Source organism: Leucoraja erinacea, unplaced genomic scaffold (assembly GCF_028641065.1).
Source record: "Leucoraja erinacea ecotype New England unplaced genomic scaffold, Leri_hhj_1 Leri_193S, whole genome shotgun sequence".
Taxonomy (NCBI): domain Eukaryota; kingdom Metazoa; phylum Chordata; class Chondrichthyes; order Rajiformes; family Rajidae; genus Leucoraja; species Leucoraja erinaceus.
Genome location: NW_026576094.1, coordinates 141520 through 213608, shown reverse-complemented (window position 1 = coordinate 213608; position 72089 = coordinate 141520). Strand labels below are relative to the sequence as shown.

General features: G+C 44.9%; 4 non-coding genes across 4 annotated transcripts; 1 reads left to right on the top strand and 3 right to left on the bottom strand.

Annotated features, from left to right (window-relative positions):
• Positions 1-3539: 3539 nt before the first annotated feature.
• On the bottom strand, positions 3540-3621 carry trnas-uga (transfer RNA serine (anticodon UGA)). Its single transcript has one exon. It is a non-coding gene; the product is annotated as a tRNA-Ser (tRNA).
• Positions 3622-14017: 10396 nt separating this feature from the next.
• Positions 14018-14099, bottom strand: trnas-uga (transfer RNA serine (anticodon UGA)). The gene has a single exon. It is a non-coding gene; the product is annotated as a tRNA-Ser (tRNA).
• A 15079-nt stretch (positions 14100-29178) lies between these two features.
• On the bottom strand, positions 29179-29266 carry trnap-cgg (transfer RNA proline (anticodon CGG)). Its single transcript is given in 2 exon segments — positions 29179-29214; positions 29231-29266. It is a non-coding gene; the product is annotated as a tRNA-Pro (tRNA).
• A 14056-nt stretch (positions 29267-43322) lies between these two features.
• Positions 43323-43404, top strand: trnas-cga (transfer RNA serine (anticodon CGA)). Its single transcript has one exon. It is a non-coding gene; the product is annotated as a tRNA-Ser (tRNA).
• The last annotated feature ends 28685 nt before the right edge of the window (positions 43405-72089 follow it).

Here is a 72089-nt window from a genome sequence, read left to right as displayed (position 1 = left end):
GATCGCTCATTTTTAAATTCATCTAATCATACGCCACACCATCTAACAACTATATAACAGCACGGAACAGCACGGAAATAGGCCATCTCGGCCATTCTAGACCCCGCAGAATACTTACACTCACATAGTCCCATCCACCTGCACTCAGACCATAGTCCTCCATTCCTTTCCCGTCCATATAACTATCCGATTTATTTTTAAATGAGAAAATCGAACCTGCTTCCACCACTTCCACTGGAAGCTCAGTCCACACAGCTACCATTCTCTGAGTAAAGACGTTCCCCCTTATGTTACCTCAAAACCTTTGTCCCTTAATTCCCAATTCATGTACTCTTGTATAAGTCTTCCTTACTCTCAATGGAAAATGCTTATCCACGTCAACTCTGTCGGTCCGTCTCATAATTTTAAAGACGTCCATCAAGTCCCCCCTTAACATTTTGCGCTCAAAAGAATAAAGTCCTAACTTGTTCAACCTTTCTCTGTAACTTAGGTGCTGAAACCCAGGAGACATTCTTGTAAATCTCCTCTGTACTCTATCTTTTTTGTTGACATCATTCCTCTAATATGACCAAAACTGCACACCATACCCCAGAATTGGCCTCTGCAATGCCTTGTACAATTTTAACATTACATCCCAACTTCTACACTCAATGCTCTGATTTATAAAGGCCAGCACACCGAAATCTTTATTTACCACCCTATCTACATGAGATTCCACCTTCAGGGAACTATGCACAGTTATTTCTAGATCCCTCTGTTCAACGGCCTTTCTCAATTCGCTACCATTTACCATGTACGTTCTATTTTGATTTGGCCTGCCAAGATGTAGCACCTCACACTGATCAGCATTAAACTCCAACTGCCATCTTTCAGCCCACTCTTTGAAATGGACTAAATCTCGCTGTAGACTTTGAAAATCTACTTCATTATCCACAACACCACATATCTTAGTATCATCTGCATACTTACCAATCCAATTTGCGACACCATCATCCAGATCATTGATGTATATGACAAACAACAGTTGACCCAAAACAGATCCCTGAGGCAGCCCACTATCCCTGAGGCAGTACACCATTACTCTCTGGCATCTCCCATTCAGCCACTGTTGAATCCATCTTGCTACTCCACTATTAATACCCAACACGTGAACCTTCTTAACCGACATTCCATATGGAACCTTGTCAAAGGCCTTACTGAAGTCCATATAGACAACATCCACCGGTTAACCTTCATCAATTTCCCTAGTAACATCTTCAAAAAATTCAGGACAATTAGTCAAACATGACCTTCCAGGCACAAATCCATGTTGACTGTTCCTAATCAGACCCTGTTTATCAAGATAATTACATATATATTATCTCTAATCATCCTTTCCATGAATTTGCCCACCACAAACCGAACACGATGGTGTACACGTTAATTTTCTGCATCTTTGTAACATCGCCAATCATGGTGAATCGACCTTATCCTGCATAAACAAATGGGTCCGTGAAATTTGGACTACATTCTGTACCTTTCTCATCACGAGTGTGACTGTAGGATGAGGCACGGAACCTACTATGCTAATGCCATCAACTCATACAGCGAGATAGTAAATTGCGATTTCATAACTTGATGTGGTCACGCTTCTTTTTATCGATACCATGTTTTATGCTCTGGATTCATCCATTCCCCTACATACGCCCAGAATTCTCGTCACAGACCGATGAACGCATCACACACCAACTCAGCACAACCAGTCGGGTAAATACGGAATTTCGTATTGGCAAACGACTTCACAAATTCCAGCCACTTTGCAGACTGCTTTTGTCAGAGGATTTACTTCTCCGGAATCAACAGTGAAAGTGAGTAGTGTTGGTCTCCAAATTTGACGAAATATATTCTGGCCATAGAGGGAGTACAGAGAAGGTTCACCAGACTGATTCCTGGGACGTCAGGACTTTCATATGAAGACAGACTGGACAGACACGGTTTGTACTTGCTAGAATTTAGAAGATTGAGGGGGGATCTTATAGAAACTAACAAAATTCTTAAGGGGTTGGACAAGCTAGAGGCAGGAAGTCTTTTCCCGATGTTGGGGAAGTCCAGAACAATGGGTCACAGTTTAAGGATAAGGGGGAAATCTTTTAGGACCCAGATGAGAAAAACTTTTTTTCACACAGAATGGTGAATCTCTGGAATTCTCTGCCACAGAAGGTAGTTGAGGCCAGTTCATTGGCTATATTTAAGAGGGAGTTAGATAAGGCCCTTGTGACTTAAGGGATCAGGGGGTGTGGAGAGAAGCCAGTTAAAGGATACTGAGTAGGATGATCAGCCATGATCTTATTGAATGGCGGTGCAGGTTCGAAGGGATAAATGACCTACTCCTGCACCCACTTTCTGTGTTTCTATGTTTCTACGTAAGCATCACTCCGTTCTCTACATGTTCTGAATAAATCATTTGGGCTTGTTCAGACCAAGAAATATGTAGTCCAAGTATTTGAAGGTGCAAAGAACGCAGATGCGGGAAGGAGTAATGGATGGATTGGAGGTACCAAGCGCTTCGGGAACTACCACCGTAAACACAGACACTGATGATGTATTAACTCGACTTATGTTTATCAGAATATAGCGGCGATCATTCCTGTGTCCGACACTATTTGCGGAACCGCACATTAAACGTGAGGATTTATCGGAAGCTGAAATCCCAGGGAACCCCCGCAGTGTGTGACAGCTCCAACGACCAGTATAGTCTGCCAGAGTTCGCATCCCGTTCGTATTTCGTGGACTAGGGGATGGGCTCTGGACTTTGTGCCTTCCATCTCAGTGGGAACCATTGTGGGGGGATGCTTTGTTAAATGCTTTAATGTTGAGTCTTATCTTTATCTGTATGCTGCATGGCAAGTCAAATTCATTACACTAATTGGTATATGTGATAATAAATGTCCTTTGTACCTTTGCATTTGCAGCATTGTTACGTTTCGATTTTGAGCTTTAGTTCAGTGGGATCTGCAGCCGTGTAATTGTCTTCCGTTCCGACTAGTCGCGGAATATAATGGCGGCACCCCATGGATTCGTAGATGCCTTCCATCTAAGGAGCAGTATCAGACGTAAAATCATGAATTGGTGTGGATTCATTCAGAACTGCAGACGATGCAGTTTACTGACAGGTGCAAGATTAATCTGACCCCCAATCTTTCTCCAGAAGTGTTCAGCGGCCGATATAGCGATTTATTTTCTTTTTCGTCATATTTAGTCATCAATTTTAGAATAAGATTACGGACAATAATCAAATGAGAAAAAACTTGGCCACCTTCTTGCACTTTCTTTCGCTCTCGAAAGGAATATTCGCCGCATAAATCCGACAGCACCGCCATCTCATCTGCGATCACCTTAACATCGAAAGTACGTTACTGCCCCATCCATAGGACAGCAATACCAAAGAGGGTGGCCTGTTGAAAGTGGACAGGGACGGATGAGGCTTCATGTGTCCTGAAGGGGAAGTAAACATATGAGTAATTATCGGCCGTTCAGTATAAGGTGCCTGAAGAAAATGACGCTGCGAGCAGGGTTCGAACCTGCGTGGGGAATCCCCATTGGATTTCAAGTCCAACGCCTTAACCACTCGGCCATCGCAGCTCTCTTCAGCTCCTTTGTTGCTGAAGGATTCAGAAAAGGGCGCCGTGTGAAACTGCAATGGGAGTATACGCTGCTCAGCATGATGTCTGGGTTTGAAATGTTGTCCTCGTTTTCTTGATACAGAGCTAAAATAGTAGACGATGCTAAGTAGCGCACAGTTTTGGTCTCCTAATTTGAGAAAGAACATCGTTGTGATTGAGGCTGTGCAGCGTTGGTTCATGAGATTGATCCCTGCGATGGTGGGACTGTCATACGAGGAAAGATTGAACATACTAGGCTTTTATGTACTGGAGTTTGGAAGGGTGATGGGGGATCTTATAGACACATTTAAAATTATAAAATGATTGGACAGCTAGATGCAGGAAAAATGTTCATAACGTTGGGCGAGTCCAGAACCAGGGTCCATAGTCTTATAATAAAGGGGAGGTCGTTTAAGACTGAGGTGTGAAAACACTTTTTCAACCAGAGAGTTGTGAATTTATGGAATTAGCTGCCACAGAGGGCAGTGGAGGCCAAATTACTGGATGGATTTAATAGAGAGTTAGATAGAGCTCCTGCACTTATTTTCTATGTTTCTATGTTTCTATGTAATTGACTTGACTTGAAATAGATTGGCGTGACTTGACTTGACTTGAAATGGATTTACTTGACGTGTTTTGAAATTGATTGTCTTTACTTGAAAAGGATTGACGACTTGCAATGGATTGACTTGACTTAACTTGAAATGGATTGACTTGACTTGACTTGAAATGGATTGACATGATTTGACTTGAAATGGCTTGACTTGGCTTGAATTGGATTGACGTGAAATGGATTGACTTGACTTGAAATTGATTGACTTGACATAACTTGAAACGGATTGACTTGAATTGACTTGAAATGAATTGATTTAAAATGGATTGACTTAACTTGAAATGGATTGATTTGATTTGACTTGAAATGGATTGCCTTGACTTGACGACTTGAACCGGATTGACTTGACTTGACTTGAAATGGATTGAATTGACTTGAAATGGATTGACTTGAATTGAAATTGATTGATGACTTGACTTGAATGGCTTCACTTGACTAGAATTAAAATGGATTGACTTGACAAGAAATGGATTGACTTGACTTGAAATGGAGGGACTTGACTTGACTTGAAATGGATTGACTTGAATTGACCTGACTTGAAATGGATTGGCTTGACTTGACTTGACTTGAAATGGATTGACTTGACTTGAAATGGATTTAATTGACTTGAAATGGTTTGACTTGAAATGTATTGACTTGACATTAAATGGATTGAATTGACTTGAAATGGATTGCCTTGAAATGGATTGACATGACTTGAAATGGATTAAATTGACTTGCAATGGATTGACGGCTTGAAATGGTTTGACAACTTGAAATGGATTGACTGGACTTGACATGGATTGACTTGAAATGGATTGACGACTTGAAATTGATTGACCTGACTTGAAATGGATTGACTTGACTTGACTTGAAATGGATTGACTTGACGACATGAAATGGCTTGACGTGACTTGAAATGGATTGATTGACTTGACATGCAATGGCTTGACCTGACTTGAAATGGATTGACTTGACTTGACTTGAAATGGATTGTCTTCACTTGAAATTGATTGACGTGACTTGAAAGGGATTTACGACTTGACTTGCAAGGGATTGACGACTTGACTTGAAATGGATTGACTTCAATTGACTTTAAATGGATTGAGTTGACATGACTTGAATGGACATGACTTGAATTTACTTGACTTGAAATTGACTTACCTTAAAATCGATCGACTTGACTTGACTTGACTTGACCTGGATTGACTTGGATTGACTGGAAATTGACTTGACCTGAATTGGCTTGAAATTGACTTGACTTGACTTGACTAACCATGAAATGATTTGACATGGATTGACTTGGCATGGATTGACTTGACCTGACATGGATTGACTTGACTTGCTCGGGATTTTACTACTGTTAGTACACGTATGTATATAGATTTATATTATGGATTTATATTGTAGATATATAGATTTAAATTATGCCAACCTTGGCCTAGCCAATGATAACAAAGTATCAGAAAGTAGGAGAAACCTATTGCCTTTATTCGAAACCAGCGAACTTACTAATTGAATGACACAATTCACCCTATTCTGCCCGAGAACTCCCTCAATATCTATAAAATCAGTGAACCCCGGCCCTGACGACGGATGCTCAGTCATGTTGAATATATTTTCAACGGGAAGCAAAGATGCACCTGATCCAATGTACCTGAGCCACACGTTGATCTTGGTTCCGTGCTCAGCATCGATCGAAAATGGAGCTGCGTGTGTCCTTTACACGCCTCAATTTGCGATGATACCATTGCATCTGCTGACGGGATTGCAACGCGTGCCTGAGGATCTTGCCTTTTACCAACTGTTCTCTTCCACCTTGAATTCATTGAACAAAGCATGTACATCACAAGAGGAGGTGAACAGGCTGAGATCCGAAGACAGAATTCGGCAATCGAGTCTGCTCCGCCATCCTGTAATGGCTGTTGAATGTATCCCTCTCAACCGCCTTTATCCTGCATTCTCTCGGTAACCATTGACCCCCTTCCTGTGAACATTAATTTGCCACTTTTTTTTGCCCTTTTCACCCAACATGTCTAAGACCTTCTACACACTCCGTATTTCCTCAACAATAACGGCCCCTCCCCTTGTGTCTGTATTATCCGCAAACCTAGAGATAAAACCTGAAATTCCATCATCCACGTCGTTAAAATATAGTGTGAAATGTAGCAGACCGAATGTCCCTGTGTAACATCACTAATTATCAGCAGCCGACCAGCAAAGCCCCCAACACTTTGTTTCCACTCTTTGCCTTTTGCCAATAAGCCACTCTTCTATCCGTATCTTGCCTCTAATAACGCGGGCTCATAACTTGTTTGTTGCACGTGCGGCACCTTCATCGAAGACCCTCTGAAATTGCAGATAATCAACATCCCCCTCTCTCTCTCTCTCTCTCTCTCTCTCTCTCTCTCTCTCTCTCTCTCTCTCTCTCTCTCTCTCTCTCTCTCTCTCTCTCTCTCTCTCTCTCTCTCTCTCTCTCCTCTCTCTCTCTCTCTCTCTCTCTCTCTCTCTCTCTCTCTCTCTCTCTCTCTCTCTCTCTCTCTCTCTCTCTCTCTCTCTCTCTCTCTCTCCCTCTCTCTCTCTCCCTCTCTCTCTCTCTCTCTCTTGTCCTTCTTGTTGCTTACGTCCTCAAAGAATTTCAACAGATGTTTTTCAGGCAAAATAGTCCCGTGACAAAACAGTGCTGATTTCGTCCTATTTTGTGATCTGTTTTCAGGTGCTCCGAAACTGCATACTGAATAATGTAATCTAAAATCTTGCCAACTATTGACGACAGGTTAATGGGTCTGTACATTTCTTACAAACTCAGATTACATTTACGATTTCCATGATATCATACGATCATAAGTGATGGGAGTAGAATTAGGCCATATCGCCGAGGTAATTTCAAGGATTATATAGAAACATAAAAACATAGAAATTACGTGCAGGAGTAGGCCATTCGGCCATTCGAGCCTGCACCGCCATTCAATATGATCATGGCTGATCATCCAACTCAGTTCCCCGTACCTGCCTTCTCTCCATACCCTCTGAGCCCCTTTCCCAATCGGCCACCATTTAGATAATAGTCTGCTTTCCCGGTTTTGCCACAAAAATGGATAACCTCACATTTATCCACATTATACTGCATCTGCCAAACATTTGCCCACTCACCCAGCCTATCCAAGTCACCTTGCAGTCTCCTAGCATCCTCCTCACAACTAACACTGCCCCCAGCTTAGTGTCATCCGCAAACTTGGAGATATTGCCTTCAATCCCCTCATCCAGATCATTAATATATATTGTAAATAGCTGGGGTCCCAGCACTGAGCCTTGCGGTACCCCACTAGTCACTGCCTGCCATTGTGAAAAGGACCGGTTTACTCCTACTCTTTGCTTCCTGTTTGCCAGCCAGTTCTCTATCCACATCAATACTGAACCCCCAATGCCATGTGCTTTAAGTTTGTATACTAATCTCTTATTGGGGTCCTTGTCGAAAGCCTTCTGGAAGTCCAGATGCACCACCTCTACTGGTTCTCCCCTATCCACGCTACTAGTTATATCCTCGAAAAATTCTATAAGATTCGTCAGACATGATTTACCTTTCGTAAATCCATGCTGACTTTGTCCAATGATTTCACCACTTTCCAAATGTGCTGCTATCCCATCTTTAATAACGGACTCTAGCAGTTTCCCCACTACCGATGTTAGACTGACTGGTCTGTCATTCCCCGTTGTCTCTCTCCCTCCCTTCTTAAAAAGTGGGTTACGTTTGCGACCCGCCAATCCTCTGGAACTACTCCAGAATCTAAAGAGTTTTGAAAGATTATTACTAATGCATCCACTATTTCTGGAGCTACTTCCTTAAGTACTCTGGGATGCAGCCTATCTGGCCCTGGGGATTTGTCGGCCTTTAATATATTCAATTTACCCAACACCACTTCCCGACTAACCTGGATTTCACTCAATTCCTCCAACTCTTTTGACCCGCGGGCCCCTGCTTTTTCCGGCAGAGTATATATGTCTTCCTTTGTGAAGACGGAACCAAAGTAGTTATTCAATTGGACCGCCATTTCCTTGTTCCCCATGATCAACTCACCTGTTTCTGACTGCAAGGGACCTACATTTGTTTTAACTAATCTCTTTCGTTTCACATATCTATAAAAACTTTTCCAGTCAGTTTTTATGTTCCCTGCCAGTTTTCTTTCCTTCGTCCTCCTCTGCTGGTCTCTGAATTTCTCCCAGTCCTCCGGTATGCCGCATTTTCTGGCTAATTTGCACGCATCATGCTTCGCTTTGATACTATCCCTGATGTCCCTTGTTATCCACGGATGCACTACCTTCCCTGATATATCATTTTGCCAAACTGTGATGAACAACTTTTGTAGTTCATCCCTGCAGTTTTTAAATGTCTTCCATTGCATATCCACCGTCAATCCTTTTAGAATTAATTGCCAGTCAATCTTGGCCAATTCACGTCTCATACCCTCAAAGTGACCTTTCTTTAAGTTCAAAACCAATGTTTCTGAATTAACAATGTCACTCTCCATCCTAATGAAGAACTCAACCATATTATGGCCACTCTTGCCCAAGGGGCCACGCACAACAAGACTACCAACCAACCCTTCCTCATTACTCAATACCCAGTCTAAAATAGCCATCTCTCTCGTTGGTTCCTCTATATGTTGATTTAGATAACTATCCCGCATACATTCCAAAAAATCCTCTTCCTCAGCACCCCTGCCAATTTGATTCGCCCATTCTATATGTAGATTGAAGTCACCCATTATAACTGCTTTGACTTTGTCGCGCGCATTTCTAATTTCCTGTTTGATACCATCTCCAACTTCAGTACTACTGTTAGTTGGCCTGTACATAACACCCACCAGCGCTTTCTGCCCCTTAGTGTTTCGCAGCTCTACCCATACCGATTCCACATCCTCCAAACTAATGTCCGTCCTTTCCATTGCTTAATCTCCTCTCTAACCAGCAACGCTACCCCACCTCCTTTTCCTTTCTCTTTATCCCTCCTGAATATTGAATATCCCTGGATGTTCAGCTCCCAGCCTTGGTCACCCTGGAGCCATGTCTCCGTGATCCCAACTATATCATAATCATTAATGTCTATCTGCACGTTAAACTCATCCACATGATTACGAATACTCCTTACATTGAGACACAACACCTTCAGGCGTGTTTTTACAACTCTCTTACCCCTTATAGAATTATGTTGAGAAGTGGCCCTTTTTGATTTTTGCCCTGGTTTTGTCTGCCTGCCACTTTAACTTTTCACCTTGCCACCTCTTTCTTCTACCATCATTTTACACCCCCCCCCCCGCCTCTCTGCTCTTGCACCCATCCCCCTGCCACATTAGTTTAAATCCTCCCCGACAGCACTAGCAAACACTCCCCCAAGGACATTGGTTCCATTCCAGCCCAGGTGCACACCGTCCTGTTTGTACTGGTCCCACCTCCCCCAGAACTGTTTCCAATGCCCTAAATATTTGAATCCCTCCCACTTGCACCATTTTTCAAGCCACGTATTCATCTGCAATATCCTCCTATTTCTGCTCTGACTGGCCCGTGGTACTGGTAGTAATCCAGAGATTATTACCTTTGAGGTCCTACTTTTAAGCTTATCTCCTAGCTCCATAAATTCATCCTGTAGGACCTCATCTCTTTTTTACCTATATTACGACGGAGATAATGCTCTGTTGCTGTTATCTCGATGTTAATAAGGAGCTGCACAACCGTCTGAAGTTAGTGGGTGGGTTAAGACAGTCTGGAATTAGTATGGTTGCAACGGTGTTGCATGACACTGTGAAGGCGATCGAAAGCAAAATCTAATTGCTTCAAGTCTCGCCGCGGATTTAAAATCAAATTACTGTATCTAGCAAAATAATTCGCGATAGCAAAAATACAGAAAATAAAACAGTAAATATTCTTAAATTTTAATCGGTCTGAACTAGTTGCTTGGTTTGTCGCGCCGCAGGAGCGACCTGGTACGTGGAATACTTGCGCCTGTTATCCGTTTTCTGGGCTCGCTCATTTTTAAATTCATCTAATCATACGCCACACCATCTAACAACTATATAACTATATAACAATTACAGCACGGAAATAGGCCATCTCGGCCATTCTAGACCCCGCAGAATACTTACTCTCACATAATCCTATCCACCTGCACTCAGACCATAGTCCTCCATTCCTTTCCCGTCCATATAACTATCCGATTTATTTTTAAATGAGAAAATCGAACCTGTTTCCACCACTTCCACTGGAAGCTCAGTTCACACAGCTACCATTCTCTGAGTAAAGAGGCACGGAACCTACTATGCTAATGCCATCAACTAATTCAGCGAGATATTAAATTGCAATTTCATAACTTGATGTGGTCACGCTCTTTTTATCGATACCATGTTTTATGCTCTGGATTCATCCATTCCCCTACATACGCCCAAAATTCTTGCCACAGACCGATGAACGCATCACACACCAACTCAGCACAACCAGTCGGGTAAATACGGAATTTCGTATTGGCAAACGATTTCACAAATTCCAGCCACTTTGCAGACTGCTTTTGTCAGAGGATTTACTTCTCCGGAATCAACAGTGAAAGTGAGTAGTGTTGGTCTCCAAATCTGACGAAATATATTCTAGCCATAGAGGGAGTACAGAGAAGGTTCACCAGACTGATTCCTGGGACGTCAGGACTTTCATATGAAGAAAGACTGGACAGACACGGCTTGTAATTGCTAGAATTTAGAAGATTGAGGGGGGATCTTGTAGAAACTTACAACATTCTTAAGGGGTTGGACAAGCTAGAGGCAGGAAGTCTTTTCCCGATGTTGGGGAAGTCCAGAACAAGTGGTCACAGTTTAAGGATAAGGGGGAAATCTTTTAGGACCCAGATGAGAAAAACTTTTTTTCACACAGAATGGTGAATCTCTGGAATTCTCTGCCACAGAAGGTAGTTGAGGCCAGTTCATTGGCTATATTTAAGAGGGAGTTAGATAAGGCCCTTGTGACTTAAGGGATCAGGGGGTGTGGAGAGAAGGCGGTTAAAGGATACTGAGTAGGATGATCAGCCATGATCTTATTGAATGGCGGTGCAGGCTCGAAGGGATAAATGACCAACTCCTGCACCCACTTTCTGTGTTTCTATGTTTCTACGTAAGCGTCACTCCGTTCTCTACATGTTCTGAATAAATCATTTGGGCTTCTTCAGACCAAGAAACACCTTGTCCAAGTAGTTGAAGGTGCAAAGAACGCAGATGGGGGAAGGAGTAATGGATGGATTGGAGGTGCCAAGCGCTTCGGGAACTACCACCGTAAACACAGACACTGATGATGTATTAACTCGACATGTTTATCAGAATATGGCGGCGATCATTCCTGTGTCCGACACTATTTGCGGAACCGCACATTAAACGTGAGGATTTATCGGAAGCTGAAATCCCAGGGAACCCCCGCAGTGTGTGACAGCTCCGACGACCAGTATAGGCTGCCAGAGTTCGCATCCCGTTCGTATTTCGTGGACTAGGGGATGGGCTCTGGACTTTGTGCCTTCCCTCTCAGTGGGAACCATTGTGGGGGGATGCTTTGTTAAATGCTTTAATGTTGAGTCTTATCTTTATCTGTATGCTGCATGGCAAGTCAAATTCATTACACCAATTGGTATATGTGATAATAAATGTCCTTTGTACCTTTGTATTTGCAGCATTGTTGCGTTTCGATTTGAGCTTTAGTTCAGTGGGATCTGCAGCCGTGTAATTGTCTTCCGTTCCGACTAGTCGCGGAATATAATGGCGGCACCCCATGGATTCGTAGATGCCTTCCATCTAAGGAGCAGTATCAGACGTAAGATCATGAATTCGGGTGGATTCATTCAGAACTGCAGACGATGCAGTTTACTGACAGGTGCAAGATTACTCTGACCCCTAATCTTTCTCCAGAAGTGTTCAGCGGCCGATATAGCGATTTATTTTCTTTTTCGTCATATTTAGTCATCAATTTTAGAATAAGATTACGGACAATAATCAAATGAGAAAAAACTTGGCCACCTTCTTGCACTTTCTTTCGCTCTCGAAAGGAATATTCGCCGCATAAATCCGACAGCACCGCCATCTCATCTGCGATCACCTTAACATAACCATATAACCATATAACAATTACAGCACGGAAGCAGGCCATCTCGGCCCTACAAGTCCGTGCAAACAATTTTTTTCCCCTTAGTCCCACCTGCCTGCACTCATACCACAACCCTCCATTCCCTTCTCATCCATATGCCTATCCAATTTATTTTTAAATGATACCAACGAACCTGCCTCCACCACTTCCACTGGAAGCTCATTCCACACCGCTACCACTCTCTGAGTAAAGAAGTTCCCCCTCATGTTACCCCTAAACTTCTGTCCCTTAATTCTGAAGTCATGTCCTATTGTTTGAATCTTCCCTATTCTCAAAAGGGAAAAGCTTGTCCACATCAACTCTGTCTATCCCTCTCATCATTTTAAATACCTCGATCAGGTCCCCCCTTAACCTTCTGCGCTCCATAGAATAAAGACCTAACTTATTCAACCTATCTCTGTAACTTAGTTGTTGGAACCCAGGCAACATTCTAGTAAATCTCCTCTGTACTCTCTCTATTTTGTTGACATCCTTCCTATAATTGGGCGACCAAAATTGTACACCATACTCCAGATTTGGTCTCACCAATGTCTTGTACAATTTTAACATTACATCCCAGCTTCTATACTCAATGCTCTTATTTATAAAGGCTAGCATACCAAAAGCTTTCTTTACCACCCTATCTATATGAGATTCCACCTTCAAGGAACTATGCACGGTTATACCCAGATCCATCTGTTCAACTGAATTCTTCAATTCCCTACCATTTACCATTTACGTCCTATTTTGATTTGTCCTGCCAAGGTGTAGCACCTCACATTTATCAGCATTAAACTCCATCTGCCATCTTTCAGCCCATTTTTCCAAATGGCCTAAATCACTCTTTAGACTTTGGAAATCCTCTTCATTATCCACAACACCCCCTATCTTGGTGTCATCTGCATACTTACTAATCCAATTTACCACACCTTCATCCAGATCATTGATGTACATGCCAAACAACAAAGGACCCAACACAGATCCCTGAGGCAACCCACTAGTCACCTGCCTCCAACCCGATAAACAGCCACCCACCATTACCCTCTGGCTTCTCCCATTCAGCCACTGTTGAATCCATCTTGCTATTCCTGCATTTATACCCAACAGTTGAACCTTCTTAACCAACCTTCCATGAGGAGCCTTGTCAAAGGCCTTACTAAAGTCCATATAGACAACATCCACTGCTTTACCCTCGTCAATTTCCCTAGTAACCTCTTCAAAAAATTCAAGAAGATTAGTCAAACATGACCTTCCAGGCACAAATCTATGTTGACTGTTCCTAATCAGACCCTGTTTATCTAGATGCTTATATATATTATCTCTAAGTATCTTTTCCATTAATTTGCCCACCACTGAAGTCAAACAAACAGGTCTATAATTGCTAGGTTTACTCTTAGAGCCCTTTTTAAACAATGGAACAACATGCGCAGTACGCCAATCCTCGGGGACTATTCCCGTTTCTAATGACATTTGAAACATCGAAAGTACGTTACTGCCCCATCCATAGGACAGCAATACAAAAGAAAGTGGCCTGTTGAATGTGGACAAGGATGGATGAGGCTTCATATGTCCTGAAGGGGAAGTAAAAATATGAGGAATTATCGGCCGTTCAGTATAAGGCGCCTGAAGAAAACGACGCTGCGAACAGGATTCGAACCTGCGTGGGGAATCCCCATTGGATTTCAAGTCCAACACCTTAACCACTCGGCCATCGCAGCTCTCTTCAGCTCCTTTGTTGCAGAAGGATTCAGAAAAGGGCGCCGTATGAAACTGTAATGGGTGTATACGCTGCTCAGCATGATGTCTGGGTTTGAAATGATGTCCCCGTTTTCTTTATACAGAGCTAAAATAGCAGACGATGCTAAGTAGCGTTCCAAAGAAAATTGGATTTATATAACTGGAATTGCATCGTGTTTGTGGACGGTTGGCAAGGAAGACCTAGTGAGACTGAGACGCCATTGCCTTCTGCAACAATTACGAAGAGGTTGCTGCCCACATTTTGACATTACTCAGTTATTCTCCGTCATTACTAGAGCTCACGTCGGATTTGTTAATTGTCCTTATTTTATGCGATTCCAACATTTTCATATCTCTCTTCCATTCGTATCAGAACCCTGAAGCCAGGTTTACCGACGCAACGGTATTTCATCCGCCTGATGGTGTTTCCGTAGTCAAGTCCATTTCATTAATTACCTCATAAATTATTCAATGCGCGTGACACTGCATTATTCTTTTCCCATTACTCCTGAAATGTCTAAATGACCAATCAGTGGAGAAGCACATGTCACGTCACGAGGAACTACACATCACTCGGTCGGTTGAGCATCGATGAGTGTTAAGCTGTTCTCCCAGTTAGGTGGCTCGACGTAACGACAATTATCGGGATATGGATCGTTTCAGTGATATCATGCTCACTGCACCCAATGGGTGAAACCCAACCTCTATCCAGTGGCTGAGCATTATCGACTGTGACGTGTTCAGCCTAATAATCCGATCAGCAGATCCTCAGTTTTCGGGTGGGATGGAACGTGAGGATCGCGGTTGGTAATCTGGTCGTCATAAACGAAATAAATATATAATTGTTCCGCCGTCACCATCCCAAAATTGTTCGCATTGTAAAGTGGACTGTGTAAGCGCGAGGGTTCAACCCAATTAGGCTGCATTCGTCATCTCCTCTCGTTCACCTTGTCCTCGTTTCCTTTGAATCGGGTATTGCTCCGCCCTTTCATTTCCCTTCATCTCTCCCATCCGCATCAACAGATTCCAACATTTAACATGGTCTGGGAAACATTCTGACATCGGACGTCAGTGACATTACATCTTGGCCTACCACAGCATTGGCATCACATAAGATCTGAAAACTTCTGTAAATATTCATTATCAGTTATTTCCCAGTGTACTGCCTGTTCCCCCATCATTTCTTTCTCCAGCTCACTCCCGTTTCTGGTGCAGCGCTCAGGCCAGGAACAACTACACGCATTACTGCAAGCAAGAAAGTAAGCAAGCTAGGCACTTGTTTTACGGGAAGAAAGTTTAGTAAGTAAATCTAGAACTGCAAAACTGAAGCATTCAATACAGTAATAGCAAAGCCAACATGTCCCTGTCATGGTAACATTCCGCAGTAGCTTGAATGTAGAACCCTGAATGTTGAGGGATATTGCGGGTTGAAGAAAGAGGATACATAAAGGACATGGCATAGATTACTGTCACACATATCAACAAGCGCAAAAAGGCGCAAAAAACGAATGCGGAAGACAACACTAAATAACTATGATCCCGGGATAATGGGAGACTAGATGGCAGTAAACTGGAAGACGATCTATAAATATATCAAAGACAGTAAAATAAATAGCTTGAGGCTGGATCCCAATGGGGACAACGGCTGCAATCGCTGAGTGGTGATAGAGGCACACGTGAGGTTTTTAGTGAATCCGTTTAATTGACATTCGAGGTTTTGCAGTTGGAAAACTCATGGAAAGGATGTTGAGAATCTGCGGCAGGTTGCGACAAAGAAATGAAATATATTTGTTGCCATAATAAGTTTAAACGTGTATAAACCCACAGGACGGGATGCAATTCATGCCAGGCTTCGCGGGAAGCATTCGAAGAGCGAAATGCGGATTTGTCTGAGATTTTGATATCTTTGCTGGATACCCATAAAATATCAGTTGTGTAGCGGTCAACAAACGTGGTTCGCCTTTTTAAGATATAATATCAGATAGTCCTCATAAAACCCCTGTCACGGGGTGCGGGTTGACCCACGAGTGACCATGAGTTTGAAAACAAATTTACCTCGTGGTAATCACGTACCATTAACGTCGCGAGGACGTCGGAACTCGTGGAAGCGACTTAGCGACTCGTTGCGTTAACGGCAGGTACCCGTGAAACTTGATAACTATTGAAAATGTTCAGACATGTTGAAAGTTTTCCACGAGTCAGATTTACTGTTGAAGACGTCGGACAATAAAATATAGTTATTTGTTATCAAGATCAAATGATGTCTGGAAGTCTTCATTTTAATATCACTACAAAGTCTCATGACTTGAATGTAATATTCCTTTCATCCTACAACACACAATTGAGGAAGTGGCGCAATATATTCACATCTTGATTCTCACAATCATTTGTTAGAGTTAAGGACTCAGGTGCCTCATATGCTGTGCATTTTAAATGTTAAAAATTGTCCCCTCTCAGTAGATCAGAAAATAAGACAGACTGCAGGGTGAATATGAAATAAGGTCTATATTCACCTTTTTCAATTAAAACACGCTTTTTTGTACTTAGTGAGAACAGGAGCAGCACAGCAAACAACACGGTGGTCTTAAAAAGGCCTCTCAAAGATGCAAATCAACAAATGAAGCACAAATAAGTGTTTCCAGTATATACCCTCATTCAACTGAGAAATGGAGCACAAGCCTTACTTCGGGCAATAAAAAAGACAACGCAAAGACTCAATGACAAGTTTTGAGATCTACCATCAGATAAGCAGACACATGATAACCACGTTTTAAAGAAAAGACAGATGGAATGAAATTACTTACACTAAAATGAGAAACAAATCCACACTTAACTTTCATGAATATAGTAATTTTTACCATGTGACGAATTTACAACACGTCAGTAGACGTTGTTGGCTCAAAAGTAACTCGGGAGAGGAACTTGGTAACTCGGGAGACGAACTTGGACCATCGCAGAAATGACAAGTAAACGGCAATCATACCCGTGGGAACTCGGTTAAACTCTTGATCATAAAATTGCAATCTCGTACACAACCACGAGTATTTCACTCGGGGTCACTCGTGGGTCAATTCTAACATCGGTGCTAGACTTGAAAATGATAGGTAAATGAGGAAGAGGACCAATGATGAGCTGGAAAGGCAGTGTCCATTCAGATACTCTGGCGCCAGAATACAGGATGTCACGGACAGAGTGCAGAAAATCCTCAAGGGCGAAGGTGAACAGCCGGAATAGGTAGCGCATGACGGCACCAACGATGTCGGAAAGAAGGGGATGAATATTCTACAGCGTGACTTTAGAGAGCACGATAAAATGCTGAATACTATCCAGGGTGGTTATCTCCGGTTTAGTTCCAGTTCCCCATGCTGGCGAGAGCAGGAATAGGGCGATACGGGACCTGAATGTGTGGGTGAGGAACTGGTGCAGGGGGCACGTATTTAGATTCTTAGATCACTAAGATATGTTTTGTAGTAAGTGGGAACTGTACAAAAAGGACGGATTGCATCTTAACAGGTGGTGGACCAGCATTCTGGCAGGCAGGTTTGCCACTGCTACAAGGGGGGTTGGGGTGGCAAATGGGATAGTCGATGTCGAAATTAAAGGGAATGGATAGTTAATGACCCCCGAATTAACTGGAAAGGAAGTGGACAAAGGGAGAGGAGAGTATGACCAAGTTTAATAGGGATTAATGTGAAAGGTGAGATGCGTAATGAATTAAAAGTATTGTATATGAATGCGCGAATTATTAGAAGTATAGTAGCTTGAGCTTGAGGCTCAGTTAGAGGTTGGTAGAGGTTGGTTTTCTTCGGTATTCACCAAGGAGAAGGATATTGAATTATGTGAGGTAAGGGAAACTAGTAGAGTAGCTATGGATACTATGAGGTTCAAAGTAAAAGAAGTACTGACACTTTTGAAAAATATAAAAGTGGATAAGTCTCCAGGTCATGACAGGATATTCCCTAGGACATTGAGGGAAGTCAGTGTAGAAATAGCCGGGTCTATGACAGAAATATTTCAAATGTCATTAGAAACGGGAGTAGTCCCCGAGGATTGGCGTACTGCGCATGTTGTTCCATTGTTTAAAAAGGGTTCTAAGAGTAAACCTAGCAATTGTAGACCTGTTAGTATGACTTCAGTGGTGGGCAAATTAATGGAAAAGATACTTAGAGATAATATATATAAGCATCTAGATAAACAGGGTCTGATTAGGAACAGGCAACATGGATTTGTACCTGGAAGGTCATGTTTGACTAATCTTCTTTAATTTTTTGAAGCGGTTACTAGGGAAATTGACGAGGGTAAAGCAGTGGATGTTGTCTTTATGGACTTCAGTAAGGCCTTTGACAAGGTTCCTCATGGAAGGTTGGTTAAGAAGGTTCAATGGTTGGGTATTAATGGTGGAGTAGCAAGATGGATTCAACAGTGGCTGAATGGGAGATGCCAGAGAGTAATGGTGGATGGTTGTTTGTCATGTTGGAGGCCAGTGACGAGTGGGCTGCCACAGGGATCTGTGTTGGGTCCACTGTTGTTTGTCATGTACATCAATGATCTGGATGATGGTGTGGTAAATTGGATTAATAAGTATGCAGATGATACTAAGATAGGTGGGGTTGCGGGTAATGAAGTGGAGTTTCAAAGTCTACAGAGAGATTTATGCCAGTTGGAAGAGTGGGCTAAAAGATGGCAGATGGAGTTTAATGCTGATAAGTGTGAGGTGCTACATCTTGGCAGGACAAATCAAAATAGGACGTACATGGTAAATGGTAGGGAATTGAAGAATGTAGGTGAACAGAGGGATCTGGGAATAACTGTGCACAGTTCCCTGAAAGTGGAATCTCATGTAGATAGGGTGGTAAAGAAAGCTTTTGGTTTGCTGGCCTTTATAAATCAGAGCATTGAGTATAGAAGTTGGGATGTAATGTTAAAATTGTACAAGGCATTGGTGAGGCCAATTCTGGAGTATGGTGTACAATTTTGGTCGCCTAATTATAGGAAGGATGTCAACAAAATAGAGAGAGTACAGAGGAGATTTACTAGAATGTTGCCTGGGTTTCAGCAACTAAGTTACAGAGAAAGGTTGAACAAGTTAGGGCTTTATTCTTTCCAGCGCAGAAGGTTACGGGGGGACTTGATAGAGGTTTTTAAAATGATGAGAGGGATAGACAGAGTTGACGTGGAAAAGCTTTTCCCACTGAGAGTAGGGAAGATTCAAACAATGGGACATGACATGAGAATTAAGGGACGGAAGTTTAGGGGTAACATGAGGGGGGACTTCTTTACTCAGAGAGTGGTAGCTGTGTGGAATGAGCTTCCAGTGAAGGTGGTGGAGGCAGGTTCGTTTTTATCATTTAAAAATAAATTGGATAGTTATATGGATGGGAAGGGAATGGAGGGTTATGGTCTGAGCGCAGGTATATGGGACTAGGGGAGATTATGTGTTCGGCACGGACTAGAAGGGTCGAGATGGCCTGTTTCCGTGCTGTAATTGTTATATGTTATATGGTTATATGGTTATAAATGCAGGAATAGCAAGATGGATTCAACAGTGGCTGGATGGGAGAAGCCAGCGGGTAATGGTGGATGGCTGTTTATCGGGTTGGAGGCAGGTGACTAGTGGGGTGCCTCTGGGGTCTGTGTTGGGTCCTTTGTTGTTTGTCATGTACATCAATGATCTGGATGAAGGTGTGGTAAATTGGATTAGTAAGTATGCAGATGATACCAAGATAGGGGGTGTTGTGGATAATGAAGAGGATTTCCAAAGTCTACAGAGTGATTTAGGCCATTTGGAAAAATGGGCTGAAAGATGGCAGATGGAGTTTAATGCTGATAAATGTGAGGTGCTACACCTTGGCAGGACAAATCAAAATAGGACGTACATGGTAAATGGTAGGGAATTGAAGAATACAGTTGAACAGAGGGATCTGGGTATAACCGTGCATAGTTCCTTGAAGGTGGAATCTCATATAGATAGGGTGGTAAAGAAAGCTTTTGGTATGCTAGCCTTTATAAATCAGAGCATTGAGTATAGAAGCTGGGGATGTAATGTTAAAATTGTACAAGGCATTGGTGAGGCCAAATCTGGAATATGGTGTACAATTTTGTTCGCCCAATTATAGGAAGGATGTCAACAAAATAGAGAGAGTACAGAGGAGATTTACTAGAATGTTGCCTGGGTTTCAACAACTAAGTTACAGAGATAGGTTGAATAAGTTAGGTCTTTATTCTCTGGAGCGCAGAAGGTTAAGGGGGGACCTGATCGAGGTCTTTAAAATGATGAGAGGGATAGACAGAGTTGATGTGGACAACCTTTTCCCTTTGAGAATAGGGAAGATTCATAACAAGGTTATATGGTTATATGATATGATATTGTGGGATTACTGAGACGTGGCTGCAGAAGGTTCGAACCTGGGAACATGATATTCAGGGTTATACATCCTATAGAAAGGACAGGCAGGTGGGTGGATGAGGGGGGTAGCTCTGCCTTTGAGGGATGTAATTCAGTCCCTTGCGAGGGAAGACATAGGGACTGAGGAGGTGGAGTCACTGGGAATTTAGTTGAGGAATCTACAGGCCCTCAAATAGTAGCCCTGATGCAGGGTGTAAATAGCAGCAGGAGTTAAAACTGACATGTAACAAAGGTAATGCCACTGTGGTGATGGGGGATTTCAATATGCAGGTAGATTGGGAACATCAGGTTGGTTCAGGACCACAAGAAAGAGAGTTTGTAGAATGCCTCCGAGATGGATTCTTAGCACAGCTTGTAATGGAGCCGATCAGAGAAAAGACAATTCTGGATTTAGTGTTGTCCAATGAACCAGATATGATAAGATAACTCGAGTAAAGGAACTGCTTGGAGGTAGTGATCATAATATGATTAGTTTTAATCTGCAATTTGTGAAGGAGAACGTTAAATCGGAAGTGTCAGTGGTGCAGTTGATCAAAGGGGACTATGAAGGCATGAGCGGGGATCTGGCCAAAGGAGACAGGAAAGGGATCCTTGCCGGAATGACGGTGAACCAACAATTGCAGGAATTTCTGGGCATAATCCGGAAGACGCCGGATCATTTCATTCCAAAAAGGAAGAAAGATTATAAGAGTTGTAGGAGGCAACCGTGGCTGATAAGAGAAGGTAGGGATAGAATAAAAATGAAAGAAAAGATGTATAATTCAGCAAAGAGTAGCCGGAAGCAAGAGGATTGGGAAACTTTCATAGGACAACAGAAGGAAACTAAACGGGCAATACGGGGTGAAGAGATGAAGTACGAAGTACGAAGTATCACGAAGGACAGTAAAAGCTTATTTAGATATGTTAAGGGAAAAATAGTAGCAAAATCAAATGTGTGTCCCTTGAAGGCAGACACGGGTGAAATTATTATGGGAAACAAGGACATGGCAGAAGAGTTCAATAGACACTTCGGATTTGGCTTCACTAAGAAAGACACAGACAATCCCCCAGATGTATTGGAGGACAGATGATCTAAGGGGGTAGAGGAACTGAAATCATGTTTCATTAGGCGAGAAATAGTATTGGGTAGGCTAATGGGACTGAAGGATGATAAATTCCCTGGCCTGATGGTCTGCATCCCAGGGTCTTCAGTGATGTGGCTCTATAAATAGTGGACGCATTGGTGATAATTTTCCAATGTCAATAGGTTCAGGATCAAATTATGTGGATTGGAGGATAGCTAATGTTATCCCACTTTTCAAGAAAGGCGCGGGAGAGAAAACGGAGAATTACAGACAAGTTAGCCTGACTTCGGTGGTGGGAAAGATGCTGGAGTCAACGATTAAAGAGGTAATAATGGGGCATTTAGATAGCAGTTACAGGATTAGTCCAAGTCAACATGTATTTATGAAAAGGAAATCATGCTTGACTAATCGTCTGGAATTTTTTGAGGCTTAGACAAGGAAAATGGATGAAGGGGTGCCAGTGGACGTCGTGTATCTGGACTTTCAGAAAGCCTTTGATAAGGTTCCGCACGGGATACTGGTGACTAAAATGAGAGCACATGGTATGGTGTTGACATGGATAGAAAATTGGTTGGCAGACCGGAAGCAAAGAGTAGGAGTGAACGGATACCTTTTTTATAATGGAAGGCGGTGGCGAGTGGAGTGCCTCAAAGCTCGGCGTTGGGGCCACAACACTTCACCATATAAATTAATGATCTGGAAGAGGGAATTAGGATCAACACTAGCACGTTTGCGGATGACACAAAGCTGGGTGGCAGTGTGAACTGTGAAGAGGATGTTAGGAGTTTGCAGGGTGACCTGGTCAGGTTGAGTGAGTGGGCAGATGCGTGGCAGATGCAGTATAATATAGATAGATGTGAGATTGTGCACTATGGCGGCAAAAACAAGGGGTCAGATTGTTATCTTAATGGGGTTAGGTTAGGTAAGGTGAAGGTACAGCGAGACCTGGGTGTCCTTGTACACCGGTCACTGAAAGTTGGCGTGCAGGTACTGGAGGCAGTGAAGAAAGCTAATGGAATGGTGTTCTTCATAACAAGAGGATTTGTCTATTGGAGTAAAGAGGTTCCTTTGCAGTTGTATAGGGCTCTGGTGAGACCACATCTGGAGTATTGTGTACAGTTTCGGTCTGAAAAGCCTAGGATAGAAAAGGAGTTTAGAAGGATGAGGGGGAATCTTATAGAATCATATAAAGTTATAAAAGGACTAGACAAGCTATATGCAGGAAACATGTTCCCAATATTAGATGAGCCCAGCACCAGGGGCCACAAACTTAGAATAAAGTGGATGTTATTTAATACTGAGGTGAGAAAAACGTTTTCAACCAGAGAAGGGCAGTGGAGGGCAAATCACTGGATTGATTTAAGAGAGAGCTAGATTTCAACAACTAAGTTACAGAGATAGGTTTAATAAGTTAGGTCTTTATTCTCTGGAGCGCAGAAGGTTAAGGGGGGACCTGATAGAGGTCTTTAAAATGATGAGAGGGATAGACAGAGTTGATGTGGACAAGCTTTTCCCTTTGAGAATAGGGAAGATTCAAACAAGAGGACATGACTTCAGAATTAAGGGACAGAAGTTTAGGGGTAATATGAGGGGGAACTTCTTTACTCAGAGAGTGGTAGCGGTGTGGAATGAGCTTCCAGTGGAAGTGGTGGAGGCAGATTCATTGGTATCATTTAAAAATAAATTGGATAGGCATATGGATGAGAAGGGAATGGAGGGTTATGGTATGAGTGCAGGCAGGTGGGACTAAGGGGAAAAAACATTTGTTCGGCACGGACTTGTAGGACCGAGATGGCCTGTTTCCGTGCTGTAATTGTTATATATGTTATGTGTAGATAGAGATCTAGGGGCTAGTGCAGTCAGGGAATATGGGGAGAAGGCAGCCACGGGTTATTGATAGGGGACGATCAGCCATTCGCGCAATGAATGGCGGTGCTGGCTCGAAGGGCAGAATGGCCTCCTCCTGCACCTATTTTCTATGTTTCTATGTTTCGTAAGTTATCAATTTATTCATTCTGTTCATGAGATTCATCTTGTAGCATAAGCAGCTTGCTTCGAACTTCCTTCAATTTGCTCGAAATTCCTTTCATAATTCCTTCCACCCCGCAGAATCTTGTGTTAATTTCTCCGTTATCATATCAGAGAGGACGACATGGTTGGGAAGCGGTCACTGAATATATGCTTTATTATCATTTATCAGAAGTGAGATATAATTGTAGTCTCTGTTGTGGAATCGTGGGCATTTATCTGTGATGGGTTTGTGTGGAGTATACATGCGCTCAGTGTACTACATGTATAATTACTACAGGTATAAGCCTGTATGATCGTGAGATGAGCAAGTTCATCGAGTGATAATGGCCGTGCCGATTATGATGCCAACGCAATCCATATCTCCGTTTCCTACATATCCTTAATCTTTAAATGCCTTTAACGTGCCTTTAACAAATAATTCTACACACAATGGCAGTGGTGGAATTCGAACCCACGTTATCGCACCGTAATCCAGCGCTTTATGCCCCTGTCCCACTTGGGAAACATGAACGGAAACCTCTGGAAACTGTGCGCCCCACCCAAGGTTTCCGCACGGTTCCCGGAGGTTGCAGGTGGTTGCCGGAGGTTGCAGGTAGTGGAAGCAGGTTGGGAGATTAAAATAAACCTCCGTGAACCGCACGGAAACCTTGGGTGGGGCGCAATGTTTCCAGAGGTTTCCGTTCAGGTTTCCTAAGTGGGACAGGGGCATAAGACTGCTCGGCCACACTACCGCGCAATTTTGAAAATTGGATAGTCAGGGACGTTTTTATTTGTGGGCTGAGAGGCAAACATTGAAAATTATGGAATCATGGGCATTGATAAGCAGGACGCTTACTCGCCCTTTCCCAGGATAACCAACACAAACATTGGACAATGCATGAGGTTTAATAGAGATGTTTCAGTTATAACTTAGCCAACGCCTGAAACAAGCTGACAATTAAAAAAAACTGTAGAACATAGAGCAGTAGAAACCAAGAACAAACCATGTGACTTTCAATATATGTGCCCAAAATTAGACTAGTACCATATGTTATCTTCCTGCGCATGTTGAGTTACCTGTCTAAAATTATCTTAAATACAACTATCGTATCTGCCGCAACCACACCACCTGGCAGCATCTTTCAAACACTCATCATCCTCTGCATAAATAAAGTTGCACTTCACGTCCCTTTAAACTTTGCTCGTTTCACCTTAAACCTATCTACTTCAGAAGTTAACATGTTCATCTTGGGGAGGGCTCTGACGCTCTCCCCTACGTATGCTTCACATTCTTTTAGATACCTCTACCAGGTCTCAAACCTGTCCCACTTCTTTTTGCAAACAATATCCCCAATCCGGATATCATTCAAGCAGACATCAATTGTGCCCTCCCAAAAGCCTTCACATCTTTCCCGGAATGTGGCGGAAGCACGACAGCACCTAATACTACAGAAGAGTCCGAACCAAAGTCCTAGTACGCGACACCATGCACACCATACGTAATCTTTACCACAATCTACACATGAAGGAAATGCAATTTTATAGCATTTTGATGTACAAGTCTTTTAAATAGGAATGTTTCAGATGGATATCGACCAAATGCAGGCTGATGGATAAACCTCGAATGCCAACTGAGTCGACATGGGCGTTAGGTCGACTGGATCGTTCCCTTACTGTATGCGCGAGAAGGTGGTATTAGTACGACAGATTACCCACTGCAAATGCGGCACAATGGCGGACGTTGGTGTATATGACAATAAATGAACCGTATGAACCTTATAAACCTTACTTCCTTATCGCCAGGGACTCGGTTTCAATGTTTTTGGTCGGATGCTGTCTGTGTAGAGTTTGCAAGTTCACCCTGTGACTACATTGATTTCCTCCGGTTGCTCCGATTTACTCCCACATCCTCCGGGCGTGCGACTTTGTAGGTTAAGTGGCCTCCATAGATTTGTCATAACGGTAGGGAATGAAAGCGGAAATGGGATAACATAGACCTAGTGGAACAGTTATCGATTGACGCCGTTGACTCAATGCACTGTACGGCTTATATAATTTTGTATGTCTAAATTAAACTAAAACTCGTCAGAAAGTGTGATGCATGGAGTGGCCAGCTGCCGCATTGCGTGACTCCTTTGATAGACATTACGCACAGAATAAGCACTGTGTCTCCGAAATTTCAATCATACCGCCGCACACACTCCAGGTTCACAACACTGTTCGTGCGACAGCACGGTAAAAGCGTAGCATTGTCCATTCGCCAGTGTAGCTTCCTTCAGGCGCGACCACCTCCACTATATCGCTCACTCCCTCTATGTACATCTGTTCCTGGAGTGCCGCTTTTCTGGAGGCAATATATACTTTCAATTTGCCAAGATATATTCTATTTTTAAGATATCATTCTCCACCCATCTGCCTTCTTCCAGTCTTTCACATTACATTTGTTGTTTGGATCATTACGCCACGGGGTAAAGAAGCGAGGTTTCGTACTCCGATTGATTATTTTTCTTTTTCTTTTTCTTTTTTTTCTTCTTTTTCTTTTTTTTTCCTCCTCCTCCTCTCCTCCTCCTCCTCCTCCTCCTCCTCCTCCTCCTCCTCCTCCTCCTCCTCCTCCTCCTCCTCCTCCTCCTCCTCCTCCTCCTCCTCCTCCTCCTCCTCCTCCTCCTCTCCTCCTCCTCCTCCTCCTCCTCCTCCTCCTCCTCCTCCCTCCTCCTCCTCCTCCTCCTTCTTCCTCTTCCTCTTCCTCTTTCTCCTCTTCATCTTCTTCTTATTCTTCTTCTTTTTCTCCTCTTTCTCCTCCTCCTCCTCCTCCTCCGCCTCCTCTCCGCGAGAGGGGGAGTGAGAGAAGAGGGGAGAGAAAGAGAGAAGGGGAGAGAGAAGGGAGAGAGGGTGGAGAGAGAGAGAGGAGGTGAAGTGTTCTAGTGGTGAGATCATCCAACTCAGGATACTGAGTTGGATGATCAGCCATGATCATATTGAATGGCAGTGCAGGCTCGATAGGCCGAATGGCCTACCCCTGCATCTATTTTCTATGTTTCTATGTTTCTATGAGAGAAAGATGGATAGCGAATGGGTAGAGAGAGAAGGGGGAGAGGGGGGAGGGGTGGGCGGGAGAGAGAGGGGGCGATGCCTGGTTTACTGCATAACTCAGACAGCTCCGACAGTCTAAAGAGAAAGTCTGGTTGAGCGGAGATGCAGACTTCTACAGGCAGGCACAGTACAAGCTGAGAAGAGGAAACAGAGCTGCCAAGGAACGGTATCTGAGAAGCTGAGTAGCAAGTTCTCAGCTAGAATAAAATAGTAAGATTAAACGAGAATTTACCAGTTTGAAGTATGATCGTTATTTTATGAGGAGTAACGTTGAGGGACTACGTGAAGAACCCCGCCAGAACGCATGCGTGAATTTCTTCAAAGCAGCGGTGTGATATCACAGATAACTGTAATGACTAAACATAGTAAGATTAAAGAAGAGATACCAGTTGAGTATATGATCAAGGGTGGGAGCGGAGGGCACGGATTCCCTCAACGTTACTCCTCATAAAATAACGATCAAACTTCAAACTGGTAAGTTCTCGTTTAATCATACTATTGTACTTCGGGGTCACATGAGTGACTACGTGAAGATTTTAAAGCTCTGTGATTTCATGCCGTGGAAGCGAGTCCATGCATCACATCTGCCTTGATTATGGGGAGAATAGTGTTAACATCATTAGTCATCAATACGATATTTCAACCAGTACCTGCAAACCTGTACTGTTTCTGCCTGCTTCAAAGTCTCCACTATTGTGCCTGTTCCCAAAAAATGCAACGATTACTGGTCTTAATGCCAGTCGCACTAACCTCTGTATGGAGGCCTTTGAAAGGTTTGTGTTTGCCAAGCTGCTGAACCCTCCGAAGTTTGCAAATCGGGCCAATAGATCTGTGCAATTCGCAATCATCCTGGGCCTGCACTTGATCCTCCAGCACAAGTCCTTCTGCATGTCCCGGCGGGGTTTCGGTAAGTACATGGACGAACAGAAGCAAATGCTGCAAACACTGAGCAAATAATTTATTTCCGTTGCTCGTCCCTCTGTTATTACACATCGTGCCCCTTTTCCTTTTTTTAAATAGGTTTCTTAGGGATAAGGAGTGTAATAGTAATTAAAATAGACCTGATGAGCACACGTTTGGCAACGTGAAAGAAAGTAAAACGTAGAGTCGGAAGGGTTCGATACAACATATTTTAAAATGCCATTTATCGGGGGAATGGGAATGGGAAAGCCTGGGATGGATTGATCCCATGCGGAGACAAGTGGAATTAGGACGTGTGGGCAATTTGGTTTAATATGACGAGTTGGGTTGCAGGTTATCTTTTCGCACCACACAACTATATTTCTAAATAGAACCGAAACACCAGAACCACTCAGCATGTTGTAAAGCAACGTGTGTTGGGGCAATTTTTCAGTTCGACGACCTGACGTCACGATTTGTTGGGTTTTGGTGATCAAATGGCAGGTGCCAGAAAATGTGCAGACTGAACATCACGGTAAACGAGTTCTGACCTGGACACGCATGTGTCAAAATGATTTATATTCCTTGCGTGCCTCAATGGAATATGTTGGCACAAATGGCGAAGTAGGTCCGTGATTATTGTCGAATTAAATCTGCACTCCGGTTACGTTAAACCGTGGCACAGTTTTGTTCGAATTATTTCTGTCTCTCGCAACTTTGTAAATAATGGTCCCCCTGACCAATATACGGCTGTGGACTTATTTCTAATGATAATGCAACTTGCTGTCTTCCATCGCTGCCAATCTCTGTGTCACTAGAATCATAGATCATAAGGCAAGCAGTGCAGAAACATAGGAATTGCCTTTCGGCCGACGGTATCCGTGCTGACAATGATTCCAAATCAAACGAGACCCATCCGCATGCACATTACCGTATCCTACCATTCCCTGCAATTGCCTATGTCGGTCTATATGTCTCTGACGAACCACTACCGTATATGCTTGCATAGCCACACCTGGCAGCGCGTTCGAGGCACAGGCCACTGCCTTTTATCAAAACTATAATCGAGTATTCCCTTTAAACATGTTTTTATTGTACCCTCACTCTTTTGGCATTTCTGGAGGAGATACGGACTGTCTACCCATTTAATGTATAGAGTAACGGTATACACCTATCCGATCTCATTTCGGCATCTAATGCTGAAGAGAAAACGATACAAATATGTTCCATCTGTCTTTATACTTTGGAGATAGATTGTGGATACAAGCCATTCACCTCACCCAGCCGTCGATGACCAGCAATTACCACGAACACTGTAATTATATACACACTTGCCACAATTTACAATTTACATAATCCAATTAACCTAAACAAACTAACACATTTTAAACTATGGGAGTAAACTGTAGCACCCGGATAAAATCCACACGGTCCCCGGGAGAAGTTACAAACTCCGTACAGAGTAGGCAGGATTGAATCTGGCTCTCGGACGCGAGAAGATTGCCAGAGTATTACTGCGCCACTGTGCCGCCCTGCAATGTGCTTTTACTTAACACTCTCCGATCAAGCCGATATAAAATAGTATAAAATGGGCTCGTCCGGGGTTTGAACCCGGGACCTCCCGCATATTAGGCAATTTTCTCCCGAAGCGGGAATCATACCTCTAGACCAACGAGCCGACGACACGTCAAATTGTTTCCACTTTGAATTAATTAGGTTCTCAACTCGGATTCAAAAAGTTCGAGGATACATTTCGCTTATGCGGACAATCCTGTCGACGAGCGGTGCAACGTGGCGGATTTACTCTCCCCCTCTTTGGGTCCGTGAGATCGAATTGCCAATGTTATAACTTCCACTAACTATTTTTGAAATGTTACTCGGTGGACCACCCATCAAAAATCCCACAGGTTCACCTCCAGTTTAAATTCATTTGGAATATTTTGGAGGACCAAGAAACCAAGAAACCAAGAAAGCCCAGTAATTTCCCTCCGCCGTGAAGCTGAAATGTATCTTACATGTGATTTGTACTCGCTGACATTTCTCTACATAGGTCAGTAGAGACACAAGGTCGTTTGCTGCTATCCGCCTCTGAGGTTAGAATGAGAGGGCAATTCGATTTCTATTTGCTAGAGTCGATTAGTAAATATGTTATAGCAGAGCATTTATAAAACAGTGAACGGATCGGTCAAAGTCAACATGGATTTATGAATGGGGAAATCACGTGTAACTAACCTTCTAGACCTTTTGGAGGACGTAACAAGCAGAATGGATAATGAAGAGCCAGTTAATGTAGTGTATATGGACCTTCAGTAAGCCTTTGATAAGGTCCCACAAAATATATTAGTGCGCAAAGTTAGAGCACATGGTATTGAATTTAATAGAGATTGACCTTTATTTGAGATTTGAACGAGGGGAGTGACTAGTTGGGTGCCGCGAGGCGCCGTGCTGGGACTCCTGTTATTTACAATCATATTGTCGATTTAGACGGGGGAATTAAATGGGACATCGCCAAGATTTGTGGCAAGAACATGAAGGCAGATTATTATCCGAATTATGTCAGATTAGGAAGGAGAGATGCAATGAGAGATGGGCGTGCTTGTACATCAGTCAATGAAAGTAAGCATGTAGGTACAGCACGTGGTGAAGGAATGGCATTTTGGCCCTCATTGTGAGTGGATTGTAGTATAGGAGCAAAGAGGTGATACTGCAGCTGTACAGAGCCCTGGTGAGACCACAGATGGAGTATTGTGTGCAGTTTCGGTCTCCTAATTTGATGCAGGCCATTATTGCTATTGAGGCAGTGCAGCGTAGCCTCACCAGGTTAATTCCCGGGATGGCTGGACTGACATATGATGAACGAATGGGTCGATTGGGTTTGTATTCACTGGAATTTAGAAGGATGAGAGTGGATGTTATAGAAACATTTACAATTCTGAAAGGATTGGACAGGCTAGATGCTATAAAATGTTCCCGATGTTGGCGTAGTCGAGAACCAGAAGTCACAGTATAAGAATAAAGGGTAGGCCATTTAGTACTGAGATGATGACAACCTTTTTCACCCAGAAAGTTGTGAATCTGTGGAATTCTCTGCCACAGAAGGCAGTGGGGGCCAATTCATTGGATGTTGTCAAGGGAGACTTAAATTTAGATCTTCGGGCTAAATGAATCAATGGGTATGAGGGAAAGGCAGGAACGCGGTACTGCTTTTAGATGTTCAGCCATGATTATACTGAATAACGGTGTTGGGTCGAAGAGCCGAATGGCCTACTCATGCATCTATTCTTCTATGGTTGTATGTTTCTCTGTTATGGACATGTAATTTGCTTTTCCGCCAGTTAAATTACCAGCCCCTCCCTCCACCGCCATCAATTCTGCTGACATGGTGAGTTTTGCAAAACGTTTTTGTTCAGCGTTTGATTAATGCACGATGGTTTGTGACATGTCAGAATCGGTACCGGAACAATATGCACGGCTTTATATTATCCGAGCAAATGAGTTTGTGCTAATTACTTGATGTAGTGGAGTTTATAATTACTGTGGAGCCAACAACCTATTGTTAATGCTCAGAAGCGTAGAAGAGCTGACAAGATCGTAAATTGAAGATATATGTTTCCTGTGGTGTAAGGGTATCATGATCTCTTTAAACTCGAAAGGACCCCAGTTCGAGCCTGGGCAGAAACTTATATTTTACAGGCTTCGCGGTTTGTCTGTCGGTGAACGTTTACACACGGTGTAAATAAGTCTTGATGCATACATTTGCAGCTGTTTCTGCAAGTCCTCGCGGGGTTTCGGTAAGTCATAGACGAACAGAAGCAAATAGTGCAAACACTGACCATTTAATTTCCTTCCGTTGTTCGTCCCTCTCTTATTATACATAGTGGTGCGATTCCTACTTTTTGATATGTTGCTTATGGTTAAAGAGATGCATAAATAATTAAAATACCTGCTGAGCAAACGTTTATCACAGAAAACAGTGAAAGAAAATAAAAGGAAGAGGCGGTAGGGTTACGTAAAACATAATTTAAAATCCAATTTAGATAGTTATGGGGATAGGAAAGGCTGGGATGGAATTATCGCAGCTGCGATGGAATTAGCACCGGTGGGCAATTTCGTTCAATCTGACAAGTTAGGTTGCAGAATATTTTTTACGCGCCGCAAAGCCTTTGCAGGCTATATCTCTAGAAAGGAACCGAAACACCAGAACCACTCGGCGGGTTGTAAAGCGACTGTTTTAGAAACATAGAAACATAGAAATTAGGTGCAGGTGTAGGCCATTCGGCCCTTCGAGCCTGCAACGCCATTCAATATTATCAAGGCTGATCATCCAACTCAGTATCCCGTACCCGCCTTCTCTCCATACCCCTGATCCCCTTAGCCACGAGGGCCACATCTAACTCCCTCTTAAATATAGCCAATGAACTGGCCTCAACTACCCTCTGTGGCAGAGAGTTCCGGAGATTCACCACTCTCTGTGTGAAAAAAGTTCTTCTCATCTCGGTTTTAAAGGATTTCCCCCTTATCCTTAAGCTGTGACCCCTTGTCCTGGACTTCCCTAACATCGGGAACAATCTTCCTGCATCTAGCCTGTCCAACCCCTTAAGAATGTTGTAAGTTTCTATAAGATCCCCTCTCAATCTCCTAAATTCTAGAGAGTATAAATCAAGTCTATCCAGTCTTTCTTCATAAGGCAGTCCTGACATCCCAGGAATCAGTCTGGTGAACCGTCTCTGCACTCCCTCTATGGCAATAATGTCCTTCCTCAGATTTGGAGACCAAAACTGTACGCAATACTCCAGGTGTGGTCTCACCAAGACCCTGTACAACTGCAGTAGAACCTCCCTGCTCCTATACTCAAATCCTTTTGCAATGAAAGCTAACATACCATTCGCTTTCTTTACTGCCTGCTGCACCTGCATGCCTACCATCAATGATTGGTGTACCATGACACCCAGATCTCGCTGCATCTCCCCCTTTCCCAATCGGCCACCATTTAGATAATAGTCTGCTTTCCCGTTTTTGCCACCAAAATGGATAACCTCACATTTATCCACATTATACTGCATCTGCCAAACATTTGCCCACTCAACCAGCCTATCCAAGTCACCTTGCAGTCTCCTAGCATCCTCCTCACAGCTAACACTGCCCCCCCAGCTTAGTGTCATCCGCAAACTTGGAGATATTGCCTTCAATTCCCTCATCCAGATCATTAATATATATTGTAAATAGCTGGGGTCCCAGCACTGAGCCTTGCGGTACACCACTAGTCACTGCCTGCCATTGTGAAACGGACCCGTTTACTCCTACTCTTTGTTTCCTGTTTGCCAGCCAGTTCTCTATCCACATCAATACTGAACCCCCAATGCCTTGTGCTTTAAGTTTGTATACTAATCTCTTATGTGGGACCTTGTCGAAAGCCTTCTGGAAGTCCAGATACACCACATCCACTGGTTCTCCCCTATCCACGCTACTAGTTACATCCTCGAAAAATTCAATAAGATTCGTCAGACATGATTTACCTTTCGAAAATCCATGCTGACTTTGTCCAATGATTTCACCACTTTCCAAATGTGCTGCTATCCCATCTTCAATAACTGACTCTAGCAGTTTCCCCACTACCGATGTTAGACTAACTGGTCTGTAATTCCCCATTTTCTCTCTCCCTCCCTTCTTAAAAAGTGGGGTTACGTTTGCTACCCTCCAATCTTCAGGAACTACTCCAGAATCTAAAGAGTTTTGAAAGATTATTACTAATGCATCCACTAGTTCTGGAGCTACTTCCTTAAGTACTCTGGGATGCAGCCTATCTGGCCCTGGGGATTTATCGGCCTTTAATCCATTCAATTTACCCAACACCACTTCCTGGCTAACCTGGATTTCACTCAATTCCTCCAACTCCTTTGACCCGCGGTCCCCTGCTATTTCCGGCAAATTATTTATATCTTCCTTAGTGAAGACGGAACCAAAGTAGTTATTCAATTGGTCCGCCATATCCTTGTTCCCCATGATCAACTCACCTGTTTCTGACTGCAAGGGACCTACATTTGTTTTAACTAATCTCTTTCTTTTCACATATCTATAAAAACTTTTGCAGTCAGTTTTTATGTTCCCTGCCAGTTTTCTTTCATAATCTATTTTCCCTTTCCTAATTAAGCCCTTTGCCCTCCTCTGCTGGTCTTTGAATTTCTCCCAGTCCTCCGGTATGCTGCTTTTTCTGGGCTAATTTGTACGCATCATCCTTCGCTTTGATACTATCCCTGATTTCCCTTGTTATCCATGAATGTACTACCTTCCCTGATTTATTCTTTTGCCAAACTGGTATGAACAATTATTGTAGTTCATCCATGCAGCCTTTTGAGCCAATGTTCCAGGCCAATGACCTGTCACCATGATTTATTGCGTTTAGGTGAACAATTCGCAGGTGCTGGCGAAAGAGCTAATAGTCAAATGGAGTCGTGGACTAGTAGAATCAAATAATGGTTCTGTGCCAAGTTGAATGACTTCGCATATTATATGGAACACAATATGGAGGAAAGTTGCCTTTTTAAATAAAGACACTAAGATGGAAACCTGCGTAATAATATGTGCATTTCAAGGCCATAAAATGCCAACAGGGCGTGGCGGAGATAAACAATAACTTGTTATTGGATGACTGATTTAGGTCCAGCTTATCCTATATTCTGAAAGGCTATAGATTATTTCAACCATGCCATATTCAGACTTGGTAGCAGTGGTTTACTGATAAGAAAAATGTATAATTGCGCTAACTTCCCTTTGTTCTGTGAGTGGAGCCCGAGAAACACTCAGCAATTTTGTGTTCTTTGTAGATGTTGCCACTCCCGCTGACGAATTAAAGATTGGCTTTGTTTACCTTTAACAAATTCGTTGTCTACTTTTAAGAAACGGACTTTGACATTTGGCTGTAATCGTCAGGGATCTCGCTGGGCCCAGCAACAGATGACTGAGTAAGAGGCTGCAGTTGAGCGGGAGCACCTCAAGGCTACGTGCTCAGCCCCCTGCTGTACTCACTCTATAACCAATCCGAGAACACCAATGCAATTATCAAGACAGCTCATCAGCGCCTCTACTTCCTGAGAAGATTACGGAGAGTCGGTTTGTCAAGGAAGACTCTCTGTAACTTCTACAGGTGCACAGTAGAGAGCATGCTGACCGGTTGCATCGTGGTTTGGTTCGCCAATTTGAGCGCCCTGGAGAGGAAAAGACTACAAAAATTAGTAAACACTGCCTAGTCCATCATCCGCTCTGACCTTCCTACCATCGAGGGGATTTATCGCAGTCGCTGCCTCAAAAAGGCTGGCAGTATCATCAAAGACCCACACCATCCTGGCCACACACTCATCCCCCTGCTACCTTCAGGTAGGAGGTACAGGAGCCTGAAGACGGCAACAACCAGGTTCAGGAATAGCCACTTCCCCACAGGCACCAGGCTATTAAACCTGGCTCGGGCGGAACTCTGATTATTAATAACCACTTTCTGTTATTTGCACGTTATCAATTTATTTATTAACGTGTGTATATATTTACATTATGGTATATGGACACACGTATGTGTTTTGTAGTAAATGCCTAGTATAACCATATAATAACCATATAACAATTACAGCACGGAAACAGGCTATCTCGGCCCTACAAGTCCATGCCGAACACATTTTTTCCCCTTAGTCCCACCTGCCTGCACTCATACCACAACCCTCCATTCCCGTCTCATCCATATGCCTATCCAATTTATTTTTAAATGATACCAATGAACCTGCCTCCACCACTTCCACTGGGAGCTCATTCCACACTCTCTGCGTAAAGAAGTTCCCCCTCATATTACCCCTAAACTTCTGTCCCTTAATTCTGAAGTCATGTCCGCTTGTTTGAATCTTCCCTATTCTCAAAGGGAAAAGCTTGTCCACATCAACTCTGTCTATCCCTCTCATCATTTTAAAGACCTCTATCAGGTCCCCCCTTAACCTTCTGCGCTCCAGAGAATACTATGTTCTGTGTGCTGAAGCAAAGCAATAATTTCATTGTCCTATACAGGGACACATGACAAAAAACTCACTTGAACTTGAACTTGAACTTGAAAAGATATTATATTGAAAGACTGGATTGTAAAGACCGTGTATTGAAAATACAGTGTTTTGAAAGGACTGTGTTGTGGATTTGCTACCCGAGACAGTAGGCAGGATCGGGTACAACAGACTGAAAAGGTGTGTTACTAATATAAAGGATCGTAAATAACAGGCTGAAAAAGTTTATTACAATTTGTGTACTAAGTAAGCAGTCGGTGATTGGATAGACATGGAAATAATTTGGAGAAGAGTGACGGAAAGACAGCTGCACAACACATGCGTTATTTGTTTCCTAAGAACAACAAGGATTATAGAATATTGAATTAGATATTGACCAAAGGTTTGGCTGATGAGTCTTGGCCTGTAGGAGGAATATTGAATGTGGAGATGATTGTAGAGGAGAACGAGAGAGACACTGTTTGACAGATGAGGTTGAAACAGAGGTGCACTTCCTCGTAAAATGCATAAAAATTGACAAAACAAGGAAAGCATATTTTGACCAACTGAGTGTGGCAACTCCTGATTTTAAAGAACTATATGATACATCAAATCTAACAATGATCCTTGGGGAAGGAAATACGGCATCATGGTGCACAATACGTAACAGCATGCCATAACCTGAGAGAACGGTGAATGACCAACATGCACATATGCACGCACACACTAATCGACATTATCATTTAGAAATAAATTGGATAGTTATATGGATGGGAAGGGAATGGAGGGTTATGGTCTGAGCGCAGGTATATGGGACTAGGGGAGATTATGTGTTCGGCACGGTCTAGAAGGGTCGAGATGGCCTGCTTCCGTGCTGTAATTGTTATATGGTTATATGGTTATATGGTTATGACCATCCTGCCATTCTGAGGATTTTGTCTGTGGGCACCTCCAGAATTTTTGCTGCGGATGTTGCTGCAGCCCTGGTGGAATGAGATTTAAAACCATTAGTGTCTATTCGTGCCATCTTTAGGACATATTTGAGCCACCTTGATATAGTTTGGGTCGTGACCCTTTTGTGCGGTTTCTTGTAAGAGATTAACAACGCCATTTCCTGACCTCCAATGCTTTTAGTATATTCTATGTATAATTGGATATGTCTTGCTATACACAGGCGTTCGTCATATGGATATGCCATAAATTCAATCACTTGACCCGATGAACCTGGTCTGTTTTGTTTTATTAAATCCTGTATGACAAACACCAGTTCCTCGGGTGAGATTATCAGGTAGTCCAGGCTCAGTTTGCTTAATGACTGGACTCGTTGTGCGGTAACTATCGCCATGAGCATAACCATCTTCATGGTCGGTTTCTGAATTGATAATGCTGTTATGGGCGACCAGCTCCTCAGCATGTTTAGAACGACACCCACCTCCCAGATTTTGGAGTACCTGGTTTTAGGGGGATTTGCATTGAATATGCCCCTAATAAGTTTTGTTACCAGGGGGTGCGTTCGCACCCGTGTGCCGCTCCGTTCCTTGTGATAGGTAATTGGAGAGTGCACTTCTGGCACTATTGATGGTACTGTAGCCCAATCGATTATCATAACGGAGGCTTGTTAAAAATTCCAATACGGCCGGAATGTTCTTGGCCCTTTCGTCAAAGCAGTATATGCCCCATTTCTTGATGTGTCCAAGGTACTGCTTCCGTGTTGACAGTCTTTGTGCAGATGAGATGAGATTCATCGTCCTGTCTGACAGCCCCATGCCGTGTAGTGGGTCTTTCAGACTCTACAATTCAACAAATCCATAGTCTTATGGCATGGATGACTGCCCCCCAGTCACTGGATGAATTAATAAATTCGGGCTATGTCCAATAAGGGAACATGGTTCTAACACCATCCCCTGTATGACCGAATACCACGGTTGAGTAGGCCAATCGGGTACTACGAGAATCCCAGATGCCGAGTCTTGTTGACTTTTCCTTATTACCCGATTGATGAGGCAGAACGGGGGAAATGCATAAAAAGGCCATTTCCCTCAATGCAGAGAGAAAGCATCTGTAGCTTCTGCCCCAGGGTCTGGTTCCCAGGACACATACCTTGCTAATTGGTGATTCAACCTGGATGCAAAAAGATCAATATCTGGTCTACCATATTTTGCTGTAATTTTAGCAAATATATTTTTTATTTATCATCCATTCCGTGTTTTCGTTAAATTTGCGTGACCTGGTGTCTGCCACTGAATTTAGCTTATCTGGTAGGTATGTTGCCGATATCCAAACGTTTCTTTGGATACACCATTGCCAAATTAAATTTGCCAATTGATCACAAGATGTCGATATATTTCCACCCATGTGATTAATATATGCCACCGCGGTGGAATTATCAATTTGTAATCGTACATGCTGGTGCTTAATTGCTGAGCAATATGACTTAAGGCCATAAAATGCCCCTAACATCTCTAGGTAATTAATACCACGTGTGTTAAGTAATACTGCCTCTTCTTCCTTCCACCTCCCTCCACAACTGGAAACAGAGTTAGTGGCTCCCCAACCAATGGCGCTGGCATCTGTTTGTAATACCATAGACGGGTTGTCAATAATGATGGGGTTGGAGCAATACCTAATGTTATGTACCCACCACTGTAGTTCAATTATAGCTTCCGTAGGCAGCTCCATAGGTCTATCAAAATGACCCTAGTTAAATTTGAGTGCTCTAATTTTGGCTCTTTGCAAATTTTGATAATGTAATGGCCCAAATTGTGTGGCCGGGAATGTGGCCACAATCTTCCCAATTATCCGGGCTACCCGTCTAATGGAGGGTCTGTTGGTGTTAAGAAGCTCGCTGCAATCCTCCTGTAGGGCTGCGGCTTTATCTATTGGTAAAGTTATTGACATATTGACCGTGTTAATGGTGAATCCTAAATAATCCATATTAGTTGCTGGTATCAATTTACACTTAACTGGATGGATGATAAACCCTAGTTGTTCAAACAATTGTTTTGTGGCGAGTACTGTTTGATGTGCCAATTCATAAGTTGTGCCAACAATAAAGATGTCATCTAAATATGCCATCACCCTATGGCTTTGTTTACGTAACAATGCCAAAGCTGGTTTCAGAATTTTAGTAATAATCTGGGGGCTGATGTTTGCCCCTTTGGTAAAGCTCTATATTGCCATTGTTCCCCCATCCAGTTAAATTTCAAATACCGTCTGTGATCCCCTCTGATGGGTACTGTATAGTATGCATCTTTTAAGTCAATGCTTGCCATATAGAACCTGACACTATTTTTTTAGCAGTAATAAAAGTATCCATCTTAAAATGAACATATTGAACGAATGTGTTTAGGGTTGAAAGGTCAATGACAATCATGCAACCCCCATCTTTTTTATTTTTAATAAATATGTTTGATACAAATTCTAATTTTTCATGAATAGTATGCTCAATCACACCTTTTGTATACAATCTCTGTAGCTCCATGTGGGCTTTAGATTTTTCGGTTTTTGTAAGGACAAAATGCCTTTCTGGTGTATGTTGTACTGGGGGGTTATTGGGATGAGTAAATTATATCAAATAACCCTGAATAGTGCTTAGAATATACGAGTCTATAGTGATTTTACACCATTCATAACTGTAGTATAGCAACCCCCCCCCCCCCTCCCCCCCACCCCCCACACCGTTGTGGGTCCTTTTTTACAGAAGAAACACACCCACCTACCTCCATGGTTACTGGTGGTTGTGTTATTTCCTTGGTTTTTTGAAAAAAGGGCGGGTTCTGGTTTTATATCTCGTGTTCGGGGTTGTATTGGAGGTCTTTCATGTGGCTGGTACCGTGCTCCAAAATAAGCCTTTGCGCTGGCTTTGATCAGCCCCAGTGTCTTGGCTTCTTCATCCAGTTTTTTGACTTGTGCGCTCAAGTCTTGTCCAAACAAAAAGGTTGAGGTATTTGCGGTTCTTTGTTTACAAATGGTAGCATATTTGGGGGTCCAGTGCTGGCTGAATGGCAGCCTTCCGCATGTTGTTCAGCTCATATTGCACATTACAAAACAGAGCTAATGCGTCTTGGTGGTCTCTGGTTAGCTCTGTTTTGTCCAGGGTGCGGGTGTATGCTGTGATCCCTGCCGTCACCCCTTTAAGGTTTCTGGATCTTGAGGTCCTGGTTCCTGATGTTGCTCCCCATATGCTGCCAAATGCATTGGTTGACACTGGAGACCTGTAATGCCTCACAGTTACCAGGTGGCAGTTGTCTGGCCAGTGCCTCTGTAAATATTTGTTGTTGGAGTTTATGGCCAGACATATAGTTAATACTAGCTGCCATCCTGGGATCCAAGTCTACCCCTGTTTGACTTGGTTTAAAGTAATCAGCCACCATGTCCAGCAGTGTATCTTTACCTGCAGTTTTAGGATCATGGGACGCTGTATTACCAGGCTCTGGCCCATCAGGGTCCTGCCCACTCTTTTTTTATAGAGTTAGAGATATCTAGGGGTCCCGCACGGGGTACCCGTGTGGGGCTTACCTCCTGCCCACTATGGCTAGTCTCCACATTCATGGGACTGCCACTGTGAAGGAGCTCCTCGAGCAGCTCCTTTAAACTGTCTTTGTGCTGAGCTGCACTTGCCATTTTTGGCTGCCCCCAATCCTGCAGCCTTTCAGCAGTGTGCTGCTCTTTGCTGTATCCCCGCTGTTCCCGTCCCCGGTACTCACGGGTGCTGGTTTGCGGGCTTTCCTCATCCCCCGCTGGCCATACCGTTCCTGACTATAGGTCCACGTCTGTTCCCGGTCAGCTGGTTCTTCTGGCTGCTCCGCATGCAGCCACTCATAGCGGGTTTTTTCGACTCCCGCTCTCGCTCAGCCCTCGTCCGATGTTGATACGGGCTGGTCGCCCGCTGCTGCTCCAAGTCGGGCTCTTGGTGAGTTTTTCGTTGAACTTTTCCTCCCGCCCGGGAAGTAAATTTTTTCGGTGCCAGAACGCTTTCTGGCACAGCTGGTTCCTCTGCCGAGGTATCTAGAGCCAGCGGCTGCTGTCTCTGCCCTTCATCCGTGTTCTCAACACGTTTCTCGGGCAGCTTTTTAGCGGGCCGCTTTTTCTTTACTCTATCCATTTTCCTGTTGAAATAAAAATGTAGAGTGCCTTACCTGCCTTTTGCTGGCCGTTTTGTCATTCTCCCGTTACTGGGGGACGTCCTCCACCTCCTGTTGACTCGTGCAATGCGTGTAGCGATATGCAACGCATGCGTTGGAAGCGGGTTCTTCACGTAGTCACTCACGTGACTCCGAAGTTAAATCGGGATTTTTTTCCTGCATTTAGTCGTCACAATTGCATGTTTCTATATGATCCGCTCCTCCTTCTAAATTCCAGCGCATATAAGGGCAGTCGACCCCATCTTTCATCATAGTACCGATATCCCTGGATTAATCTGGCGAACGTACGCTGCACTCCCTCAATAGGAAAAACAATGTCTCACCAACTGCAATAGGACTTTGTCGCTCCGTCACTCAAATCATCTCGCTATGAATGCATCATGCCGTTTGCATGCTTCACTGCCTTCAGTACCTGAATGCTTCCATTCAGTGACAGATGTACAACGACACCCAGGTCCCGTTGCACCGCACAATTTCCTACACACAGCATTTAAATTACCCTCCACCCCCCCACCAGGACGATAAGTCATTATACACCTCCATCCACCACCACGAAGGCCTTATGGCCCTCTATTATTTTTTCGACCGCAGAAACATCCGATTTCCCTCTACTAAAATCAAGCTTCACCCTCAACAATTTCTCATTAGACTCCTACTACTTCCTCTGTCCAAGGCGTAGCTGTAGATACTCGCATGAGCCCCAGCTATGCCTCTTTGCAGGGATATATTGAACAATCCATATTCCAGGCGGCCACTGGCCCTGTCCCCGAACTCTATCTCCGTTACATTGACTGCATCGGTGCTACCCTCCTGCACATATGCAGAACACATGGACTTCAACAACTTCACCACCAATTTTCATCCTGCACACAAATTTACTTGGGCCATCTCCGACATTTCCTCCACTTTTTTGATCACACAGCCTCCATCACAGTAAATAGATTATTGACTGACGTCTATTACAAACCAAATAACTCCCACATCTGTATCGACAACACTTCGTCCCACCCTGCTTACTGCAAATATTATCTATCCCCTGCTTCCAATTCCACCGTATCCGCGCCCAAGATGAAGTGTTCCCTACCAGGACATCCGAGACGTCCTCATTTTTATGGAATGGGGGTTCCCCATCCCATCATAGATGATACCATCACTCGTGTCTCCTCGGTACCTCGCAGCTCTTCCCATGTTCCACTCCACCCAAATCGCAACGGAGAGAGTTCCCTCCATCCTTACCTTCCATCCGTCGCATATAACACATAATCCTCCGAAATTTCAGCCAACTCCAATTGGATCGCACCACTAGCCACATGTTCCCATCTTCACCCCCTTCCCGTCTTCCGCAGAGATAATTCCCTCCACACCTCCCTGGTAACTCATCCCTTCCAAAGCAAACCACACCCTTCCCACGTACCCTTTCCAACAACCGAACATTTAACACCTGTCGCTATGCCTTCTCCCTGTCCAGGGACCCCGACAGTTGTTTCAAGTTATATGAACACATAGGCCATTCTGCAGTTGCACAGGGCCCCAGTGAGACCACACCTGCAGTATTGTGTGCAGTATTGGTCCACACATTTGAGGAAGGACTTTCTTGCTTTTGAGGGAGTGCAACGTAGGTTCGCGAGGTTAATTTTCGGGATGCCTAGACTGTCATATGTTGAAAGAATGGTGCGACTGGGCTTGAATACACTGGAAGTTAGAAGGATAAGAGGGGATCGTATTGAAACATGTAATATCATGAATGTATTGTACACGCTAGTGGGAGGAAACCTTTCCCAATGTTGGGTGGTTCTAGAACCAGGGGGCAGAGATTAAAAATAAAGGGCTGGCCATGTAGAACGGAGATGAGGAAAGGGTTTTCACCCAGAGAGTTGTGAATCTGTGCAATTATTTGCTTCTGAAGGCAGCGGAGGTCAATTCTCTGGATGCTTAAAGAGAGAGTTAGATAAAGCTCTAAAGCTAGCGGAATCAAAGGATATGGGGAGGCCGCAGCATCCCGGTACTGATTGTGCATTATCATCCATGATCACAATAAATGTCGGTGCTGGCTCGAAAGGCCATATTGCACCTATTGTATATTGTATGTTGTCTATTGTTCGGCAGAGGTTCACGTGCGTGCTAGTAATCAATAAATCTCCCCAGGCCGATTGGCCAGTTGGTTGTAGCAAACAGTACCAGCACGGGCTCCACATAATACGTCCAAGTGATGTTTTCATTATGTAAGTAGTAACAACAGCATATTTCCAAATGCTTTAATGAGATCTCTCTAGACTTCAAACAGAAATGCAGGAGAACTTACGGAATGCACGCAATAGTTTCGGGTTTAATATCCGCACATTTCAATGAGGTTTATCTGTACACCCGACATTTTGTACCCGGAGTCAGATACCGAGTGTTCCACACCCCGGAAATACTGTTCCATTCTGAAAGTGGAGGGTGGTCAATGAACTTCAGAATTTATCATTTTATTCGTAATTTTGTTACTTAATACATCAGCTACTGCCATTATCTGCCCATCATTTTCAACATTTCCATAACAAGATTCAGGATCGTAATACGTCCCTTGCCACAAGCTGCGATGGCCGAGTGGTTAAGGCGTTGGATTCGAAATCCAATGGGGGTTCCCCACGTAGGTTCGAACCCTGCTCGCAGCGGGTTTACCTTTAACTACCGGGACATCTCAAGCGCGCATTGGCTGCTTAAGTTTGGTGTTTCGGGTATTTTTTCAACAAGGAACTGAATGTACTACCAGTGCACAAAATCGTCTCTGTCATGATCCATGGGGAAAACAATGGACCATTCTTTTCTGGACGACCACCTTCCAGCGAGAAACGATATGTTTCGGGTTCTAGCTGAATCAATGTTACTTTCGCAACTTGTCAACATTCTATATGTATAACATATTATTGTTATAATGTAATATATAATGTAATAATATAATACATATTAATATAATTAATATATATATATATATTTAACAATTACAGCAAGGAAACAGGCCATCTCGGCCATTCTAGTCCGTGCCGAACACTTATTTTCCCCTAGTCCCAACTACCTGCACTGAGAACATAACCCTCCATTCCTTTCCCGTCCATATACCTATCCAATTTATTTTTAAATGATCATATATAATCATATAATCATATAACAATTACAGCACGGAAACAGGCCATCTCGACCCTTCTAGTCCGTGCCGAACACATAATCTCCCCTAGTCCCATATACCTGCGCTCAGACCATAACCCTCCATTCCCTTCCCATCCATATAACTATCCAATTTATTTTTAAATGATAAAAACGAACCTGCCACCGCCACCTTCACTGGAAGCTCATTCCACACAGCTGCCACTGTCTGAGTAAAGAAGTTCCCCCTCATGTTACCCTAAACTTCCGTCCCTTAATTCTCATGTTATGTCCCCTTGTTTGAATCTTCCCTACTCTCAGTGGGAAAAGCTTTTCCACGTCAACTCAGTCTATCCCTCTCATCATTTTAAAAACCTCTATCAAGTCCCCCCTTAACCTTCTGCGCTCCAATGAATAACGCCCTAACTTGTTCAACCTTTCTCTGCAACTTAGTTGCTGAAAACCAGGCAACATTCTAGTAAATCTCATCTGTACTCTCTCTACTTTCCCTACTCTCAATGGGAAAATAATTCTATCAAGTCGTTCCTGCGCTCCAAAGAATAAAGACCTAACTTGTTCAACCTTTCTCTGTAACTTAGTTGCTGAATCCTAGGCAACATTCTATTAAATCCCTTCTGTACTCTCTCTATTTTGTTGATATCCTTCCTATAATTAGGCGACCAAAAGTGTGCACCATACTCCAGAATTGGCCTCACCAATGCCTTGTACAATTACAATGTACATTGCATCCCAACTTCTACACTCAATGCTCTGATTTATAAAGGCCAGCACACCAAAAGCTTTCTTTACCACCCTATCTCAGCTTATTCATAGCTTATATTTGCCACCGTTATATAAATAGACTATTGAAATTATTTTAAGAAACAGCTTTCTGCAGCACTCCAGTTGGTCTACAGAGAAATCCGATTGATTCGACGAGCAGCTGGACATGAGCGGCATTTTGCACTGGAAGATATACGAACACATCTTAGACAATAGACAATATACACTTGGTGCAGGAGTATGCCATTTGGCTCTTCCAGCCAGCACCGCCAATCAATGTGATCATGGTTGATCATGCCCAATCTGTCCCCCGTTCCTGCCCTCTTCCCATATCCCCTGACTCTGCTATCTTTTAGATGCCTATCTCGCTCTCTCTTGAAAGTATCCAGAGTACCGGCCTCCACTGAGGCACACAGTGCCCTTGTACAAGTGCGCTGCACTCCCTCAATACCAAGAATGCCCTTCCTCAAATTAGGGGACGAAAACTGCGCACAATACTCTAGGTGTGGTCCCACTACGGTCATATACAACTGCAGAAGAACCTCTGCTCCTATACTCAATCCCGCTTACCCCTACCCCTCTGACCCTACCCACTCTCCCACCTCTCCCCCTCCCACTCCCACTAACCCTCCCCACTCCCTTCCCTCTCTCCCCCGCCCCCTTCCCCCTACACCTCTGTCCCTCTTCCACCACTCCCCCCAACCCCTCCCTCCCCACTTCCACTTATCTCGCCCCCTCCCCCCCCCACCCCCACCCCTCTCCCTTTCTGACCCCACCCCTCTCTCTTCCCCCTCCCTCCTCCCTCTTTCCCTCTTCCCCTTCCCCTCCCCCCTCTCCCCTCCTTCCACTCCCCCCCCCCCCCCATCCCCCCCCCCTCTCTCCACCCCACCTCTCCTGCTCTTCACCCCTCTCCTTCTCCTCCCCCTCCCACCCTCCCTCTCTCTCCTACTCACCTTCGCTCTCGCCCACCCCACCTCCCCCTCCGTCCTCCCCTCCCTCCGCCCCTCCCCCACACTTCTCTCCCCCCCTCCCCATCCCTCTCCCTCCCCTCCCCACCCCCCAACGCTCTCTCCTCTCCCTCCCCCTCCCTCCCCTCTCCTCACCCTCCTCCACCCACCCCATCCCTTTCTCTCCCCCAACCCCATTCCATCACTCTCCCCCCCCCCTTCCCTCCCTCCCCAACGGCTTTCCCCCTCCCCTCCTCCCTCTCCCCTTCCCCCTCCCTCCTCCTCTTCCTCCTCTCTCTCATACCCTTCACATCTCCCCCTGCCCCTCTTTTCCTCCCCCTCTCCTCTCCTCCCCCCTCTCCCCCATTCTCTCCTCCAGCCCCAACCCTCTCTCCCCCCCTCTCCCCTTCCCTCGCTACCCCACCTTCTTCCCTCTCTTCACCGCCCTCATGCCCTTACCCCTCTGTCCTTCTTCCCCCCCTTCCCCTTACCCGCCCTCTCTTCCCTCTCTCTCCTCTCCCCCACCCCTCATTCTCCCTTCCCCCTCCCACCCCTCAATTCCCCACCCCTCCCCCCTACCTCTCGGTCCCTCTTCCATTACCTACCCCTACCCATCTTCCCCTCCCTCTTCCTCCCATCCCTTCTCTCCCCCCTCCACGTCCCCTCTCCCCCTCTCTTTCCCCTCTCTCGCGCCCGACACATCTTCCCCCTCCCCCCACTTCACTCTAACCCTCCCTCCCCACTTCCACTTCAACCCCACCCACTCTCCCAACTCTTTCATCTCTCACACCCCCCCACCCTCTCTCTCCCTCCCTCCACCCGTATCCCCTCCCTCCCCTACCCCATGACCCTTCCCCCCCACACCTCTGTAACCCTCCCCCCTCCCTCTTTTCTCCCCTCTCGCACCACTCTTTCTCCCCCCCCTCTCTGCCTCGCCCTCCCTCCTCCCTCCCCTCTCCCCCCCCCCCCCTCCCCCCCCCACAAGCTACTTCCCCCGCCCATACCCCATCTGTCCCCCCCCTCCCCCTCTTTCCCCCCCATCTCTCCCCCCCCATTTCCCACACCCTCACTTTCCCATCCCCCCATTACTATCGCCTCATCCCTCTCCCCACACTTCTTTCTTTCCCCTCTCCTCTCACTCTCCTCCCCTCTCTCCCTCCCACCCCCTCCTCCTCCCCCCCCATCCCTCCCTCCCCCCCCCCCCCCCTCCCTCCCTTCCCCCCCCCCCCCCCCTCTAAAATCGCCCCCTTCTCCTACCCCTCCCCCCCCTCTTCCACCACTACCCCCTACCCCTCCCTCCCCACTTCCTCCTCTCCCCCCCCTACCGCCAACCCTCCCCCTCTCCGTCCCGCTCCCCCTCTCTCCTCTCCCTTCCTCCACCCACCCCCCTTATCCTAACCCCTTTTCCCCTACCCCTCTGCCCCTCTTCCATCACCCCCCCCCTCCCATCCCCCCGTCCCTCCCTCTCCCACCTCTCCCACTTCGCTCCCCCCCCTCCCCCTCTCCTTCCCCACTCTCCTTCCCCTCTCTCCCCCCCCCCCCTTCCTCCACAATCTTCTCCCCCCTCCCCTCCCCCATCTCCCCCCTCCCTCCCCCATCCCTCCCCCCATCTCCCACCACCTCTCTCCCCCCCCCCCCCTCGCCCTCTTCTCACCTCCCCCCACCCCGCTCTCTCTTCCCCTCTCCATCCAGCTCTCCTTAGCCCTCTCCCTCTCCTCCCCTCCTCCTCCCCCACCGCCATCTCCTCTCTCCCCCACCCCCTTCTCTCCCCCCCCCCCTCCCTCCCCATCCTCTCCACACTCTTCCTCCTCCCTCTTTTTCCACCCCATTTCACATCCCTTCCCTCCCCATAAACTCCCCCATAACTCTCTCCCCTCTCCCCTCCCCTTCTCTCTCTCCCCTCCCTCCCCCACCCCTTTCCTCCTCCACCCCCTCTCCATCTTCCTTGCCAAATACATTCTTCCCATAGAGGGAGTACAGAGAGGGTTAACCAGACTGATTTCTGGGATACCAGGACTTTCATATGAAGATAGACTGGATAGACTCGGTTTGTACGCGCTAGAATTGAGAAGATTAAGGGGGCATCTTATAGAAACTTACAAAATTCTTAAAGGGTTGGACAGGCTAGCTGCAGGAAGATTGTTCCCGATGTTGGGGAAGCCCAGAACAAAGGGTCACAGTTTAAGTATAAGAGGGAAATCTTTTAGGACCGAGATGAGAAAAACATTTTTTCACACAGAGAGTGGTGAATCTCTGGAATTCTCTGCCACATAAGGTAGTTGAGGCCAGTTCATTGGCTATTTTTAAGAGGGAGTTAGATGTGGCCCTTGTGGCTAAAGGGTTCAGGGGGTATGGAGACAAGGCAGGTACAGGATACTGAGTCGGATGATCAGCCATGATCATAATGAATGGCGGTGCAGGCTCGAAGGGCCGAATGGCCTACTCCTGCACCTAATTTCTATGTTTCTATGTTTCACTCTCCTCACCCCACTCCCTCTTCCACCCACCCCTCTCTCGCCTACCACTCTTCACTCTCTACTCCAACCCCTTCCCTCTCTCTCCCCGCCCCCTTCCCCTACACCTCTGTCCCTTTTCCACCACTCCCCATACACCACCCTCCCCCTCCCCACTCTTCCACTGCTCCTCCCGCTCCCCCCCCCTTTCCCTCTCTCCCCCCCTCCCTTCGTCCTCCCTCGCCCTCTCCCCCCTCACCCCCCTCCCCCCCCCCCACCCCCCTACAACCTCTGACCTTCCCCACTCTTCCACCTCTCACCCTCCCCTCACCCTCCACTATTTCTTCCCACTCTCTTCACCCTCCCCACACCTCTCACCCTCACCCCCCCCCTCCACTACCCCCTCTCCCCTCCTCCTCCTCTAACTCCCCATCCATCCCCACTCCCCCCTCACCTCACTCCCTCCCCTCCCCTCTCCCCTCTCCCTCCTCGCCCTCTCCTTCTCTTCACCCCTTTTCACTCTCTCCCCTCTCCCATCCCTCACTCTCCTACTCACCTTCCCTCTCCCCCACCCGTGCACCCCATCTCCCTCCTCTCCTCCCTCCGTCCCCCCCCCACCTCTCCCCTCTCTCCTCTCCTCTCATCCCTCTCTCCTCCCCCTCTCCTTCTCCTCTCCTCCTCTCCTCTCTCCTCACCCTCTCCCCTCCTCCCTCCGCCTCCCCCCCCATTCTTCTTCCCCCCCCCATTTTTTCTCTCTCGTCCACCCCCTTCCCTCCTCTCTCTCTCCCATCGCCTTCCCCCTCGCCACTCTTCCTCCTCCCTCCACACTCTTCCCGCCTCTCTCCCCTACCCCACACATCTCTTCCCCCGCCCCTCTCTCTCCTCCCCATCTCCATCTCCCTATCCTCACCCTTCTCCCGCACCTCCTCTCACCCCATCCCCTCTCCCCACCCCGTCCCTCTATATCCTACCCCCCTTGCCTCTCTTCCCCCGCCCCCATCCCCTACCCATCTGTACCTCTTCCACCACTCCCCCTTACCCCCACCCCTCTCCCTCTCCCTCCCCACCACTCACTCTCCCCCTCCCACCCCTCTATCCCCCCACCCCTTTCACGTACCCCTCTGTCCCTCTTCCATCACTCCCGCCTCCTCCCCTCTCTCCCCTTCGCTCCCCACTCTTCCACTTCTCTCCCCCTTCCCCCTCCACTCTCCCTCCCCACACTTTCCCCTCTCACCCCCCACCTCTCTCCCCCTGCGTCCCTCCTTCCCTCCCTTCACATCCCCGCCTCCCCCACATCTCTCTCCCAACCCCCCTCTCTCTCACACCCCTACCCCGCTCCTTTTTCTTCCACAAATAAATATCTCCCGTTTCCTCCTCCTCTTCTCCCGTCCTCCCCTCTTCTCACCTCCCCTCCCCCCACATGTGTGTTTTGGGGGTGGTTAGTGTGAGTGTGATGCCGCAGCATCCCCCCCCCCCCTAGAGTCTAGATAAAATCTTGAATAAATTATGGTTTTGAGAAATTAAAGACTACGAAGTTTTCTTGTGAGCCTAAGTTATAAATGCGAAAGTCTCATATCTGAAACTAGATTAGAGGCACAAATCAAATATACAATCCCCTTCATCAAATGGCGCAAGGAATAGGGTACTTCACAGGTCGTCTGTTAACAATGTGGCTGGAAATCGAGCGACTTGGTTTAATTTTACCACTGATTGTTAATACAGTAGATTCCGTAGTCAAATCAGGCGGTCGCAATTTGCCGTACGAAAAGAAAAAATATTGGAGAAAAAAGAAAGCGTGATGACTGCTGTGCGAGATCGATGGAGGTTTAATCGATAAATTAGGATACGTTATGTGGATATGCGGGGACGAATATTGAAGACAACAGCCACGTGTGAGTCATTCCACCGCGATAACACACCCACGTAGCTTGTGTTGGGTAAAAATACGGAAGTGGTATGAAATAATATTAATTATCAGTGGGAGACTTGAGGTTGGTTGACCGATAAGAAACACGCTGATGTCAATTGGAGTCCCCAATATGTTTAGTGCGAGTAATAGTGGATATTGATTAAAAAATAAAAACAATGACAGAAATACAGAGAGGGAGACGAATAATATCCGTAAACGTCCCTAGCTGAACAAAACGGCTGGTGGCAGGGGCAAGGTAAAGGTAAATGTACGCACAACCATGGCGAAGAATCACCACGGGAAGGTAACAAATGGACGAGAGCAGCAGTGAAGCACACACGGGATTGGAAGGGTAAGAAATGACGCGGGAAGATGGTAGCCGCTACATCGCCAACCACTATGCCAGTGGACGGAAACGACGTTGAATGGGTGAGTTTAGACGATGAGACATATAGATATGGGCATGATGAGGACTGGGGGCAGAAATGAAAACGTATAATGGGAAACGAAAGGGAACCGTTAAGTCCAGTCATCCGCTCGAGCCAGCTTTAACGTTCATTCCGATCATGTCCAATCTAAACGTTGTCTTATGTCCCTTTTCCAGCTATCTCCCAAAAACCTTGTCCCTCTTTGTTGGGTCTTTCTCCTATTAAATATATTTAGCGATTATTCATGGCTCTCTGCAGAAGGGAATTATAATGATTACCGATCTACTGAGATAATGTTCTTTTCAATATGTGGTATTAATTGGCGCCACCTTGTTCCAAAACAATTTTCGACATACATAATCCGACCAGAAGAAGCAGTCTCCCAGCATCGACACGGCAAAATATCCTTGTATATTATTGCCTCTCACTTGCTTGCCATGCAATGACTGTAGTCCGATACTGCTCAACATGTCCTCGTCTATCAGGCAACCGCCCCCCCCCCCCCCCCCCCCCCCCCCCCCCCCCCCCCCCCCCCCCGCCTCCATTACAGAGATGAAACTGCTGTGACATCCTTAATACAACCTGTAAAGTAGGAACGTTTTGATGTATGTCCACCAAAACTTCACGCCATGCCACGGCTGCAGGTTCACAGACGTGCCTTTATGCCACAATAACATTTACGCATACTTCGCTCCAAATCCGAGATGTATTTTTTCAGGTGACAGTATTAAACCACCGTCGTTTAAGTAATCAGCTGTTCCCCAATCACACTTATAAATTGAAACGCGTCGCGTGATTCCACCTGGATACCTAATTAATGGCACAGATAAGGTTCATCGTAGGAAATATGAGTAAGGGATTTGTAGAGGATCTGAGTGTGGACTGATGGCTATCACCTCACCCAGAGCGGTGAATACCTGGTCTACACAATCGGAAAAAAAAAGTGAAGGAAGAATAATCCCTCAGACCAGTAAAGATGGGTCGTCAAACACCATGTCCCAAATTCTGGTGGTGGCCATAATATTTATGACTGCCCAATCTTCTTCTTTTCGTGTCTTTGAAGCTGGTTGGTTACATGACAGTTTCCAATTCCTTTACACAGTCCTTTGCGTTTTTATTGAATACTGCAAGATCCTTTGGGCCGCATTGGTTGGGTAGTAGGGGGCAGACAAGGCAGTGCTGCATTGTATGGTCCTCTTCTCCACATTAACAGATGGTTTGGCCAGTTTCCTAGCCCCATCTGGCCATGGCAGCTTTTGATCGCCCTGTTCCTGTTCTCAGGCGGTTGAGCGTCTTCCACTGGACCCATGGTGCTTCTGAGCCCGGAGGGAGGGCTTCAGAAGGAGGGATACCCATGTCAGTAGGAGGGGGGTCGTCCTCAAGCCTTTTTTGTCCATAGTTGGAGTCTGGTTTCTTCTCGTGATGCTATTAGGGGCTGGACATGGCTGAGAAAGCTTCTCCTGGACATCCGCCGTTGGGCCGGGGGTACACGTCCGTAGAGGAGGTGGCGTTCATCACTGGTGGCCTTGGTCATCTCTACTCGGCTGGCGACTTCCCGTCTCACATCAGCATGGGCAATGCCAACGAGGAGGTGCAGGTTGTTTATGTTGGTGGGCTTCAAGCAGCCAGTGATTGAGTGGCAGGTGTTATTCAACGCTGGGTCTAGTTTCTTAGCATGGGATGATCTCTCCCAAACAGGACACGCATACTCCGCAGAGGAGTAGCACAGGGCCAGAGCAGTAGATCATAATGTGTGTGCTGTGGCTCCCCATTTGGAGTTGGTCAGCTTCCGGAGGATGTTATTTCGGGAGTTAACTTTCGGTTTGGTGTTTTTGACCTGTTCCTTATAGGTGAGAGTGCGATCCAGTGTTACACCGAGGTAGACAGGGTTGGTGCAGTGCTCACGAGGTGTTCCAGACCATGTGATGTTAAGGGGTCTGTTTGCTTCCCGGTTCCTGAGATGGAACGAGCAGGCTTTGGTCTTCGCAGGGTTTGCGTTTAGGTGGTTGCGCTCGTAGTAGAGGTGTAGCTCGTCTAGGGCTGAGGTGGGATTCGCTTCTACAGCTTCAAACGTACTCTATTGGGATGTCACACAGAGGTCGTCGGCGTAGATGAACCGCTCAGTGTTCTGGTCCATTGGCTGGTCATTGGTGTAGATGTTATATAGTAGTGGAGCCAGCACACTACATTGAGGCAAGCCATTCCGTTCTCGTCGCCAGCGACTTTGCTTGTTGTTCAGGACAACATAGAAGCGCCTACCGTTCAGGAGGGCTCCGATGAGGTCCGTGAGTGCCTGGTCTTTGATATTCTCCAAGATCTGTTTTAGGAGGAGGCGGTGATTCAGTGTCATACGCGGCAGACAGATCAACAAAGACTGCTCCTGTCACCAGTCCTTTCTGGAACCCGTCTTCAATGTGTTGTGTGAGATTTAGAAGTTGACTTGTTGTGGATTTGCCAGGTCGGAATCCAGCTTGTTGAGGGATGATGGCTGGTTCAGCGACTGGGGCAAGCCTGTTAAGGATCAGGCGCTCAAACAGCTTGTACGGGTGGCATAGCAGGGAGATTGGGCGGAAGCTCTTTGCATAAGCTGGATCTTTACCGGGTTTTAGAAGAGCGATGATTTTGGTTTTCCTCCAGATCATTGGGATGTTTCTTGTCAGCATGCAATTGTTCATCAACTCAAGGACCCACTTCCGTGTCAGAGGTCCAAATTACTTGATCTCCTCTGTGAAAATATTGTCCAGGCCGATGGCTTTGCCAGTCTTGAGGGCTTTCATGCTGATATTGAGCTCTTCAACGGATAACGGCTCAGTCAGTCCGGTGTTTTGGGAGTGCTGAAGTCGGTCTGCCTTTGGTCTTGGCTGTTTGGTGGTGGATTTCCCGTTGAGCAGCAACTGATACGCAACTTGGTTGGCCGTGGTGGTATACTGTTGATGTGTTGGTTTGATGGGTCATTGCTGATTTCCGGATGATGCTCCATGCCTTTTTGCTGTTTTTTGCAATATCAGTTGTCTCCAGTAGAGTTTGCCATTTCCGTTGGCGGCATTCTGATAGGGAGGTCATGAGTCTCTCACCTACTTCCATGGTGCTTTCAGCAAAGGGGTCAGATTCGTAGAGCTGTTGGTATTGCTCATATAGTTCGCTGCTTAGTATGTCAAGGCCGGGCATGTATTGAGTGCGGCAGCCTCTCGGGATGCTGTTCCGGGCTGGCTGGTGCACTAACCTGGTGAAGATTTGATAGTTTTTGGGGTCCGCTGGGAGGTGGGCGATCTTCCCTTCAAGATCTTCTTGGAAACCAGGCCAGTGCTCTTTCCCAAAGTTGAATCTTCTCTGGAAAGAAACTGTGGCTGGGGTATCTGCAGCATTGACTGGAAGGCCAATGTAGGGTTTTTGGCAGTGGCTTCAGTACCAGCTTCTTGTCCAATCCAGAGATGCTATGGCTGACAAACGCGATATCAGGGTTGTAGCCGGCTTTCCGTCGCCCGCTATTAAAGGACTTTAGTTGTTTGGCATCATGGATCAGGTAGAGCTGGTTGGTTTCGGCCCATGCTTCCGCTGCATCTCCATCAGCGTTGTTCCCGGCGTAACCTCATTGTGAGCTGTGGCTGTTGAAGTATCCAATCACTATCCTCGGTTTCCCAGATTATGGCATTTCAGGCATCAGGAAAGGTGTGGGAGGTGGCTTGTAGACGGAGGTGATGGTAATTTCTCTGAGCTCAGCGGTTAAGACCTCAATGTTGTTTTAATCGCTCTTTGATGTTGATTCGATGATTGTCCCGTTTTTTGCAAGCATGACGCTTCCATGTTTCTCATGTGGTCTTTCAAAGAGGGTGGCCATGCCTTCCACTCGAGGGCGGGGATGTTTGGATCCGCGGTGAGTTTCTTGGAGGCAGAGAATATCACACTGATGCTCTCTGCAGAGTTGGGCAACAAGTATTCATTAGTTGCAGACAGTCCTTCAACATTTAGAGATATGATGGTCAAAGCCGGCCTTGGGGGCGGGTGTTGGCCTCTCTTCCTGTTCCGGGCTGATGGGCTACTGCCATTTGTTGGGCTTGTGGACATAATTTGTCTTTCGGCTTTCGGCTTGGCTTCAAAGTGTTTGGTAGAATTCGCAAGTAATTTTGACAGGGATCGCGACGTGAACGCTTCTACCTTGACCCCCGACTACCCAACGTACGGCGTTGATGTGGTGGCAGGAATATGCTAATTCCATGCTGTATGAGTCTGACTCTCTAATTCACTAATTTTCCATCTGCTTACCCCCTTACAGTACAATGCGCAATTTGAACCTCTGAACCTTTGGTCCACTTCGTGTGTATGGATCATGCGAATATGAGGTTTTCCAAAGCCAAACGCTCCATTCTCGTTATTAAATATAGACTATAAATCAATTTCATTCAGACTCTATTCGCAAGAACGCAATATTGTGCAGCCCGAGTCGGGCTAAGATCGGAACGTCGTGGTCGGAGCGAATTGGGCCAACGTTGGAACCTCGTGGTCGCGGGAAGTCGGGCCGAAGTTGAAGCCTTAAGTTCGCAGCCGGGACGACACCGGGTACAGTCGGGTCGAAGTTGGAGGGATCCAGCCGAGGTCCGAACCTCCAGGTCGGAGGAAGTCGCGCCGAGTTTGGAACCTCGAGCTTGAAGCGATTCAAGCGGAAGAGGACGGATCGCGCCGTAGAAAACAACGGGTATTCAGTGCACGTTGGGTTAGGGTGGTATCAGAACAAAGGGGAACACGGCGGGGGAGAGGGGTGCACATGGAAGGACAATGGGTAAGTATTTGTTTAATCTTTCTCGACATATTTTTGGCGATTATTTTACGTAATTCGTATGCAGAAGTAAATTGTTTCATTGTGCCTAGGTAAAAGTAATAATGATGCATCATCACCACCATCATTATCATCGTCATCACCATCTGTGCAAAACACACACGTCTGACATTTTAAACTTTATCCTTCTCTGCTTGAAGTTATGCCCTTTAGTAATTGATTCGATTTTGGAAAAACTGTTCTGACTGTCTGCAATATCTATGTATCTCATATTGTTCTATACTTCAATCAGATATCCCAGCAAGATCTAGCGTTCCAGAGAAATCAAACCACGTCTGTGCAACCTCTCGATGTAGTGAATATCACCTGAGCCAGGCATCTTATACATCGTCCCAGCAGCTTTCCCAAACCCAACACATTTTCCAAGATTATGACGACCAGAAAGCAACGCAATACTCGAATTGCCAGGTAATCGATACCATTTCAAGCTGCATCATGACATGCTGAATCTTCTACACAATGCCCCGACCGATGAAAGCCAGGACGTCATATGCTTGTTTTATTCGTGTTGCCATTTCCCTGGAGTCATGGACTAATCATGATAGTTTCCATCAAGCTCTGGGCTCCGGATGTCCAAAATAGTCATTCAGTCATAGAATGATACAGTGTGGAAACATGCCCTTCGGCCCAACTTGGCGAGATCGGCCAACATGCCCCAGCTGCAATATTCCCACCTCCCCGCGTTTTCTCCCTCCAAACCTGTCCTACCCACGTACCTGACTAACTGTTTCTTAAAGTGTTCAAGAAGGAACTGCAGATGCTGGAAGATCGAAGGTACACAAAATTGCTGGAGAAACTCAGTTTCTTAAATGTTGGGATAATCGCTTCCTCAACTACTTCCGTTGACACCTTGTTCCATATACCAACCACCCTGTTGTGAAGAAGTTAGCTCTCAGATTCCTATCAAATCTTTCCCCCTTCACATTAGACGTATGCCCTCTGGTCCTGAATTCAACTACTCCTGGCAATAAGCTTTTTACACCTACTGCTGATGATTGTTTTCACCTCAATGTGAGCACCCCACATACTTCTACGCACCAAGGCGCCAAATGATCATCAATGGACCTAAGAACTCCTCCTGTTTTAGCTGAAAGTTCCGATCATGCTCGTATTCATACTCTGGTCTCACTATCCACAATATTCCCATTTTCGGCGAAGAACGATGCGATGCACTGATTTAATATCTCGCATCCATCCTGAAACGCCAAGCATAAATGACCTACTTTATTATTAAGTGGTTGCACCTCCTTTCGAGTTCTCCACTTGTTTTTGTTTTTAATGTAATTAGAAAATGCCATTAGTTTCATTTAATCATGGTAGCCATGAATATTTAATGCCCCTTCTGTCTGTCATAATTCCCTGCTTCTTTTTTTTTAACATTCGCAGAGGTCTGTCTGATATAATTTTCATAAAACTTAAATATGTTTATATATTTTTCTTTTCGACCACGTTTCATCCACGTGTGCCTCACATTCTCCAACATGTTACTCATTCGTACGGCAATATTGTGGTCGATAACACTGATCAGCTGGTCTTCTAACGACTCCCGGATATCAGCTGTGAGCTTATAAATTATAAATCATGCTTCCAATTTATTCCCTCACGTTGAGCCTTATAATTTAGCAATTTGTTCTCTGCCAAATCAGTATCTTCCATCAAGATGCATACTTACCGTTATTCATAATTATCTCAAAACTTAAAGTGATCTGATGTCCCATCAAAAATAATTAACTGCAGGAACATATTGAGGAAAATGGGTGGTTTAAATCTGGACCCGTATTCGTTCATTTTACCTTCCAAATTAAACCCCGTTCCCCAACTGTACTATCCTGTATGTTCACTCTACGGGAAAAAAACATGGATGCCTATTTAGACCTGATTGACCATGACTGAAACAATATTTATCACAACGTGTTTTCTTCAGGTTCTTCAAACCTCGGGAGAGAACGATAACGTTGACACCATTTTGTTCAGAAATGTTGTGCACACGAGTATTTGTAAAATCCCTAGAGGAGAGAACGCATTACACAATAGCATGAATAAAGATCGTTTACGTTGTCTGTTCAACAGGTTATGGCTGATGTAACTGAGGAGGCGTTCCCACTAATTGGAAGAGTAGATCGTGGCTATCCTATATTATAACTGCTTCATCCAATCGCCGGTATATGGTGTAGTTGGAATGATTTAAACGACTGATCGTATCTTCCCGGAGAAGATGCCATCTGTTACAATTTACGACGTCGCGAGCATTTACTATCCTGTACTAGCTGCAGTTGGTATACCCGGTAAGGAACACTATCTAGTTACTATCCGAGACTTTCTGTTACCTGAATCATAATCCACATTGATGCATCTGTTGTCCAGTTCTTAATTCATTTGTGCCATTTCAGGTCGCTGAAATTATTATTTTGTCTCTGATATTCACATTTTAATGTAATCTCCCAGGCATTATTGGTACGTATTTCGGATGTCCGAATTTCCATTAACAGGAACCCATAGATTTATTTAACAAACCAATCCATTGTTTGCTGTCCTTGCAGCTTTTGTTGACGGCGGATCAGAGCATTCCAGAACCCCGTCTATCTCTGCCATGACACAGCAAACTATCCCAACGGATGCATCCTTTGAAATACGGTCACATGACTGGGCTCCATGGTGGAGACTTCTATGTGGATTGATACTGCGCTTCCAAACCAGTTCAATGCTGAAACTGGCGAGTGACGAAGGCATTTTATGGTCGTCAAACAAATTCAGACAGTAGCCGAACTATTCCGTCATGTCGATTCATTGAGGAGCATTTTGTTTTACAGGCAAAACATGATATGCTTCCGGATGACGGCGAGGGTTAATGTTCACATAACACGACCAATGCGGAGGTTTTGCAAGGACAACAAATTGGGGACGAGGCGTCCAATCTCTATTATTGCCCCAATAGGATCCACACACATACGTTAACTACAGAAAATACCACATAGCACACATGCAGAGTGAGACATCTGTCAAATGCAGAGCTGCATCACGTGTCCTGCAGCCCCGGCTCAATCTGCGCGGAGAGGACAACTGCATTGATATCACAGAGAAATATTGGCCCGTTCAGTTGCATACGGAGACATACAGGTCGTCAATGATATAAACCTGCCACGCGAAAATTAGATCATCGTTTCGAATATCACACACTCAGTACATATAATGTATCTCTTGTCGTCCGCTTTACCAATATACCCTGTTCCCTCTTGAAAACTGCCTTTGGCATCCTTCCATATTTCAAAGTGTCTCGACGCAACTGTGAGGGGCCGCAGGTCAATTACGTTCGGGCAAGCTACAGCCTCCTGAATTCAACATCGAATTCGGTAACCGTCAGGTATCTCATCATACCTGCGACACCGGAAGCATCGTTTTCTGCTGCATTTCATCGTGTACAATTTGATCAGATTGTGTCCCTTTATTCACACAAACTCTGTTATTGAATGAATCCGGCGTTCTGATTTTTACTGTTTCCACCCATTTCCCACTCTCATGTCACGGCCTTTGGTTGGTCTGTATGAACGAATGACCGTATCTGCCTTCCCCTATCGCAGATCGCAACGTTCGATTCATCCATTCTGTGATGGTACTTTAGTTCTATTCGGCACATCCCGCCCATTGTGCAAGATAAAACGACCACGTTTTCTCTAGTTCCTTGTTTCTATGAAAGGTTTCCGCTCTTACGACGTTAACAGATTTTTTCACAGGTGCTGCCCGATCTGCTGAATGTTACGAACCGTTCTTCTTTATTTTAAATACATTGCGCTCAATGCTTAGCCTTTGAATCATTTTCACGTGTTGCCCCAAGCTCCATATTAGGGATTTACCGTTTGCCGTGTTGCCGTTTTGGCCGATTTGCCGTTTAAACCAGACTTGGTAAGAGCAGTAGAGCTAGTATAGTAGTCGGCTATTCCAGATAGCGGTGCAGTTGCTGTGCATTCAATTGTTTTATTTTGCTAAACAAGTGGTGCTGATCAGCTTAAATGTTAGTGAAATTAACACTCTCCTTTTCCGTGCAGTTAATTTAACAGCGATCGTGATCCTGTCGCGTGGAAGATGCGGACTTTCCAAATGTGTCACTCGCTACCTGATGGGAATGGCAGCGGCCGATTTCATGGTGATTGTCTTTGCTATTATTTTTGAACCGATTAATAACATCTATTTTTACGCCGGTTTCTTGCTCATAACACCGGTGTGTGCGTTGTCGCATCTTTTTAAACTTGCAAGCATGGACTGCTCCGTTTGGTTCACTGTTGCTTTCACATTCGATCGCTTCATCGCGATTTGTTGCCAAAACCTGCGGAAAAGATATTGCGTGGAGAGGACAGCGGCAATAATTATGGTAACAGTGGCGACAGTAAGTTGCTTACGGTGCATTCCTTTTTACTTTGTCGTCGAGTCTTATGCGATAATTGACAATGTGCCTTGGCGTTGCGTCCCAATACCTGAATACTTCACTTCCTTCGCGTGGAAAGCTTTCGAGGTGGTAGACAGTGTCATAACCCCGCTATTGCCAATTTCTTTCATTCTTCTGTTTAATGGATTAACGGTCAGGCATATAATCATGGCAAATAAAATCCGCAGGGGCCTCCGCAGCAACAGTGAGAATCAGAAAGATTCAGAAATAGAAAACCGGAGAAAATCAATGATTCTGCTGTTCGCTCTGTCAACCAATTTTATATTATTGTGGTTACCCTACGTAATACACTCCATGAACTGGCAAGCAGAGAATATGACTTACACAGACAAATCATTGAACACTCCGATATATGTCTTTCAACAATGTGGGGCTATGTTTATAGCCCTCAGTACCTGCACCAACACCTGCATCTACGGACTGACACAAAAGATGTTCAGAGAGGAGCTGAAAAATGGAATAAAGTATGTGTTTACATTAAATGGGCTGCTGTGTAAATAGAGTGAATACCATCTGTATGTAATTTGCTTAATATTTCAATTAAATATTCGAAAGGATTTGTAATTTTCGCAAGCATGCCATAAGCCTGAGAATGCAACAATACATAGAAGTACCTACTAGAGGAGGGGCGGTACGGGACAACCTGTTAGGAAATGAGATGGGTCAGGTGGCAGAGGTATGCGTTGGGGAACAGTTCGGGTCCAGTGATCACAATACCATTAGTTTCAATATAATTATGGAGAGGGACAAAACGGGAACTAGGGTTGAGATTTTTGATTGGAGAAAGGCTAACTTTGAGGAGATGCGAAAGGATTTAAAAGGAGTAAATTGGGACAGTTTGTTTTATGGGAAAGATGTGGAAGAGAAATGGAGTACATTTAAAGGTGAAATTTTAAGAGTACAGAATCTTTATGTCCCTGTTCGGTTGAAAGGAAATCGTAAAAATTGTAAAGAGCCATGGTTTTCAAGGGAAATTGGACACTTGGTTTGGAAAAAGAGGGAGATCTACAATAATTATAGGCAGCATGGAGTAAATGAGGTGCTTGAGGAGTATAAAGAATGTAAAAAGAATCTTAAGAAAGAAATTAGAAAAGCTAAAAGAAGATATGAGGTTGCTTTGGCAAGTAAGGTAAAAGTAAATCCGAAGGGTTTCTACCGCTATATTAATAGCAAAAGGATAACGAGGGATAAAATTGGTCCATTAGAGAGTCAGAGTGGACAACTATCTGCAGAGCCAAAAGAGATGGGGGAGATATTGAACAGTTTCTTTTCTTCGGTATTCACCAAGGAAAAGGATATTGAATTATGTGAGGTAAGGGAAACAAGTAGAGTAGCTATGGAAACTATGAGGATCAAAGAAGAGGAAGTGCTGACACTTTTGAGAAATATAAAAGTGGATAAGTCTCCAGGTCCGGACAGGATATTCCCTAGGACATTGAGGGAAGTTAGTGTAGAAATAGCAGGGGCTATGGCAGAAATATTTCAAATGTCATTAGAAACGGGAATAGTGCCGGAGGATTGGCGTTCTGCGCATGTTGTTCCATTGTTTAAAAAGGGGTCTAAGAGTAAACCTAGCAATTATAGACCTGTTAGTTTGACGTCAGTGGTGGGCAAATTAATGGAAAGAATACTTAGAGATAATATATATAAGCATCTGGATAAACAGGGTCTGATTAGGAACAGTCAACATGGATTTGTGCCTGGAAAGTCTTGTTTAACTAATCTTCTTGAATTTTTTGAAGATGTTACTCGGTAAATTGATGAGGGTAACGTAGTGGATGTTGTGTATATGGACTTCAGTAAGGCCTTTGACAAGGTTCCTCATGGAAGGTTGGTTAAGAAGGTTCAATGGTTGGGTATTAATGGTGGAGTAGCAAGATGGATTCAACAGTGGCTGAATGGGAGATGCCAAAGAGGAATGGTGGATGGTTGTTTGTCAGGTTGGAGGCCAGTGACGGGTGGGGTGCCACAGGGATCTGTGTTGGGTCCACTGTTGTTTGTCATGTACATCAATGATCTGGATGATGGTGTGGTAAATTGGATTAGTAAGTATGCAGATGATACTAAGATAGGTGGGGTTGCGGGTAATGAAGTAGAGTTTCAAAGTCTACAGAGAGATTTATGCCAGTTGGAAGAGTGTGCTGAAAGATGGCAGATGGAGTTTAATGCTGATAAGTGTGAGGTGCTACATCTTGGCAGGACAAATCAAAATAGGACGTACATGGTAAATGGTAGGGAATTGAAGAATGTAGGTGAACAGAGGGATCTGGGAATAACTGTGCACAGTTCCCTGAAAGTGGAATCTCATGTAGATAGGGTGGTAAAGAAAGCTTTTGGTGTGCTGGCCTTTATAAATCAGAGCATTGAGTATAGAAGTTGGGATGTAATGTTAAAATTATATAAGGCATTGGTGAGGCCAATTCTGGAGTATGGTGTACAATTTTGGTCGCCTAATTATAGGGAAGGATGTCAACAAAATAGAGAGAGTACAGAGGAGATTTACTAGAATGTTGCCTGGGTTTCAGCAACTAAGTTACAGAGAAAGGTTGAACAAGTTAGGGCTTTATTCTTTGGAGCGCAGAAGGTTAAGGGGGGACTTGATAGAGGTTTTTTAAATGATGAGAGGGATAGACAGAGTTGACGTGGAAAAGCTTTTCCCACTGAGAGTAGGGAAGATTCAAACAAGGGGACATGACATGAGAATTAAGGGACTGAAGTTTAGGGGTAACATGAGGGGGAACTTCTTTACTCAGAGAGTGGTAGCTGTGTGGAATGAGCTTCCAGTGAAGGTGGTGGAGGCAGGTTCGTTTTTTCATTTAAAAATAAATTGGATAGTTATATGGATGGGAAGGGAATGGAGGGTTATGGTCTGAGCGCAGGTATATGGGACTAGGGGAGATTATGTGTTCGGCACGGACTAGAAGGGTCGAGATGGCCTGTTTCCGTGCTGTAATTGTTATATGGTTATAATGACAACAGTTTGAATCGAGATCCCAGTGTTCAAGCGGCAATAAAATAAACAATTATAATACATAAGACATGTGACATCATTGTTACTTTGATAGTCTTCACATTCAAGTTACATTACTCGCTGGTAAGGTTTAAAAAAATAAAATGCATCAATGCTCGAAAAATTAATACGTGTCCTCAAAATAGACATGGATGACCATGTTTGAAGGCTGGATATAAACATATAACCATATAACAATGGCTGATATACTGGATAGACTCGACGCGTACTCGCTAGAATTTAGAAGATTGAGGGGGATTCTTATAGAAACTTACAAAATTCTTAAGGGGTGGGACAGGTAAGATGCAGGAAGATTGTTCCGATGTTGGGGAAGTCCAGAATAAGGGGTCACAGTTCAAGGATAAGGGGGAAGTCTTTTAGGGACGAGATGAGAAAAAACATTGTTCACACAGAGTGGTGAATCTCTGGAATTCTAAGCCACAGAAGGTAGTTGAGGGTAGTTTATTGGCTATATGTAAGAGGGAGTTAGATGTGGCCCTTGTGGCCAAAGGGATCAGGGGGCATGGAGAGAAGGCAGGTACGGGATACTGAGTTGGATGATCACCCATGATCATATTGAATGGCGGTGCACGATCGTAGGGCCTAATGGCCTACTCCTGCACCTATTTTCTACGTTATGTTTCTATGTGACTTCTGGACTCTCTCTCTCTCGACTCACTCACGACGTGTGGACTCAGCCCGCCCTCCAGTGTTTTATTCCTCCACGCCCCGGTGATTAACAGCGGGTTTCTGAAAGGGCGTGTCCAGCCGATTAACAGAGAAGATCAATCTGCTGATCTTACGATATTTAAACCTTCATAACTTTTGTAATGTTCCACCGATCGCAATAAAGGTTGATGCGCTTGCAGAACATGGTGACGAAAAATCGTAGCGCTATCGGGTACACTTTTTGCACACATTTAAAAACAACGCAAACGGAAGAACACAAGATGAGAGTTTTAGTTAAGGATAGATAGATAGATAGATAGATAGATAGATAGATAGATAGATAGATAGATAGATAGATAGATAGATAGATAGATAGATAGATAGATAGATAGATAGATAGATAGATAGATAGATAGATAGAGATAGACAGACAGACAGACAGACAGACAGACATACAGACAGACACAGACAGATAGACAGATAGACAGATAGACAGATAGATAGATAGATAGATAGATAGATAGATAGATAGATAGATAGATAGATAGATAGATAGATAGATAGATAGATAGATAGATAGATAGATAGATAGATAGATAGATAGATAGATAGATAGATAGATAGATAGATAGATAGATAGATAGATAGATAGATAGATAGATAGATAGATTATCCCGTACCTGCCTCCTCTCCATACCCCTTGGTCTCAGCCAAAATGGCCACATCGAACTCGCTCTTCAATATAGCCAATGAACTGGACTCAACTACCTTCTGCGGCAGAGAATTCCAGAGATTCACCGCTCTCTTTGTGAAAAACGTTTTTCTCATCTCGGTCCTTAAAGACCTCCCCCTTATTCATAATCAGAGGCCTCTTATTCTGGACTTCACCAACATCGGGAATAATCTTCCTGCATCTAGCCTGTCCAACCCCTTAAGCTTTTTGTAAGTATCTATAAGATCCACACTCAATCTTCTAAATTCTAGCGAGTACATAACGAGTCTATCCAGTCTTTCTTCATATGTAAGTCCTGACATCCCAGGAATCAGTCTGGTGATCGTTCACTGTACTCTCTCTATGGCAAGAATATCCTTCCTCGGATTAGGAGACCAAACCTGTAATAATAATAATAATAATAATTTTATTTATAGAGCACTTTAAAAACAAACATAGCTGCAACAAAGTGCTGTACATCACTAATCATTGACAAAAAAGTTAATACACACCAAAAATAACAATCAAAAGAAATAGTAGGAAAAGACATGTAAAATAAAGAAACATCAAAAACACCACAAACAGAAGCAAAGCCTCAGGCATGGTCAAAAGCCAGGGAGTACAAATGCGTTTTAACACTGGATTTGAAGATGGACAGTGAGGGGGCCTGTCTGATGTGCAGCGGCAGGGTGTTCCAGAGTGCCGGAGCAGCAACAGAGAAGGCTCTATCCCCTCTGAGCCTCCGACTAGACCTCGGTACCTCCAGGAGCAGCTGACCAGCTGACCTGAGGGACCGGGCAGGAGTGTATGGGTGGAGCAGCTCAGAGAGGTAAGGCGGGGCGAGCCCATTCAGAGATTTAAAAACAAATAACAGTAACTTAAAATGAACCCGAAAGTGCACCGGGAGCCAGTGTAGGGAGGCCAGAATTGGCGATATGTGCTCCCTCTTTCGAGTCCCTGTTAAAAGGCGAGCAGCAGCATTCTGAACCAACTGGAGACGAGCCAGTGAAGAACGAGCAACACCAAAATAGAGCGCGTTACAGTAATCCAGCCTAGATGTAATAAAGGCATGGATTACTGTCTCAAAATGCTGCCGCTCGAGAATGGGCTTCACCTTCGCCAGCTTCCTTAGGTGAAAGAAGCTGGACTTAACCACCGCGCATATTTGGCGATCTAATTTAAAGTCACTGTCCATCCTAAAACCCAGGTTCACAACTGTTGGCTTCACGTACCTTGACAATGGACCTAAATCAACAAATGGAGGTTCACGGCAGCCATTGGGATCAAATAAAATCACCTCTGTCTTCTTTTCATTAAATCCAAGAAAGTTTAGGGCCAACCAGGACTTAATGTCATCAAAACAAGACAGAAGCGATTTTACAGAAAAGGCATCTTCCCCCCTCAGCGGCAAATAAAGCTGGGTATCATCTGCATAACAGTGGAAAGAGATGCCATGCTTTCTAAGGATGGAACCCAGAGGAAGTATGTACAGCGAGAAAAGCAGGGGCCCCAGAATCGAACCCTGTGGAACCCCATATGACAGGGGAGCGGAAGAGGATTCAAACCCAGCAAGGCTAACACACATGGTTCTGCCCGCCAGATAGGACCTGAACCATCCCAGGGCACTGTCGCAGATGCCCACTAACTGCTGTAGCCGAGATAATAAGATATTATGGTCCACCGTATCAAAGGCGGCAGACAAGTCCAGCAGGACAAGAACCACACAATCCCCAGAATCATTAGCCAGGAGGATATCGTTAAAAACCCTTAGCAATGCTGACTCCGTGCTGTGCATGGTTTTAAATCCAGACTGGAAGATCTCCCGAATATCATGCTCCTCCAGGAATAGTTTTAGCTGAGCATAAACAACTCTCTCCAGTAATTTAGAAATAAAAGGCAATTTCGAGATGGGTCTAAAATTGGCCAGAACAGATTGATCCAGGCCAGGTTTCTTAAGCAGTGGTTGCACTACCGCATGCTTAAAACTCACGGGGACAACCCCAGAACACAAGCTGCTGTTAATAATGGTAAGAACCGACTGCCCTATACTAGAGAAAACCTCCTTAAAAAGATGTGGAGGGACCGCATCACAAGGAGAACCCGATGGCTTAATATGGGAAACCACATCCTTTAACTACGATATAGTCACAGGCTCAAACTTGTTGAATACCACCAGGCAAGGGACCGAAACAGAAGGGTCAGGGGCAGGTGCTGAAATGTTAGCCCTTAAGGAAACAACCTTATCAACAAAAAAGTGCAGGAAGTCATTACACATTTCAGGTGAAGCTTCCAGACAGACAGGCTGCGGGGCATTTAGAACAGAGTCAATGATTTCAAATAGCACACGAGGGTTGTTACACTTTGACACAATAATTTTAGACAGGTACTCTCTCTTGGCCTTTTTAACACTGTTTTGGTAGTGACGCCAACAGTCCCTGAGAATTTGAAGTGAAACCTGTAGCCTGTCCTTCCTCCACTTTCGCTCAGCTCTACGACACTCCCGTCGTGCTGCACGAGTCACTGCACTGAACCAGGGTTCAGGTTTAGCCCTCGGCTTCAATGATCTTAACGGAGCCACAGAGTCCAGTATAGTCCTGCATGAAGAATGAAACCACGAACTAATCTCCTCCGTACCAAGAGGAGTGGATGCAGAGGGGGCGCAGAGCTGATCGAAAGCAGCAGAGAACTTGCCAGCAGTAAAAGGGCTAAAAGACCGACAGCGCCGAGCAGACACCACAGGCAAAATTGCTTCACAGGAGAAATTGACATCAAACAATACAGGCATATGATCTGAAAACACACAATCAGAGATTTCCAAATTCAACACAGACAAGCCATGAGAGAGAACAAGGTCCAGTAATACGTAATACTCCAGGTGTGGTCTCACCAAGAACCTGTACAACTGCAGTAGAACCTTCCTACCCCTATACTCAAATCATTTTGCTATGAATGCTAACATACCATTCGATTTCTTCACTGCCTGCTGCACCTGCATGCCTATTGTCAATGACTGGTGTACCATGACACCCAGGTCTCGTTGCATCTCCCCCTTTTCCTAATCGGCCACCATTCGGATAATAGTCTACTTTACCGTTTTGGCACGAAAGTGGATAACCTCACATTTATCCACATTATACTGCATCTGCCATGCATCTGCCCACTCACCCAGCCTATCCAAGTCACCTTGCAGACTCCTAGCATCCTCCTCACAGCTAACACTGCCCCCCAGCTTAGTGTCATCCGCAAACTTGGAGATATTGCATTCAATTCCCTCGTCCAAATCATTAATATATATTTTAAATAGCTGGGGTCCCAGCACTGAGCCTTGCGGTACCCCACTAGTCACTCTCTGCCATTCTGAAAATGACCCGATCACTTCCACTCTTTGCTTCCTGTCTGCACACCAGTTCTCTATCCACATCAATACTGAACCTCGAATACCGTGCGATTTAAGTTTGTATAATCTCATTTGTGGGACCTTGTCGAAAGCCTTCTGAAATACCAGATATAGCACTCCCACTGGTTCTCCCTTATCCACTCTACTAGTTATATCCTCGAAAAATTATATACGATTCGTCAGACATGATTTCCATGCTGACTTTGTCCAATGATTGCACCATTTTCCAAATGTGCTGCTATCTCATCTTTAATAACTGACCCTAGCAGTTTCTCCACTACCAATGTTAGACTAACTGGTCTGTAATTCCCGGTTTTCTCTCTCCCTCCCTTTTTAAAAAGTGGGGTTACATTAGCTACCCTACAATCGCCAGGAACTACTCCAGAATCTAAAGAGTTTTGAAAAATTATCACTAATGCAGCCACTATTTCTGTAGTTACTTCCTTACGTGCTCTGGGATGCAACCTATCTGGCCCTGGGGGTTTATCGGCCTTTACTCCATTCCATGTACCTAACACCACTTCCCGGCTAACCTAGATTTCACTCAGTTCCTCCATCTCATTTGACCCCCGTTCCACTGCTATTTCCGGCAGATTATTTATGTCTTCCTTAGTGAAGACAGAACCAAAGTAGTTATTCAATTGGTATGTCATGTCCTTGTTCCCCATGATCAATTAGCCTGTTTCTGACTGCAAGGGACCTACATTTATTTTAACTAATCTTTTTCTCTTCACATGTCTATAAAAATATTGCAGTCAGTTTTTATGTTCCCTGCCAGTTTTCCCTGTCAGTCTCTACAAAGCTGAGGCCAGGCGCCAACTGTCGGACACCTCCTCCTAATTACACCCGGACCATGACCCCACTTACGACCACCAGGCCACCATCTCCAGCACCATCACCGACTTCATCAACTCCAATGCCTTACCCGACCGAGCCTCCAACCTCATCGTTCCCTAGCCCCGCACGGGCCGATTTAAACTTCTCCCCAAAAATCCGCAAACATGACTGTCCCGGAAGACCCATTGTCTCTGCCTGTTCGTGGCCCCACCGAAATCATTTCCAAATACCTTGACTCCATCCTATCACCCTTGGTTAAATCCCATCCTACCTATGTTCAAGACTCCTCAGACACTCTCCGTCGTCTCCGCGCATTCCATTCTCTAGACCCTCACCCCCTCATCAGCACCATGGACGTCCAGTCACTCTACACCTCCATCCCCCACCAGGGTGGTCTCAAAGCCCTCCTGTTCTTCCTCGACCAGAGAAGTAACCTATACCCAGCCACTGACACTCTCCTCCGCCTAGCGGAGCTGGTCCTTACTCTCAATAACTTCACGTTCGACTCCTCCCATTTCCTCCAAATAAAGGGCGTAGCTATGGGCACACGCATGGGGCCCAGCTATGCCTGCCTATTTGTCAGTTACGTCGAGAAATCCTTGTTCAATACATACCAGGGCCCCATCCCCGACCTCTACCTCCGCTACATCGACGACTGCTTTGGTGCCACCTCCTGCACCCGCACACCACTGACTGACTTCATCCACTTCATCCACTTCACCACTATCTTCCATCCGGCACTCAAATACACCTGGACCATTTACGACACTTCCCTACCATTCCTTGTTCTCACTATCTCCATTGCAGGTGATATACTTCTGACCGACATCCACTATAAACCCACTGACTCCCATGGCTATCTGGACTACACTTCTTCCCACCCTGCTTCATGTAAGGACTCCATCCCCTACTCCCAATTCCTTCGTCTGCGCCGCATCTGCTCCACGCATGATGCGTTCCACACCAGGGCATCTGAAATGGCCTCATTATTCAGGGAACGGGGGTTCCCCTCCTCCACCATAGATGAGGCTCGCACCAGGGTCTCTTCCATACCCCGCAACACTGCTCGCTCTCCACATCCCCCCACTCGCAACAAGGGCAGAGTCCCCCTAGTCCTCACCTTTCACCCCACCAGCCGTCATATACAACAAGTAATCCTCCGTCAGTTTGGCCACCTCCAACGTGACACCACCACACGCCACATCTTCCCATCTCCCCCCATATCTGCCTTCCGCAAAGACCGCTCCATCCATAACTCCCTTGTCAATACTTCCCTTCCCTCTCGTACCACCCCCTCCCGGGGCACTTTCCCTTGCAACCACAATCGATGCAACACTTGTCCCTTTACCTCCCCCTTCGACTCCGTTCAAGGACCCAAGCAGTCATTCCAGGTGCGACAGAGATTTACCTGCATCTCCTCCAACCTCATCAATTGCATCCGCTGCTCTAGATGTCAGCAGATCTATATCGGTGAGACCAAGCGGAGGTTGAGCGATCGTTTAGTAGACAGCGAGCGAGGTAGTAGACAGAATGGGAGGCAGGAAGCAGAAATGGGAAGCACTCGGACGCAAGAGGAGAAAGGAAAAAAAGGAAATAAACAGAGAATAAGGGACGGGGGTTTTCTTAAATGTGCATATTTTAATGCTAGGAGCATTGTAAGAAAGGTGGATGAGCTTAGAGTCTGGATAGACACCTGGAAGTATGATGTTGTGGCGATCAGTGAAACGTGGCTGTAGGAGGGCTGTGATTGGAAACTAAATATTCCAGGATTTCGTTGCTTCAGGTGTGATAGAATTGGAGGGGCAAGAGGTGGAGGTGTTGCATTGCTAGTCAGGGAAGATATTACAGCAGTGCTTTGGCAGGATAGATTGGAGGGCTCATCTAGGGAGGCTATTTGGGTGGAATTGAGAATTGGGAAAGGTGTAGCAACACTTATAGGGGTGTATTATAGACCGCCAAACGGGGAACGAGAACTGGAAGAGCAAATATGTAAGGAGATAGCAGAGATTAGTAGTAAGCACAAGGTAGTGATTGTGGGAGATTTCAACTTTCCACACATAGACTGGGAAACACATTCTGTAAATGGGCTGGATGGGTTGGAGTTTGTAAAATGTGTGCAGGATAGTTTTTTGCAGCAATACATAGAGGTACCTACTAGAGGAGGGGCAGTGCTGGACCTCCTGTTAGGAAATGAGACTGGACAGGTGGCGGAGGTATGCGTTGGGGAGCACTTCGGGTCCAGTGATCACAATACCATTAGTTTCAATATAACTATGGAGAGGGTCAGAACTGGACCTAGGGTTGAGATTTTTGATTGGAGAAAGGCTAACTTTGATGCGATGCGAGATGATTTAAAATGAGTGAACTGGGACATTTTGTTTTATGGGAAAGATGTAGAAGAGAAATGGAGGACATTTAAAGGGGAAATTTTAAGAGTACAGAACCTTTATGTTCCTGTTCGGTTGAAAGGAAACAGTAAAAATTGGAAAGAGCCCTGGTTTTCAAGGGAAATTGGACATCTTGTTCGGAAAAAGAGGGAGATCTACAATAATTATAGGCAGCATGAAGTAAATGAGGTGCTTGAGGAGTATAAGGAATGTAAAAAGAATCTTAAGAAATAAATTAGAAAACCTAAAAGAAGATATGAGGTTGCTTTGGCAAGTAAGGTGAAAGTCAATCCAAAGGGTTTCTACAGCTATATTAATAGCAAAAGGATAAGGAGGGATAAAATTGGTCCATTGGAGAGACAGAGTGGACAGCTATCTGCAGAGCCAAAAGAGATGGGGGAGATATTGAACATTTTTTTTTCTTCGGTATTCACCAAGGAGAAGGATATTGAATTATGTGAGGTAAGGAAAACTGGTAGAGTAGCTATGGATACTATGAGGTTCAAAGTAAAAGAAGTACTGACACTTTTGAAAAATATAAAAGTGGATAAGTCTCCAGGTCGTGACAGGATATTCCCTAGGACATTGAGGGAAGTTAGTGCAGAAATAGCCGGGGCTATGACAGAAATATTTCAAATGTCATTAGAAACGGGAATAGTCCCCGAGGATTGGCGTACTGCGCATGTTGTTCCATTGTTTAAAAAGGGTTCTAAGAGTAAACCTAGCAATTATAGACCTGTTAGTTTGACTTCAGTGGTGGGCAAATTAATGGAAAAGATACTTAGAGACAATATATATAAGCATCTAGATAAACAGGGTCTGATTAGGAACAGTCAACATGGATTTGTGCCTGGAAGGTCATGTTTGACTAATCTTCTTGAATTTTTTGAAGAGGTTACTAGGGAAATTGACGAGGGTAAAGCAGTGGATGTTGTCTATATGGACTTTAGTAAGGCCTTTGACAAGGTTCCTCATGGAGGGTTGGTTAAGAAGGCTCAACTGTTGGGTATAAATGCAGGAATAGCAAGATGGATTCAACAGTGGCTGAATGGGAGAAGCCAGAGGGTAATGGTGGATGGCTGTTTATCGGGTTGGAGGCAGGTGACTAGTGGGGTGCCTCAGGGATCTGTGTTGGGTCCTTTGTTGTTTGTCATGTACATCAATGATCTGGATGAAGGTGTGGTAAATTGGATTAGTAAGTATGCAGATGATACCAAGATAGGGGGTGTTGTGGATAATGAAGAGGATTTCCAAAGTCTACAGAGTGATTTAGGCCATTTGGAAAAATGGGCTGAAAGATGGCAGATGGAGTTTAATGCTGATAAATGTGAGGTGCTACACCTTGGCAGGACAAATCAAAATAGGACGTACATGGTAAATGGTAGGGAATTGAAGAATACAGTTGAACA